The 72,089-nt window shown below is 44.9% G+C and overlaps 1 protein-coding gene and 1 long non-coding RNA gene across 3 annotated transcripts; both read right to left on the minus strand.

Moving 5' to 3' along the window:
* Window positions 1-21,823: 21,823 nt before the first annotated feature.
* LOC109945521 (uncharacterized) lies at window positions 21,824-23,781 on the minus strand. The gene is made up of 2 exons (XR_002268732.1): window positions 23,137-23,781; window positions 21,824-22,700 (listed from the first exon to the last, which is right to left on the minus strand). It is a non-coding gene; the product is annotated as an uncharacterized lncRNA (long non-coding RNA).
* Window positions 23,782-24,347: 566 nt separating this feature from the next.
* LOC100384028 (uncharacterized) lies at window positions 24,348-43,092 on the minus strand. 2 transcript variants are annotated; one of them, XM_008679443.4, is made up of 14 exons: window positions 42,519-43,092; window positions 42,307-42,396; window positions 40,982-41,220; window positions 30,387-30,450; window positions 29,515-30,213; window positions 29,240-29,353; window positions 29,024-29,155; window positions 28,760-28,936; window positions 28,187-28,240; window positions 28,026-28,088; window positions 27,027-27,929; window positions 26,806-26,933; window positions 25,006-25,321; window positions 24,348-24,678 (listed from the first exon to the last, which is right to left on the minus strand). In XM_008679443.4, exons 1-13 carry the CDS (start codon window positions 42,756-42,758, stop codon window positions 25,045-25,047), a joined length of 3,180 nt encoding a protein of 1,059 aa, XP_008677665.1. In that variant the 5' UTR covers window positions 42,759-43,092; the 3' UTR covers window positions 24,348-24,678; window positions 25,006-25,044. The 2 variants fall into 2 exon arrangements, with proteins under 2 accessions (XP_008677665.1, NP_001349168.1); NM_001362239.1 differs by having other exon boundaries at window positions 24,370-24,681; window positions 42,519-42,814.
* Window positions 43,093-72,089: the final 28,997 nt, after the last annotated feature.

Here is a 72,089-nt window from a genome sequence, read left to right on the forward strand (position 1 = left end):
AAATTAGGAGAATTCATTCTAGGAAGTCTCATTCTGGTTCTCATCATGCTTTTATGTATAAGAATGAGACATCTAGCTCTAAGCATTCTACCCATGTTAAAATGCCTAAAAAGAAATCTCATGTTGCATCAAATGAGCCTAATGTTTCATTTAAGACTTTTGATGCTTCTTATGTTTTAACTAACAAATCAGGACAAGTAGTTGCCAAATATGTTGGGGGCAAACACAAGGGCTCCAAGACTTGTGTTTGGGTACCCAAGGTGCTTGTTTCTAATGTGAAAGGACCTAAGACCGTTTGGGTACCTAAGAACAAGGCCTAAACTTGTTTTGTAGGTTTATGCATCCGGGGGCTCAAGTTGGATCATTGATAGCGGATGCACAAACCACATGACAGGGGAGAAAAGGATGTTCTCCTACGAGAAAAACGAAGATCCCCAAAGAGCTATCACATTCGGGGATGGAAATCAAGGTTTGGTCAAAGGACTTGGTAAAATTGCTATATCTCCTGACCATTCCATTTCCAATGTTTTTCTTGTAGATTCTTTAGATTATAACTTGCTTTCAGTTTCTCAATTATGCAAAATGGGTTACAACTATTTTTTTACGGATATAGGTGTTACTGTCTTTAGAAGAAGTGATGATTCAGTAGCATTTAAGGGAGTATTAGAGGGTCAGCTATACTTGGTTGATTTTAATAGAGCTGAACTCGATACTTGCTTAATTGCTAAGACTAATACGGGTTGGCTCTGGCATCGCCGACTAGCCCATGTTGGGATGAAGAATCTTCACATGCTTCTAAAGGGACAACACATTTTGGGACTAACCAATGTTCATTTTGAGAAAGACAGGGTTTGTAGCGCATGTCAAGCAGGGAAGCAAGTTGGTACCCACCATCCACACAAGAACATCATGACGATCGACAGACCGCTTGAGCTACTCCACATGGATTTATTCGGCCCGATCGGTTACATAAGCATCGGCGGGAGTAAGTATTGTCTTGTAATTGTGGATGACTATTCTTGCTTCACTTGGGTATTCTTTTTACAGGAAAAATCTCAAACCAAGAGACCTTAAAGGGATTCGTGAGACGAGCTCAAAATGAGTTCGGATTAAGGATCAAGAAAATAAGAAGCGACAACGGGACGGAGTTTAAGAACTCTCAAATTGAAGGTTTTCTTGAGGAGGAGGGCATCAAGCATGAATTCTCTTCTCCCTACACACCTCAACAAAAATGGTGTAGTGGAGAGGAAGAATAGAACTCTATTGGACATGGCAAGGACCATGCTTGATGAGTACAAGACTCCGGACCGGTTTTGGGCCGAGGCGATTAACACCGCCTGCTACTCCATCAACCGGCTCTACCTTTACCGAATCCTCAAGAAGACATCATATGAACTCCTCACCGGCAAACAGCCCAATGTTTCATATTTTAGAGTCTTTGGTAGCAAATGTTTTATTCTTGTTAAAATAGGTAGAAAATCTAAATTTGCTCCCAAGGCTGTAGAAGGCTTTTTACTAGGATATGATTCAAACACAAGGGCATATAGAGTCTTCAACAAATCCACTGGATTAGTTGAGGTTTCTTGTGACATTGTGTTTGATGAGACTAATGGCTCCCAAGTGGAGCAAGTTGATATTGATGAGCTAGATGATGAAGAGGCTCCATGCATCGCACTAAGGAACATGTCCATTGAAGATGTGTGTCCTAAGGAATCCAAAGAGCCCACACAAGTTCAAGATCAACCGTCATCTTCCAATCAAACATCTCCACCAACTCAAGATGAGGATCAAGCTCAAAATGATGAAGATGAAGATCAAGAAGATGAGCCACCTCAAGAGGAGGACAATGATCAAGGGGAGATGAAGTTGATCAAGGCAAGGAAGATGATCAAGAAATTCAGGGTCAAAGACCGCCACACCCAAGAGTCCACCAAGCGATACAAAGAGATCACCCCGTGAACTCCATCCTCGGTGATATTCATAAGGGGGTAACCACTCGATCTCGTGTCGCACATTTTTGTGAACATTACTCTTTTGTGTCTTCTATTGAGCCATACAGGGTGGAAGATGCATTAAGAGATTCGGATTGGGTGTTGGCAATGCAAGAGGAAGTCAACAACTTCACGAGGAATGAGGTATGGAATCTTGTTCCACATCCTAACCAAAATGTTGTAGGAACCAAGTGGGTATTCCGCAACAAGCAAGATGAGCATGGTGTGGTGACAACGAACAAAGCCTGACTTGTAGCCAAAGGATATTCACAAGTCGAAGGTTTGGATTTCGGTGAAACCTATGCACCCGTAGCTAGGCTTCAATAAATTCGCATATTACTTGCCTATGCTACTTACCATGGCTTTAAGCTTTACCAAATGGACGTGAAAAGTGTCTTCCTCAATGGACCAATCAAGGAAGAGGTCTATGTTGAGCAACCTCCCGGCTTTGAAGATAGTGAGTACCCTAACCATGTGTACAAACTCTCTAAGGCGCTTTATGGGCTCAAGCAAGCCCCAAGAGCATGGTATGAATGCCTAAGAGATTTCCTTATCACTAATGGTTTCAAAGTCGGAAGAGCCGATCCTACTCTCTTTACTAAAACTATTGCAAATGATTTGTTTGTATGCCAAATTTACGTTGATGACATCATATTTGGGTCTACTAACAAATCTACTTGTGAAGAGTTTAGTAGGATAATGATTCAAAAATTAGACATGTCTATGATGGGGGAGTTGAAGTACTTCTTAGGATTTCAAGTGAAGCAACTCCAAGAAGGCACCTTCATCAGCCAAACCAAGTACATTCAAGATATACTTACCAAGTTTGGAATGAAGGATGCCAAGCCCATCAAGACACCCATGGGAACCAATGGGCATCTCGACCTCGACACGGGAGGTAAATCCGTAGATCAAAAGGTATACCGGTCGATGATAGGATCTCTACTCTATTTATGTGCATCTCGACCGGATATTATGCTTTCCGTATGCATGTGTGCAAGGTTCCAAGCCGATCCTAAGGAAGTTCACTTAGGGACGTGAAAAAAAATATTGAGATATTTAGTTTATACACCTAAGTTTGGTCTTTGGTACCCCAAGGGATCCACCTTTGATTTAATAGGCTATTCAGATGCTGATTGGGCCGGGTGTAAAATTGATAGAAAGAGCACATCAGGGACTTGTCAGTTTCTGGGGAGATCCCTAGTGTCTTGGGCTTCAAAGAAGCATAACTCAGTAGCTCTTTCTACCGCCGAAGCCGAGTATATTGTCGTAGGCAATTGTTGCGCGCAATTGCTTTGGATGAGGCAAACCCTTAGGGACTATGGCTACAGATTGAGCAAAGTCCCTCTCCTATGTGATAATGAGAGTGCAATCCGCATGGCGGATAACCCTGTTGAACACAGCCGCACTAAGCACATAGCCATTCGGTATCACTTTTTGAGGGATCGCCAACAAAGGGGGGATATCGAGATTGCCTATGTTAGCACCAAAGAACAACTAGCCAATATCTTTACCAAACCATTAGATGAGAAAACCTTTACCAAACTTAGGAATGAGCTAAACATTCTTGATTCTCGGAACTTTGATTAATACTTTGCACACATAGCTCATTTATATACCTTTGATCATATCTCTTTTATGCCTATGACTAATGTGTTTTCAAGAAAATTTCCACTAAGTCATAGATTGAAAGGGAAATGGAGTCTTCGGTGAAGACAAGGCTTCCACTCCAATCTATCGGTATTATTTACCCTTTGTCATCACTCCACACCTCTCTCCACTTTAGTATAATCTTCACTCTTATTACTCATACCAATGGGGAGAAAGTAATGAGGGCTCTCAAAAGATTCCGTTTTTGGCGATTAATGCCAAAGGGGGAGAAATATAGCCCAAAGCAAAAGGACCACACCACCACCAATTTCAAAAAGTTTTTAAAGAAGTTTTCAATTGGTATCTTATTTTTGATATATTTCAAATTGGTATGACCACTTTCAAAATTGGTATCTAAAACCCTCTTGAACACTAAGAGGAGAATTTTTATTGAGGGGGAATTTTGTTCAAGTCAAAGGAAAAGCATTTGAAATAGGGAGAGAAAATTTCAAATCTTGAAAATGCTTCTCAAAATCTTATTCATGTACCTTTGACTATTTGCAAAACGGCTTTGAAAGATTTTGCAAAAGAATTTGCAAAAACAAACAAGTGGTGCAAGTGTGGTCCAAAATGTTAAAAGAAAGAAAGCAATCCATGCATATCTAGTGAAAGTATAAATTGGTTTAATTCCAAGCAACCTTTGCACTTGCCTTATGTAAACTAGTTCAATTCTGCACTTAAATATTTGCTTTGGTTTGTGTTGGCATCAATCACCAAAAAGGGGGAGATTGAAAGGGAAATAGGGTCAAACCTTTTCCTAATTGATTTTGGTGGTTGAAATGCCCAACACAAATAATTGGACTAACTAGTTTGCTCTAGATTATATGTTCTACAGGTGCCAAAGGTTCAACACAAACCAATAAAAAGATCTAAGTTAGGGTTCAAAATAAAGGAGCAAAAGAAACCGAAGAGAACCCTGGTCTGGTGCACCGGACAGTGTCCGGTGCCCCAGGGACCATACAAGCTGAACTCTTCACCTTTGGGTTTCTGGAAAGCCACTCCGCTATAATTCACCGGACTGTCCGGTGGGTCACCGGACTGTCCGGTGCACCAAGCGGAGCAACAGCTAACAGTGCAACGGTCGTATGCAAAAGCGTGAACAGTGCGTGAACAGTGCGCGCAGAAGTCAGAGCAGGCATCAGAGACGCACCGGACACTGAACAGTAGTTGTCCGATGTGGCACCGGACTGTCCGGTGCCCCAAGCTGTCAGAGCTCCAACGGTCGAAACCGTCAGAACCCTAACGGTTGGGTGACGTGGCTGGCGTACCGGACTGTCCGGTGCGCCCATCGACAGACAGCCTCCCCAACGGTTGGTTTGGTGGTTGGGGCTATAAATACCCCCGAACCACCACCACTCCAAGCATCCAAGTTTCCAGCATATTGCATTCAATACAAGAGCTCTAGACTTTACTCCAAGACACAAACAAGAGATCAAATCCTCTCCAAAGTCCAAAACCACTCCAAACTCTTAGTGACTTGTGAGAGAGAGATTTTCGTGTTCATTTGAGTTCTTGTCGCTTGGATCGCTTTCTTCTTCCTCTTTCTTGTTCTCAAGACACTTGTAATCAAAGCAAGAGACACCAAGTTGTGGTGGTCCTTGTGAGAGGTCTAAGTGACCCGTTTGATTAAGGAGAAAGCTCACTCGGTCTAGGTGACCGTTTGAGAGAGGGAAAGGGTTGAAAGAGACCAGGTCTTTGTGACCACCTCAACGGGAACTAGGTTCATTGGAACCGAACCTCGTTAAAACAAATCACTGTGTTATCCGCTCTATTTTCTTTGGTTTGTTTTTACCCTCTCTTTCGGACTCGGTTTTATTTCTAACGCTAACATCGGCTTGTAGTTGTGCTTAAAGTTTGTAAATTTCAGTTTCCGCCTATTCAGCCCCCCTCTAGGCGACTTTTAAGCTGCTCGCTTTTCCCGCGCCCGATGTCCTCAAACGCTGGGGATAGCTCGGAACGGAGATGTCGGGTTTTCCTTGGGATAAGCAAAGTCTATTCACTATTAGTTAGGAGATAAGCTGGAAGAGTGTGATCAGCATGTGCGCAGGGAGTGCCCAATGGTCGTGTATATAAGGCCTAGGGGGCTCCCCCATCATTTTCATCTCATTAGCACCTCTCCACTCAGGAGACACCACTTGTAAAACACCCTACACATACAAAGTCATCCCAGGAAGTAGGGTATGACGCTCTTCAAGCGACCCGAACCTGCTGAAAATCGCCTAACTCTCTCTTCCTCGTGCCGCCGGCACGAACCATTGAGTTACAATCTACCACATCGTCCTACCCAAAAGCACCACGAGGGTACCCTGGGTGTGCGGTCGGACACTAAACACCGACACGATGTCAGCTCCATCAGCAGTAGCATCAGCACTGACTTGGTTGACCCTGGCAATGTTGAATCCCTTGCCAGAACCTAGAGTTGGTTGCTTGCCTTGGACATTGCTGCGAGCGGGTGTGTTGGGAATCCTCTTCGGACAAGCATTAGCGTAGTCCCCAACCTCACCACACTTGAAGCAAGTGGTGACTGTACCCTGTCCTACAGGTCTTGCCATGGTGCCAGTGGGGGTAGCCTCACGAGTGTGTGGAGTCTGTGGAGTCCCCTGTGGTGCATACTAAGCTGGGCACTGTCCTCCTCTTGGACAAGCTGGTGTACCCTAGGGTGGAACATAGCGGGGACGGATGCTACTGTTCCCCTGCCCCTGGGTGATAGCCTTCCTCTTCATCTCACCCAGCTGAACACGTTTGTGTTCAATAGCGATAGACTTATCCAGAAGCCTCTAGAAAGATGTGAAGGTGTGAGCAACCAGCTTATACTGAAGTGGTCCAACCAGTCCCTCCATGAAATGCTCCTGCTTCCTTTCATCATCAGCAACCTCATCTGAAGCATACCTCGACAACTGAATAAATTTGTCACGATATTCACTGACTGACATGTTGCCTTGATTTAGTGATAGGAATTCCTTCTTCTTGATTTTCATCAGGCCAGCAGGAATATAGTAGTTTCTGAACTGTGTAGCAAATTCTGCCCAGGTGATATTATTGGCAACATCATGGGTAGCACGGGGCTAGTAAGACGACCAGAAGCATAGAGCACCTTCTCCCGATCAGAGCATTGAGCGATATTAAGCATCTTCTCCACTGATTTTAGCCAATCATCAGCATGTAAAGGATCTGGAGAGCTGGAGAATGTGGGCGGCTTGTGACTCATGAATTTCCGATGTTTGTCCCAGGGTGGAGCTAGTGGTGGTGGTGGAGGTAATGGTGGTTGTTGCTGCCTTTCCCATCTTTCTTGCCTCATTTCTTCTTGCATATCATGTCTTTCCTGATGCGTCTCCTGACGTTCTTGCCTCATCTGAGCTTGCATTTCTATCATAGTATTTGGCATTTGCTGCAGCATCTACATCTAAGCTGCAACCACTGGATCTGTCCCAACCGATGGAGGATTCAGTGGAGAACTCATCTCTGGTTGTGGTTGTCTAACAATCCTCCTGCTGTGGTGGTTGGCAGGTAGATCGATTCCACCTCCCTTCCTGATATTGACCATCTGGGTTAGAAACACATGGTAGGATAGAATTATAGATAAGACAAGTATTTGCGAGACATGATCTTTTGGGGGTTTTATTAGCTCAGTAGATTAGTGTGTCACTACTCATACTAATATATTACCTTATGGTGATACATGCTAGAATGCCCTGCTATACTATTTCAGTCAATCAAAGAAGCAAATCAGGCATTTACCATCAGAACAAACATCCAATCACTTCAGGTAGAGAAAATAATTTTAGTTTTGTCTTAGGTCTCCTATCTCTTTAAAGGGTCTTAAATGTAGGATTCCAAGGTGTGAAATCCTTCTTGTCTTTCTAGAGTAGAAAAGATAAGAACAGTCAGAGTAGAACAACAAAAGGTGAAACAGGATCAAGATAAGTATAGAAAGAATCAGAGTAAGGTAAGTAGGTAAGGGTTTTGTCCAGTTCTATCTAGGTTTCGTCCTTGAAAGGGAAAAGGACTTAATCATTTCCTATAATCGATTTTGGTGATTGACGACCAACGCAAACCACATGGACTAATTAGTTTGTCTAGATATCATTTATCACAGGTGCATAAGGTTCAACACAAACCAAGAAACAAACTCAGTTAGGGACACAATCAAAAATTGGAGCAAGATTGAGAGTGTGCTGCCAAGTGGCGCACCAGACACTGTCTGGTGCACCAGGCCAGGCAGCCAGCGAACCAGCCACTCTCGGGTGTCTTCTGGGCATGCTCCACTATAATTCACCGGACTGTTCGGTGAGCCAGCGGAGCAATGGCTCCCTGCGTGCCAACGGTCGACTGCTCAGATGAACAGTGGTGAACAGTGCCGCGCAGAAGTCAGAGATCACCGGACTGTCCGGTGCAGCAAAAAGACAAACGGCTCCAACGGTCAACAGGTCCAAACCCTAACGGATGCACTGACATGGCGCGCACTGGACAGTGAACAGTGATTGTCCGGTGTGCCCAGCGCCAGCAGACTTTGCCAACGACTAGGAAGTGGTTGGGGGCTATAACTACCCCAACCACCTCATTCAAAGCCATCCAAGTATTCTGAATTCAACATTCAATACAAGAGCAAAAGACTCCACTCCAAGACACATTCAATAGATCAAAATACTCTCCAAGTCCCAAAATCAACTCCACCATTTAGTGACTTGAGAGAGAGAGTTTTTGTGTTCATTTGCGCTCTTGTTGCTTGGATTGCCTTCTTCCTTTCTCATTCCAATTCTTAAGTGCTTTGTAAAGGTAGGCAAGAGACACCAAGTGTGTGGTGGTCCTTGCGGGGTCTTAGTGACCCGTGTGATTAAGAGAAGGCTCACTCGGTCTAAGTGACCGTTTGAGAGAGAGGGAAAGGGTTGAAATAGACCCGGCCTTTGTGGCCTCCTCAACGGGGATTAGGTTCTTTGGAACCAAACCTCGGTAAAACAAATCACCGTGTTCACTTGTGTTGATTTCCATTTGATTTGTTTGCCCTCTTTCCTCTCTCTAAGGTTTCCTTGCCAATATTGATTTGAGTTTGCTCCCAAACATTATTCGCATCATTTGAGCAACTCGTGGCAAGAGAAACAATATTTCACCTCGAATTTAATTCTAACGCTAACCCCCGGCCTTAATGTGTGTTTAAGTTTATAAATTTCAGGTTTCGCCTATTCACCCCCTCCCTCTAGGCGACTTTCAGTCCTATAGTCAACATTTCCTCTGATACCACTTCTGCCACACCCGGATTTAAGGGATAAAGCCAGCTGCATCTCATATGTGCACCAAAGAAGAATATCACATATAATGACAAAGTGTATAGAGATAAATGTCACAAATATCATTATTACATAGCAGAAGTCTTACAAAAATATATGAGAACAATAAAGCGAACTAAGTATTATTCCTTGGCGCTATCAAGCTGACTGGGAGAAGCCACCTAGATAAGCTCGTACTCCTTATTGTAAGGCTCCTCCTGGACCACCTGTTCTTCTCTTGTGGGGGGAGTTATATATCACAAGGGTGAACTCACAAAATATCATAGCTCAACAAGTTGTGGGGAATAATGTGCATGAACTCACCAAAGGTGGGAGCTCATGTGAAGTGTAAGACTGATCAATAAATAAGGGTTAAAGGTGAGCATTGCTTTTAATAAGTTGGTCAAGTTTTATTAGCAGTTACTAAATATAAGTAGATACTAAACCAGAGTAATAATAGATCAAAATTGATAATAAACCACAATGTGACGCAAATGACAAATTGAATTTAATTCCCTAAATTAATCATGCGAGAGTCCTGAGCTGCTCATGACCACGAGCACGACTAGTATACCAGTTTTACACTCATGCAGAGGTTGTACCCTTTACCCACAAGTCATGTTACCCATTTGCCACGGGGTTGTACGGACCCCATACACCTCTACCAAGGAAGAGAGGCAGGGTAACACTACGAGGCCTTTACAAAGTTCCACTAGCTTCAGAAAACCCGCTACAGTTTCTAGGGAGCGCAAATACAGGAATCCCCCGTCTGACCGCCATCACAGCAAAATCAACCCGAGAACCTCCCTACACCGCCAACTCCCATACTGCCCTTGCCCCTTTCGGGTAAGGTAGACCTCCACTAGCTTTCTTAATTAGTCATCCAAGGGCGTCCCATTCCACCCTTGTGGTGGCACATGTTTCTCAAGTTAAGCTCCATGTTCCAATTAACATAATAGTCTTATCATGAACAGAAATAGAACAATAATAATAAAGAATGACCATGTGTAATAGTTATCTCAACACCCAAAACCATTTATAGCAATAGCAAAGACTACCCAAAAGTTCAAGGGTAAACAAGGTGTAAAGATGACCAAACTAGGGTGACTTATTGGGTCCCATCAAAATTAAGCCTATGCATGTCAAAATGATTATATAGAACATTATTGGATAAATAAAAGTGGTCAAGGGCACAACTTGCCTTCAATGAGCTCCTGCTCAGCAACTTCTACCTGCTGAACACCTGGGTCCTCAATCACTTGCTCGTCTACTCGCCACAATACAAACAAACATGGTACAAGGGAAATTAATCATCACACCAAACAGAGAGACATAATGCATGGTAATATTCTATACATCGTAACAAGATCGTAGGTTCGAGAATCACTAAATTCAGAGTTACAGATTACAAGTTATGATATTACGAAGGTTTTATGTGTTTGGTACAAAAATAGCCAAGTGATTAATTTTAATATAGGTTTCATGCTAAAACAGAGTTATTAACTGATAAATAATATTAATACAAAGTTAATGCAACTGGATGGATTAAAAGGAGTTAAAATAAATTTTCTAGGAATTAAACAGGATTCTGGGATTAATTCTACACTAAGAATCATTTTCTAACTCAATTTCTCTGAGTTATTCGATGTTCGGACTACGCGTATTATTCCTGTGAAGTTCAGGGCCATTTTGTAAGTTCTCCCAGCACAGATTAACACTCCCTCTCTACTTGTTGTACTATGGGTTAATATGCCAGAAAGCCAGGGTCCCTTATGTAAGATGGCATGGTCAAAAGGGTATCAACCCCACCGAGTTGTCCGATCTGGGATGGTCGGCCCAGATTAGAAGCGTGCGCGATACATACCCGCAATCCCCCCTGGTCGCCAGATCCCGAATCAACGGTTGAGGGACGGTCACATCCCGACCGGATCAAAACCGCACATCACCGAAATGATGCTCCAGATAAAAAAAATCTGTCGTTCCTTGAGAATCCAAAGGTCGATCCCAATTCCCCCCTACCCTGGCCAAATTCCGGCGGCTACGCAGGGCACTACGGTGGCGCGCCATGGCCGACAAATCCGCACCGCCCTACGGTACACGGTTCTCTGGAGTATTGTACGCTAAACGAAATTGAGAAGGTGGCGGATCCGGATAGGGGGGTTCTTACAATGGTCCCAGTCGAGCCGCAGTCTGCCCACAGCGCACCGCGGATCCGTGACGGTGGTGAAGCACCGGGAGCGATTGTCTGCGCCTCATGCTCCTATCGTACCAAGTGAGGCCATGCACGCACACCGGAAATCATGCTGGAGCACCCTGGCCTACTATCGTGACCACACCGACGACGCGGATGCGACACCACGCGGCGGAACCTTCTCTTTCCCTCACTAGCCGATTTCTCGCTGCTCTGTGTCGTTGGGGAAAAGGAGGATGAAAGGAGGGGTTGGCCTTGATATATAGAAGGCAGGATGCAGCCGGATAGTGTCGAGCGGATCTCGGCCCGGTTGTTAGGTTGGCTAGGATCTCGGATGGGGCGGTTATGGCTGCGTGGTGTTCTGTTAGCGGGGAAGAAGGGGGAGCTCCAGCTGACAGGTGGGGTCGGCCTCACCCGACTGAGTCGTGAAGATCGTGTGGGTCACTGCTCCCGGGATCCGCTGGTAAGGCACGGATGCGAGGGAGGCGCAGTCGACGTGGGCCCCAATGCCAGCGACAAAAACACAGGAAGACCTAGCCATGCGCGCGAACGCGCGGAGTCTGGCTGACAGATGGGGGCTGTCTGTCGGCGCCACCCCACAGCGCCGGACCGAGTTGCGAGATTTGTCAAGTGGGCCGAAAACGGGGGATTGGGCCCAGGTGAGTGATTTTCTTTTTTTTCTTTTCTGTTTCTTTTTCCTTTCTTTTCTTTTCTTTTCACTTTTAAACCTCAATTTGAATTCAAATGTTGTTATAAAATTTATACCTAGGTTAGATGTACAAATTCAAATCTTAGGATGAAAAGAATATATTTATTTATATATTTATTTCCTTTATATTGTGTGGTATTTTCTTTATTTTTCTTTTCTATATGTTACTCCAAATTCTAATTTGGGCACTAATATATTTTTATTAATGGTACTATTATCAAATGCACAAACACATAAACTCCAGCATGATGTATAGGCTATTTATATGTCATTTGTTAATTATTCACTTTAAATGAGGTTGTTCACATGTTATAATAAATAGAGGGAAAACATATAAGGGAATTAACTCCTTTCTTATGATTTACAAATTGAGTATTACAGAGTCCTAATTCAATCCCCTCTTAGACATTTGTGTTCCTTTCAGGGACCTTGAGGAAAACAAGTTGTGGTTGTAACTAGGAGAGTATATATAATGCTACTCACTACAAAGATGATAAAGTACTCTCTAGTCCCAAGATGCCTTTTGATTTAACGTGTTCAAATGCTTAAGGTTGTCTCCAGCAGCTGTTGGGGCTTGTTCTCAAATGCTATGAATTAAGAACAAGGCAACACAAAATGTTAAAGGTTAATGCCCTTCGTCCTTCGAAGCATTATTTCCCTTAGGATATAATGATCTTCAGACGAAGGTCATGAAGAACATACCTTCTTCATCGCGGTATATGTTAATAAAAGAAGAAGCATATGAAATATAAGAGACAACATGAACAATCATATAACATTATTAACTCATCTTCTTTATATTATCATGGAAAAACATAAACAATATTGAATTACATTTGTACCTTCGGCTTGACAGAGGGTGAAATTACAAGCGTGACGCACAAGCGAGTACAAGTCAGCGTGAATAGTACGGGGGTACTGTTCATCTATTTATAGGCACAGGGCGCAGCCTGTGTAAATTTACATTCATTGCTTTTATATTTACTATTGACTTTTGGATAAACCAACGGGGACTAGATTGTCTTTTCCCCTTTAAGTTGGTTCCTTTTTCCGCCACTTAGCCGAAGCTTCCTTGCGTGTAGCTTCGGAGCAATCATCAGCCTTCGTCTCAACCATGCTTTTCACATCGCGTATGGTTTTAACCCGAGTCCGAAGGTACCTGTTCATATGTCACACTTGGAAAACATTGTTAAATCATGTTTTTGAGGACCTTCGGAAGACGAAGGCCCCCAACAGTAACCCCTTGCAGTATTAATTTGTTAAGATAGCGAATTCAGACTGTGACATGGACAAAGGCCTTAAGACGAAGGTCCGAAAAAACACATTCCCTTTGCTAGAATAGCAATAATCAATGACAGATGGGGCCCTCCACTTTGCAGCGCGCTGGGCATATAAATAAGAACTCACACCAGCTGCATTTGATACGCTGTTTATGCCATTTGGATTATTTTCTCAATTTTATAGCTCTTGCTAACTAGCACTTGCTAGATTTTCAAGCTCTCTGAGCTTCGGTTCAAAAGACGTGTTTTCACCATGTCTGGAGAAAAAATGTCTCCGAAAAAGAAGGTTGCTGCGGAGACGAAGCTAACTGAAGAGGCAAAGCTGTTTGAGGAGAAGAAGGTTGTGGATCCTTATATTGCTGGATTTGTTGAGTCGATGGCAAAAACAAACACAGAGAAAATTACTAAAGAGATACTGGAAGGCTTATCTGAAGATACTGGTGACAGCGATAGCTATGATGTGGAAAGTGGGGACGAAGATTCTAAGGAAGGTACTTTCGGGATATGCCTATCTTGAAAATCGACCAAGTCATTCAATCTTTGGAAAATCGACCATCAAACAGAGTCATCTTGAAAACATGAGAGGAAGGTACTTTCAAGATATGTGGAACCTGGAGGCCAAGTCATTCAATCTTCAGAAAATCGACCATCAAACAGAGTCGTCTTGAAAACATGAGAGGAAGGTACTTTCGGGATATGTCTATTGTGAGGGCTGGCGGAGACAACAACGTCTCTGCCCCTGAGGAGAACGAAGTTGTGATTTACCGAAGCTTCTTCAAGGCTGGACTTCGGTTCCCTTTGAGTAAGTTTGTAGTTGAAGTGCTGAAGACCTACCAAATCTTCCTTCATCAGATCACCCCCAAAGCCATAATAAGGATGGGGATTTTTGTCTGGACAGTAAGGAGTCAAGGGCTAGAGCCAAGCGCAAAATGTTTCTGCAGTATGCATGAGCTTCTATATGAGACAAAGGCAATGGGCAAAGAACAGTACCACAACAACTTTGGTTGTTACGATTTTATCGCTCGCCCCAACGCAAGCCACCCGTGCCAACATTTCGGAAGAGATGGCCCAGAGCCTGGATGGAAGAATGGTTTTACGTGAAAAATGATTTGAAAGCGAGGGAAGACATTAAGGAAGTCATCATGCGCCCCATTTGGTCCCGCTTCGGCCTCCGAAGGCCGAAGATAGAAATTGATGAGACAATTGAAGCGTGTCAGAGGGCCTTCAGCACTGTTTGCTCCTTTATTGGGACAAGGGATTTAATTCAAGAACATATAGCCTTCAGGGTATGGCCGCTTATAGACAGCTGGGAAATGCCGAAGGAGACCACCACCGATTCTAGCGAAGGTGGACTGGTCCGACTGAAGTATACCTTCAGATTCAGGGAGAAGTTTGATGAGCCAGACGACGACTGGCTGAAGTGTATCAAAGCTACAAGTGATGAACTGCTTGGAGCATATTCCAAGGCAGAAGATAACGCAATGTCCGCAGCCTTCAGAGGTCGGGGAAAGAAGAGACTAAACAGGGTTTTTGACGCCATCGGCTTCGTCTACCCCGATTACCGGTACCCGCTGCGGGGGCAGGGGAAAAAGAGGAAAACTACTGCTTCGGCCACCCTAGATGAACCTATGTCGAAGGGCAAAAAGGTGAAGGTTCTTACGCACCGGCCGCGTTACATTGAACCGGCCGTGGTACCTGAGTTTGGCGAAGAGGCCTCTTCGGCTGCCAAAACAAAAGAAAATGTTCCTCCTGTGCAGAGGACTGAAGAGCCGACTATAATGCCGAAGTTACCTTCAGTTGAGCTAGTTGAGACAAAGGCTGATAAGGATAAGGCTGAAGGGTCAAAAATTAAAGAAATAACAAAAATGCCAGAGATTTTGAGCCCTTCAACAGAGGTAACAGTGCCGAAGGCACAAAAGGGTTCTGCCGCAACTCCTAAGAGGAGAAGGATGGAAAATGTGCTAGATGTTGTGTTGGAAACAACAAAAACCCTGAGTCCTGCTCCTACAAGAAAAATTGCCAAAGCTTCCAAGGCGCAACCCGAAGCTGAAACGAAGCAGGCACAAGTCGAAGCTGCAACAATTCAAGCTGAAACCGACGCTGGGCCTTCAGTGCCCACTGAGACAGAGCCTATCGTAGTTGAAGAAAAGTTGACAGAGCAAATTGTGTCTGAAAAGGTTGAAACTCCTGCTCCCGAAGCCTCAAAAGAAAGCACTGATTACATCATTCGTCATGCTTCGGGAAAGGAACTATCGGAGAGGAAATCTCCGGCCGGGTGGCGGAGTGCACCCACCCTAAATCCTAAGATGAGGAGGGGCCTAAGCATTTTGCTCGTTAGTTGGAAAATGGGAAGAACACAAGAACACACAAGGATTTAGAGTGGTTCGGGCCACCAGAGCGTAATACCCTACTCCACTGTGTGACGTATTGCTTGAGAATTTGAGTTGTCTAGAATCACTTGGGTCTAAGTGAGCCTATCTTGTAACGTCGCATGCCTCCCCTTTTATAGCTAAAGGGGGGCATGTACAAGAGTGCTGAGCCCCGACATGTGGGCCCAGGAACATAGCGGATGTAGCCACTGATATCTCCTGCTGGGGCAATCTTCTTGCGCCCTGACATCCAAGATCTCGTATAGTCTCGACGTGCAGGGGAAGCTTCTCGCACAAGGGATGAGTACAGTGCACCGCACAGCACGGGCGTACTGTTTCGGCAACGGACTGGACAGGTGCACCGTCTGCAAGGTGGCCCTGGCGCCGTCTGCCAGTGGAATGGACAGGACGCAATAAATGTCGTGGGGGCACATTGCCCGTCAGAAGGGCGGACAGGCGACACGTCCTCTCCGTAATAAATGCGGAGATCACGTGGCCCAGAGCCCTTACGTCATGCACCGCCCGCCGGCCTACGTCACGGACAATAAGCCATGTGGCAGTATTAGACCCTTGGCCGAGTGGGGAGTGGAGGTGCTCCGGATAGAGCCTGGACACGCGTCAATAATGGACCCATGCCAAGGTCACGGCACATCCCCTCCCGGGTCCTTGCTATGGGTGGTCCGGAGCTCACTTGGTGGGGTCCGAACCCTATCCAATGGCTCCGGGCTGCTTTACTTCGGGTGTCCAGGTTGTGCGTACAAGGTGTTCCATGCCTTATGGGTCCGATGACGTTGCCTCCGGGAACGCCACCTTAACTGCTCACGAGATACCCCTAGGGTTGTTCTCTGTGCGGTTAAGGGTAGCTGCGCAGGCATCATGCCTTTATTCCGTGGTAAGGGGTACCCCTAATCCAGGGTACCGATAGGAACTTTCTCAAGAAGAAAAGCTAGAAGCACAACACTGAGAGCACCTAGAGGGGGGTGAATAGGTGATCCTGTGAAACTTAAACTTATAGCCACAAAAACTTGTTAAGTGTTAGCACAATAATCGCCAAGTGGCTAGAGAGGAGTCTCAACAAAACACAATACCACAAGAGATCAAACACAGAGATGACACAGTGGTTTATCCCGTGGTTCGGCCAAGACCAACGCTTGCCTACTCCACGTTGTGGCGTCCCAACGGACGAGGGTTGCAATCAACCCCTCTCAAGCGGTCCAAAGACCCACTTGAATACCACGGTGTTTTGCTTACTTTTTCTCAATCCCGTTTGCGAGGAATCTCCACAACTTGGAGCCTCTCACCCTTACAATTGAAGTTCACAAAGAAACACAGAGCAAGGGTGGGAATGAGCAACGCACACAAGACTTCAAAAGATCAGAGCAACAACACGCACACAAGCAGCAACACGAGCTCGCAACACAACTCAAAGAGTTCACAACTCCACAGGAGCTCTATATGCTATCACAATGAAACGAATGCGTGAGATCGATGTCTTGGTGCTTAGGAATGTTGTAGGAATGCTTGGTGTACTCCTCCATGCACCTAGGGGTCCCTTTTATAGCCCCAAGGCAGCTAGGAGCCGTTGAGAACAAATCTGGAAGGCCATCCTTGCCTTCTGTCGTCGGGCGCACCGGACAGTCCGGTGCACACCGGACACTGTCCGGTGCCCGATTTCTTTCCTTAACAGGCGCAGCCGACCGTTGCCGACCGTTGCAGGTCTGGCGCACCGGACAGTCCGGTGCACACCGGATAGTCCGGTGCCTCCTTCCGACCGTTGGCCAGACCACGTGTCGCGCGCAGATTCCGCGGCCGACCGTTGGCTCACCGGACAGTCCGGTGCACACCGGACAGTCCGGTGAATTTTAGCCGTACGCCGTCGGTGAATTCCCGAGAGCGGCATCTTTAGGTCGAGGCAGCCTGGCGCACCGGACACTGTCCGGTGCACCACCGGACAGTCCGGTGCCCCAGACCGAAACAGCCTGTTGGCTGTACACAGCCAACATTCTCCTTTTCTTCTTCTCTCTGTTTCTAACACTTAGACAAATATATTAGTACACAAAACCAATGTACTAAGGCTTAGAAACATACCTTTACTTGTGATTTGCACTTTGTTCATCCATGGGCATAGATTCACATTTAAGCACTTGTGTTGGCACTCAATCACCAAAATACTTAGAAATGGCCCAAAGGCACATTTCCCTTTCAAACACTATGCCCAAAAATTGAAATACCCGAAGGGGGCATTAGTGTTTAATGGCAGTGGAGAAGAAGATTTTTTGTACTGTCTCCTAGATAATAAAGAAATATCCGTTTGTCGGGAGATAGGAGAAGCATCGGATTCCCGAAGCTGGAAGATGGCCTTTCAATCTTATCGAAGGATGAGCTTGCTGACAGCATAACGTATAATAGCATAAAGGTATAAAAGTTACATTTTAATTTAAAAAAGGGGTATTTTATTTGTCATACTTACTCTTTCCTCCACCTGCAGGGCCTGATTCTTAGTAATGCCCTCAAGGCACAGAAAAACATTGAAGATGAAGGATATACGATGGCTCTGAACAACCTTCGTTCAGAGGTAATTGAATTAAGAAACGAAGGTCTTGAAAAAGACAAAATCTTGATTTCATTGGTAAACAAAGTGAAATAAGATGAAGCTAGTTTCAAGGCTCAAGCCGAAATCCAAAAAGAATGAAATTGAAGACCTTCGGAAACAGTTGGCAGAAGCGAAAGAAAAATGTGCACTCGCAGAAGCTAACCAAGAGATTAGCGAATATTGGAAAAACCATTTAGAGAAAACTGCTGAAAAACTTCGCGCATCCAAGGAAAGATGCTTTGAAAAATCCTTGGGCTGCGTGGAGAAAATAAAAGCTAGCTTCGCCAACGTGGGCGCCTATTCTACCGAAGAGAATTTCATATGAGATGACCCTGAAGGTGTTATCGAATGGATAAGTGGGGAGGCCGAGAGCTTCGAAGAAATCTTAAGTGATCGCGGGGATGTCTGTGCATTTTCCGGTGCGTGTGGGATTTCAGCTATCTTGGAGAATGTGGGATGCGATCACATCAAGACCATGGCCCAGGCCGAAGCTGCCTTCCCCGCAGATGTCACGAAGGATCCTTCAGCTGAAGCAACCTTGATGGGCGGAAAGTTCTATAATGATGTCTGGGTGAATGGTGGCCGAGAGATGGCTCATGAAATTATGAAGAAAAGTGAAAAAGACATCCATGACGCCCGAGCAGAAGCAAGGCGAGCTGAAGAAGCTGTAGAGCAAGAAAACGTATAGGTAATGGCTTTTGATGTTCAGCTTCAGAATTTGTTTTTGTGGCTTCGGACTGATTGATTTTTCCACTGCAGCTGAATTATCTCCGCCACCAGAACCGTTCGATCCCCTGGCCGATCCAAAAACGAAGGAAGCACTGGAGGTCATTAATATGGCTGAATCTATTGTTGACGAAGTCATCAACAAATTGCTAAATGAAGTTGCGGAGAAGATCCTGAAAGAAGACTAACGCTTATTATAAAAAAAAATTTAGATGGTCGATGTAGCTTTGTTGTAACAAGACTATAATATTTGATGTGTATATCTTTGAATCTAATATGTAAATTATTCGTAATTCACTTCTTTGTGATGCATGAAACTTTATATACATACCGTTTTTGAGCCTTCGGCGAAAAAACACCTTCCCTTCTTTTCATGTTTTGTAAAGAAAAAGATCTGTGGTTCATGAAAATACTCATGCTTCATAAAAACATCCATGCTTCGTAAAAATATCCATGCTTCGTAGAAATATCCATGCTTCATGAACAAGGGATCCCTTCTTTTGCAACAGAGCTGATGAAGTTGTATTTCTTAGCTTACTTTGTGCCTTAGCACATTTTCATTTTTATAAAGCATTCTTCGAAGATCGACTTCGTATCCGATTCATGTCATTGATGTGATATGATGTATGATGTGATGTTATGCGGAATGATGTGATGATATGATGCAAAATGATGCTGATGCCGAAAGCACACACTCACATTCCCACACTGGAACACAATCTCTGCATTCCCTTAGGAATGACTGAAATCTCTTTGCCATTTATTTTTCGGCTTCACCGCTTATTTTTCGGTGTAAGTTCTGCATCCCCTTAGGAACGTCTTTTGAACTTCTTCACCTTCTATTTCGGCGGTATAAGTTCTGCATCCCCTTAGGAACGTCTTTTGAACTTCTTCGCCTTATATTTCGGCGGTATTTGGCTCTGCATTCCCTTTGGAACGACTTTTGAGCAGAAAACTTACACTGCGCTCCCTTAGGAACGACTTTTTGTAGCTTCGGCAAAACTTACGCTGCGCTCCCTTAGGAACGGCTTTTGTAGTTTCGGCAATTTTTAGCTCTGCATTCCCTTAGGAACGACTTTTGAGCTTCGACAATTTTTAAGCTTCGTAAGTCTGTGAAGAAGATATAGTTCATTCTGATAGAAGCGAAACTATTACAAGGAATTAAAACTAGATTTATATTGCTTGTTCCTTATTGAAAAACAAAATGACATAGAACATAAAAGTATTTCAGGGGTAGGATATCGCTCAATAAATGTGCTTTGATTCTGGCACAGTACTATTGACTGTGCGAGCTTCGGATTCCTCCCTAAATTCTCGTTGTTGTTAGGTGTGCTGGCGCCCTTCTGGCTGCTGGCTTCGGGAATAGGTCGCTTGTAGTGGTGGTGGGGGTGGGAGCTGTGGCCAGGAAGCCTGTGAATGGCTAGCCGAAGCAACAGAAGCTGCAGGATGATTGCCCACATATTCTGGTATGTAGGGAGAGTGGCACGAAGCAGTGTGCAAGACCTGCTTCGGCTGATTCTGTCGGGCTTCGGCTTCTGCGATCTCCTTTTGCTTCAGAATGGTGATTTGGCACATTCTTGTAGTATGGCCCTTGTCCTCACCACAGAATAAACAATAAATCTTCCTGGGCCGATCCCCATATCTTCCTTCGAAGCCCCTGGCGCCTCTGCCCCTTGGAGCTGGCGGCCTGAAAGAGCTTTGCTGTTGCCCCGAAGATTGTGAGGTGTACTATGGCCTCTAAAGCTGGCTTCCTTTGTCGTCATTCTGACTAGAATTGTGGATTGACCTGACATGCCTCGGGTGGATTCTTCCTCCAAAGCCCCTGGTCATCTCCGAGAATCTGTAAGCTTCCTCCCTTCTTTGGCGAAAGTTGTTGTCAGCCCGGATGTATTCATCCATCTTCTGAAGCAGCTTCTCCAGAGTTTGTGGGGGCTTCCTGGTGAAGTACTGAGCCATAGGTCCTGGCCGAAGACCCTTAATCATGGCCTCAATGACAATTTCATTGGGCACTGTGGGAGCTTGTGCCCTCAGTCGCAAGAACCTTCAGACATACGCCTAGAGGTATTACTCATGGTCTTGCGTGCACTGAAATAAGGCCTAAGCTGTGACTGGCTTCATCTGAAAGCCTTGGAAACTGGTCACCAGCATGTCCTTGAGCTTCTGCCACGACGTGATTGTCCCTGGCCGAAGGGAAGAATACCATGTCTGGGCCACATTCCGGACTGCCATGACGAAGGACTTAGCCATGACAGCTGCATTGCCTCTGTATGAGGATATTGTTGCCTCATAGCTCATCAGAAATTGTTTTGGGTCTGAGTGCCCATCGTACATGGGTAGTTGGGGTGGCTTGTAGGATTGTGGCCATGGGATAGCCTGCAATTCTGCTACCAGGTGAGAAGCATCATCAAAAGTAAAGGTATCATGATTAAAATCATCATATCATCCATCTTCGTTGAATAAGCCTTCTTGACGAAGCTCCCTGTGTTGTGGCATTTGGTCTTGTTCATCTTGAGCAAGATGACACACTTCTTCAGTAGCTTCATCGATCTTCCTTTGAAGATCGGCCAGCCGAGCCATCTTCTCCTTTTTCCTTTGCACTTGTTGATGGATGATTTCCATGTCCCTGATCTCTTGGTCCAACTCCTCCTCCTGGAGTGTTGGACTGGTGGTCTTTCTCTTCTGGCTTCGAGCCTCTCGGAGAGAGAGAGTCTCCTGGTTCGTGTCCAGTGGCTGCAGTGCAGGAGCCCCTGGCGCTGCTATCTTCTTCGGCGGCATGACGAAGGTCAGTGCTTGCCGAAGGTGGTCGAATGAGTTCACCGGAGGTGGGCGCCAATGTTGGAGACTTGTTCTCAAATGCTATGAATTAAGAACAAGGCAACACAAAATGTTAAAGGTTAATGCCCTTCGTCCTTCGAAGCATTATTTCCCTTAGGATATAATGATCTTCAGACGAAGGTCATGAAGAACATACCTTCATCATCGTGGTATATGTTAATAAAAGAAGAAGCATATAAAATATAAGAGACAACATGAACAATCATATAACATTATTAACTCATCTTCTTTATATTATCATGGAAAAACAGAAACAATATTGAATTATATTTGTATCTTCGGCTTGACAGAGGGTGAAATTACAAGCGTGACGCACAAGCGAGTACCAGTCAGCGTGAACAGTACGGGGGTACTGTTCATCTATTTATAGGCACAGGGCGCAACCTGTGTAAATTTACATTCATGCCCTTTATATTTACTATTGACTTATGAATAAACCAACGGGGACTAGATTGTCTTTTCCCCTTTAAGTCGGTTCCTTTTTCCGCCACTTAGCCGAAGCTTCCTTGCGTGTAGCTTCGAAGCAATCATCAGCCTTCGTCTCAACCATGCTTTTCACATCGCGTATGGTTTTAACCCGAGTCCGAAGTTACCTGTTCATATGTCACACTTGAAAAACATTGTTAAATCATGTTTTTGAGGACCTTCGGAAGACGAAGGCCTCCAACAGCAGCGTCCCCTAAATTTCATCTTCTAAAGAAATATTCTCTATCCTTTATAGCACCCTCTAAACGATTCTATTCTCTATATTTTCTTCGTCTACAGCAACGTCCCCTAAATTTGGTTCTCTATATCTACAGTGTTACTAGATTTGAATAATCTACATTTTTTTCACCTATCACAAAAAAGTATGTCATGAATTTAAAATACTTTTTACAACACATTTTCATTTAATGTAGAAATTACTCCTCGATCCTATATAGGAAACAATACATTGGAAATTTATATTATATACTTTTCCATGTCGTACACACAACAAAAAATATTGTTCGTATGTGCCAAAATAGAATTATGGAGTAATGAAAATAATTACATTACGTCACCTGCATGCCATAATCACTAGAAGCAACTTTGGTCATCCAATGCAGGGAACTACATTCAGACAAGAAAGGGTCATAGCTCAAGCACGGTGATTACATACCCTAGTAGAAATGGTCATGATTTAGATTATTTTATCAAGAAGCCTAAAGATAAATTATTGTATAGGAAATTTCCTTAAGTCAGGTGGAAACCGAATAAATGAACTAAACTCATTTTATGTGTCAAAATAATGCCTTGAACACAGATGACTGAATCTGAACCATTATGGGAAATCAGAACGAAATAATGCCTTGCTTTATGTGTCAAAATCTGGATTAATCTATGTGAATGAACGAAATAATTAGGGAGAAAATGTACCGGTGACTGAATCAAACACAGGTAAAAAAGGAACAATATAATGTGACCCCTCTGAACTTAGTGTTCTTCTCTAAACCGTTATGGGAAAATAGAGAAATCAAACGCAACATGGCAAGGAGACTCCAATCACCTTCGATGGCTTGGATCGGGACCTTTGACAAAATCGAAGACGAAGCGTACGAACACGATGGACTTCACTTCCTTTTCTCAGCACCGACCTGCGAGGAGGGAAGGGGCGGCGTTTGGCTACATCAAACTTGGACGAATGGACGGTCGTCCTCAGTGCTGGCTTGAGCTCGCGACGACCTCTGTTCGGACCTGTCCGGCTCCGGCAACTTGGGGCCCAGCTTCGCCACTGCCTTCGACAAACAACGCCGGGAACAACCGGCGCCGCGGGGAGACAGTTGCAACCGGAAAGGAGCGCGAGAGGAAGCTTCCGCCCCGACGCGGGAGGGAGAAGAGTCGGCGTATAAGGGACATCCGAGATCCGCCACATTTAACGTCTTCTTGGCAACCGGTAAAATTTAGAGTTCCCTTTGGCATTCGTTGTTGGACGCGTACAGGATGCTACTGTCCGCTAAACTTAACGTACCGGACCGTTTACCGATCATTGTTGGAGACAATATAACAATGAAACACCGTTCTACAAGTGTTCTTATACGAACACATCTTATGAGCAGACCGTTGGTCTGTGAATTGTGAGAAATCTCTAAGAAGTTTATGAAAGAGACACCAAAGTATGACTTCTAAGAAGCTTATGAAAAAGAAACTAGAGTACAACTTATAAGCTCTACATGAGAGGTAGTCTAAAGGACGCTAAGTATCGGTCAGATTTTTTAGTAAAACTAGTTTGCACAGAACTACTAGTTCGAGGCATAGTCCATTAAACATGCTAATTCAAGGTATAATATATTGAATAGTTGTAAGTTAGTGTAACTCTTGACTATATATGAATGTTCAACTTAATATTCTTTACAACATTTGAGAATATTTAGAGAGTCAACCAGTTTATGCCTCTGAGATCTGGTGAGAGATTATTAAAGTTTATTGTGCTACCGCCCAATCTACTGCACATATAAATTACATATACATCCAAACAAGATCTCTAAACGGTTCCCCAAGAAAGATTATTAACACTACCCAATCCGAGTAGGCCGATTTCTGGCACAAGCTCAGAAGGTATACGCTAATTAGGTTGATGGCGATCGAGAAACAACACAAAGCAAGGTTCCAAATGCGGACACAAAATCCTGTAGAAACAAAAGCGCGGCAAAGCCAGACGAACAGGCCAGCCAAACAGATCTCAGCACCGCAACAATTCGAGCGATCAGGCACAATGCATCGGAAAAGAACATATTACATATTTGATCTAGGAAAATCGTGATTTCCCCTTAGCTTGCATAGTCTGTCTGGAAACACCAGTCTTATTATTCGGATGTATAATAATTACAAAAAACACCATCACTGAGTTTTGCAACAACGGCAAAACTGACACAGGTTGGTATAGTTACAAAAACACCATCACTGAATTTCGCAACAGCGGAAAAACTGACACAAGTTTGCGTGCCCAATTTTCTAGTGTACAACAAGGGCCATGCATAGCAATCCCATTATTACTTTTCGGCGAAGTGCACAGAGGGGAAGTCCTGTCACTCTCCTCGATCCTACATTCCTACTACACCAAAAAAAAAAGATTCTTTTTTAGAATATAGCAACTAAGCAGCCCAATAATTGTGCCATGAGACATCAAAGAAACAAAGAGATGGTCCCTGCATGCTGTGGCAGTATTATTTGAGACCAAACGAGTGCGTTTAAGTAGATAAGCAAGATGCACTGTGATGGGTGGAAAACCATGTAGATAAGTGTCGGTTTGTGTATTTGCCCTTTAAGTTTCAAAAGCACACATGTAATTTCAACTTTGCACTTCGAATGCCGATCTTGGGTGTGAAATATCTCTCAACATTAGAAAAAAATTTGTAGCAAAACTGTCTCACGATACCTGCTTTGATTCCTCTGCTGACCAGCAAAGATCAAAGATTTAGTCTTTCAATATACCAAATTGCCGTAGAGCTGACTTTAGATTGTCTGGACCATATCCCTCAATTGAAGCAATTCCTTGTTTGTCAAAGGATACAACATCTTGGGATGAATAGCTTCTGTTAGCATGAACTTGGTTTGGAGCAGTATTGAACGAGCCTTTGAGTATGATAGTTTTGTGCACGCCTCCAAGTAGTCCTTCATAATCTGTGTCACCACACTCACCGACAATCACGGTGATGTTTGACAGCTCTACCCCCCATCGGATATACAAATACCTGCAAAAAAGATCAATAGAATGATTAAACACCAGAAAGTTGTTGTTCGGATTTTTTTTCTCACCCTGCAAAGACGCATAGATACAGGGTTAAATTTCATACTACAAAAATGTGGAGCTTTGCTCAAAAGGCCGTTTCAGAAATTCTGGTGGACAATTACGTCATAAATTAAGAATTGCAACAAAAGAGCAGAATACACTGGGCAACGATTCCTTAGGCCAACACATACCGTGCAAACAGACGTGCAAAACATTGTTTTATACTGTAGATGACACCATTTATAGAGTTAGAGTTTGAAATAAGGAGTGAGATAGGTAACCTGCTGGAGATAGCCTTAGGTGCAAGTGTGTAAGTGCACACTGCTCATTTGCACGCTTGCAACTAAGGACTGATCACGCAGGACGCAGGAACTAGCAGTGTGAAGCAATTACACTTTGTGCGCTTGTGTCGTTGAGTAGTCAATGTTTCATTGGTTGTCAAAGTGTTGTGTGGGACCTATGCACAATGCTGGTATGATTTGTTAAAGACCGGCTATAAGGGAAACATGAAAATTTTTCTATCTGAAGAATATCACGGTTAAAGGAGATCTCCCACTCTTGCAATCTTGCATCTGGATCTCATTGTTCTACCTCATGTTGACGGCACAGTCTGCGGGTCCAAGGATATTTCTTCCAGAACTGATTTCAACTATAATACAATGCTTGTAATTTTTAGAGTGGACGCACTCACCTGTTCAACCCAAAAGCTTAAGTTGCTAGAATAAGGTAGACAATCCACTTATAGACTTCAACACCCCACTCATGTGGGGTCGGATAGAAAGGCGCAAACGTGGAAATAAAGGGGCACAGGCATAAATAAAGCCTCCGTCAAGATTCGAACTCGAGACATCTGGCTGCAATACCATGTTAGAGTGTAACCACTAACCAATTAAAAACCCAAAAACTTCAGCTATTAGAAGGTAGGCAGTTCACTTATACACTTCAACAACCCCCTCAAGTGCAGCTGAAGGGAAAGGTGCAAATGTGGCAATAAAGGAGGCAGAGGCACAAATAAAGCCTCTGCCAGGATTCGAATTCGAAATCTCTTGCTCTAATACCATGTTAGAGTGAACGCACTAACCAATTCAACCAATTCAACTAAAAAACTTAAGTTGTTAGGAGAAGATAGCCAATCCACTTATACAATTCAATAGTAATCATCAAAACTATATATTGATTTATTATGAAATAATTCCTTCGTTCGAAATTATATGACATTTTGGCTTTTCTAGATACATAACTATATAAGCAAAATGTTTTATAATTTGGAATGGAGGTAATATTATATATAATAAATCTACTAATTTCAAATTCACATGATGACCACATAAAAAGTTCGTCAAACCTTGGAACGTTACTGTGAAAGTTCAAGGGCAACCCACAATTTACGCAAATTAAGAAAGAAGCTTACAGAAAGAAATGAAAGCATTAAAGTAACAATCAGACCTTAAAGCCTGTGAGCGAGAAGCCAAAACAGGAATTACATTCAACTTGCTACCATCATGGCTGTACAAAACATGGCAACGCAGTGCTTGTATTCTCATTGTCCTCCTAATCTCCTTCACAGGAGGTGCCTAAAAAAGTGAAACATATTAAAGCATCAATAACGTAAAGAAGATACAAAAAAAGGTGAATAATTTGACAGAGCACAAGACTAAGAAACATACAGCTGCAGTATTGGACACTTTAAATGAAATGCAGTAGGTGGATGAGCATTCTTCATCCTCAATAAATATTTTTTGTCCACTTTCTTTGTTTTTCTCAGCTGCCCAACGAATTAATGTCTTCCTTAAACCTTCTCCTCCCCAGCGATATTCAATTTGGGAGTGATAATCAAGATCAATCATGAATGGGAGCTCAGCAGGGTTAAGCATGTCCTCAGAGCTTGAAGATGGATAACAAAGATCACTGCCACTGTTGCATATGAAGGCATCAAAGTCACTAGCTTCTATCCCTCCAGATATAAGCAAAGTATGTAACTCTGATATTGCTCTAGCCGTTGACAACACAAAACCAACAGCACCACTTGATCTCTCATTTCTTGAAGCTTCAAAAATATTTTTAATAACCTGAACAAAGTCTGCATCTTGCACAGAGTCTACAGCAATTACAATGATGTGCTTCCTCCTACGCAATGACGACCACTTACCATTCTCACCTGGCACATCCTTTTTGATGTCATTAACACCTGACAACTTTTGCGCTGCATCCTCAAAATGCCTTCTCAAAGCATTTGAATTCCCTTCTTTGCTGCCTGATTTTTCACTGTCCAAGGAAAGCTTTAAGTTAAGTGATATGTCATGAATATCCCTCAGAGAGTCCTCGGGTGAATCTGCTTCAGATATTTCAGCTGCAACATCATTCTTTTGCCAGCGGGGATGTCTAGGCTTGAGAGTGACTACACGTGCCAAATAGTTCTGGCAATGTTCAGGCCATGAAAATTTATGGATGTTTTTCAGACCATTCTGGCGACATTGTGACCACAAGTGCTTATCTGACACAAGCTTATAAAGTGCCTCAGCTATTTCATTTTGATTGTGGGGGTCAACAAGAATTCCATTATCAAGAACCTGAGCCAAGGAATCCAAAAAGGGAAAAACATACTACATTAACAACTCAAGCAGGAAATTTGCCAACAGTAACAAAGAAAGCATGTGCATCAATACCCGATGTATGTCCACAGGCCCACCATTTCGGGTGGCAACCATGGGTAGACCATATGCAGCAGCCTAGAATGAAAAAAAAAAAGTCAAGATCAAATAACCAATTAGCAACCATTATTAACTTAGGCATAAGTAAGCAAAGAAAATATTGCAGAAGTAACCACCTCAATCAAGGTGAGTCCAAATGGTTCAACCAATGCACAATTGATAAAAACTCCCTGAAAATAATTGAAACTCAAATAAACATGAGTTGTGAAAGTCAAGAGTCAATCATTAGATTTCTTGAGATAAAAATGAATTTATACTAGCAAACACCAAAGTTCTCCAGATAACACATAAGATAAAACAAAAGGTAGTCACCAACACACACGACCTGATACTGATATTAAATTTTGATAAAATAAAACTCACTCCATTCCAAAATGCTAAATCTTTTTTAGCTTTGTCGTAAGTCAAACTTATCTAGTTTTGACCAAATTCATAAAGAAAAATGAACAAACATGTACAACATCAAACGAGATTCATTAGATACACCATGAAATATATTTTGATACTGCATGTATTTTACACAGTAATTGTTATAATATTGCTCAAAGTTAGACAAGTTTGACTTTGGATAAAACTAAAACAACTTAAAATTTGAAGTAAAGGATTAATAACTCAAAAAAGATAAGATGGAATCCACTACCACTCCGATCACATTGAAACATATCAAAAAAAGAAGAAGGCTCGGTTACTTTTGTTCTCGCAGCTAAACGATAAATATCAGGAACTTCAGATTGCTTATGGTGCTTGGGGTATGCCACTTGTCCATATAGATCATATTTATCAATTAACTTGAGTGCTGAAGTCAAAACAGCTGCATTTGTGCTTGACATTTCATCAATGACATCACGATTCCCCATGATCAGTGTCTGCAGGGAAAACAGTTGCCATTACTGAGCAAATACATCAGTAATCTGCACACAATAAGCCAAACAACAAAGAATTTGTATACATACAAGATTTGCTAAATTTCTCAGTTCACGATGTTCACCAAATGCTTTGACTAGAGTAGTGATATTCTTCTTCGGATCCGGACGAGCAAGAGCAAGAATCATTGGCTTCCGGGGGTTTGAGAAGAAGCGCATTATCTGAAATTATCCAAGTGGTGTCAGTGTCACATCTGCACATTCTTCTGGCTATCTTACGGGAGAAAATAAAAGAAAGAGACACACATCAGCCCAAATAGGTGGATCTGGTGAACCTGAGCCATCTCCATTTCCTTCCTCACTGTCGAGGTCAACATCATGTGGTGCTATATGACTAAACTCCATGCCAGGAGGGATTGCCTGATAATTCAATCAACAAGAAATATATCAATAAAGTAAATAAAGAAAATTTAAAATGCTTTGAATGTTGATCCAGGATGTGCGTGATAATATAACAAAAATAATAATAAAGATAATGTAAAAAATGAAGTGCTCTGATAGTTTGATGCAGATATACGTACAATCATACGGGGCATGTAACGACCAAAGCAGCTCACACCACGCCTTATTCTTGCTCTGAGTTTCCGGGCCATAGTTAGATCAAAACCATCATATAATCCCCATTGCTGTTCTATTTCTTGCCTGGTACTTGTAATTATGATTTCAGATGTATCAAGGCAAAGTTCCTCGGCCTCAATTCGACGCATTATCTTATAGGTTGCATTTATTTCATCCCTGGTTTGACGCCCTTGCTTCAAAATCTGGTCCAACTTATCTCTGCCAAGAGAATGACCAGTGAATACCATGGGTACATTGAGTGCCCCAGACAGTAAAGCAGCAGAATCACCAGCATCAGCATAGTGTCCATGTATAACAACAGGCCATACTGGTTGCCCACTACCAATTTGTTCTCCAAGGACCTTGGACATCTGCATGATATGGACAAGTGCGCCATCAACAAATTCCTGGATGTGAGGCCATAGATGCTCTTTAGGGATATATTTGTCTCTTGGTCCGAATGGTATCCGGACAATATAGGCACCACTGCTTTCGCCCAGCTCAAGCCCAAAGTTTTCTGAACTTATTGGACTGAGCATCTCAGTAGGTTCCCCATAACTCCAATCAACATCAGGTGCAGAAATCTGCCTTGTTAGTAGATCCACTCTGTATACTCCTGGTGTTGAACCTAAAGCCCTAGCAAGTTCTACAACATATTTCACCTGCAAGTTTTTGAACCAATTATTCAGTTAAGAACATGATTGTCACATACTGCAAACTATGGGGAGCAAGTAGGAGAAAGTCGAGATACACGTACTCCACTAGAAACATTAAACAACTAGGCATGAAGACATACTGAAACATGCAGATAGGAAAACGAGATAACAGTAAGCACCTGACCACCTGTATCTGAATCACGTCCCAGCTCCATATTCTCCCCGCGTATAAGACCATGAATGCTACATAAACAAGAAAAGAGTAATATATACAGGTGGTCCATGAACTTATCGCGGTGTATTACATAGGTCCATGAACCCATAAAATGCATTCTGGAATTCTAATCTTGTTAAGTGATGCAGAATGCAGATCCAAGGTGCACATCTTAGTACTAGGACCGTTCACCAGTTCGGTCGCAAACTTGTCCCCTCCTCCGCCCGCACCGTTCTCGCCGATCCTTATTGGTGTCGCGCTATGGAGGAGTACGCAGCCCTTCTGTCCAGCCACACCTGGGACTTGGTGTCGTGTCCCCCTGGCACCAACGTGGTCACCGGCAAGTGGATTTTCCACAGAAAGCTCAAGTCCGACGACTCCCTGGATCAGTACAAGGCCCATTGGGTCCTTCGGGGTCTCACTCAGCGCCCCGGAGTGGACCACGACAAGGCCTTCAGCCCCGTCGTCAAGCTCGCCACCGTTCAAACCGTCCTCTCCCCCGCCCTCTCCCGGGACTAGGTGGTCAGACGTCAAGAATGTCTTCCTTCACAGCACTCTGACCGATACGGTGTACTGCAGCCAGCCTGCCAGCTTCGTCGACTCCACTCGTCCGAGTATGGTGTGTAAGCTTAACCACTCTTTGTATGGCCTCAAGCAAGCGTCACGAGCATGTTACAATCGCTTCGTCTCCTACTTGGTCTCCCTCGGCTTCGTCGGGGCCAAGTCGTACACGTCCCTGTTAATCCTTCGGCGCGGCGACGATACCGTCTACCTCCTTCTCTACGTCGACGACATCGTGCTCACGCCTGTTGACACTCAGGCGAAGATCTCCAACGACGGTGGCGCCTAGGTCGACAACGTGGCGGCCTACCGAAGTCTCACCAAGGCTCTCCAGTACCTCACCTTCACCAGGGCCGACATCGCCTACGTGGTCCAGCAGGTGTGCCATCTCATGCGGGAGCCCCACCTCATCGTTGTCAAGCAGATTCTTCACTACCTTCACGGCTCCCTCAACTACGACCTCCTCCTTCGACCCTCTCCAACTTCTGAGCTGGTGGTCTACATCGACGTTGATTGGACTGGCTGCCCCGACACGCACCGGTCCACCTCCGGCTACGCCGTGTTCCTAGACGCCAACCTCGTCTCCTGGTCCTCGAAGCAACAGCCCATCGTCTCCTGCTCCAGCGCCGAGGCCGAGTATCGTGTTGTGGCCAACGGCGTCGCCAAGGCATCCTGACTCCATAAGCTACTCCAGGAGCTCCACAGCCCCCTCGCACGTGCCACCCTCTTCTACTGTGACAACGTCAGTGTGGTCTACCTCTCCAATCACGTGCAGCACTAGCGCACGAAACACATGGAGATTGACCTTTCTTCGTCCGCGAGCGTGTGGCAGTCGGCGATGTTCATGTTTTTTGCGTCCCGGTCGCTTCGCAGTTCGTCGACATTGTAAGTAGAGGGACTCTAACTCTCATCAGAGGATGACACTATGAGTTGGGGCAATTTTCTGTTTATTTCCTCAAACACTACACAATGTCATACCCTTAGAGGGGTTGGGGACACATATTTATAGCCCTAGGGGCTGCACTACCACACCTTCTCACACACACTACACAACAGGATTGTCCTCTAGATGCTAAAGAGACTACAGAGGACAGTCAAAAGCGACTGTTGTCCTCTAGATGCTAAAGCGGCTACAGAGGACAGTCAAAAAGCGACTCTTGTCCTCTAGATGCTAAAGAGACTACAAAGGACAGTCAAGCTGTCCTCTAGATGCTAAAGGACTACAGAGGACAGTCAAGCTGTCCTCTAGATGCTAAAGGACTACAGAGGACAGTCAAAAACAGGCTGTCCTCTAGATGCTCAAGACTTATTCCATCATTCTCCCCCTAAGTCCTGGGCGTCGTCTTGTGAGAATGTTAGGTCATCCCGGACCTGGAGCAAAGCTCAACAAACTTGATCTTCCCAAGGGGCTTGGTGAGCAGGTCTGCAAGCTGATCCTTGGTGTTGATGTAGCGCGCCTTGATGCTCCTTCTGCCAAGCAGTCTCGGATGAAGTGGTATCTCAGCCGGATGTGCTTGCTCCGTTCATGGAACACGGGGTTCTTGGCCAATGCCAGAGCGGACTGGCTGTCCACCCTGAGTTCCACCGCTCCAGTGTCTCTCCCGAGGAGATCACCGAGCAGTCGAGCCAGCCAGAGCGCCTGAGTCGAAGCAGTGGACGCCGCTATGTACTCGGCCTCGCAGCTGGACATGGCCACCACCTGCTGCTTGACCGACTGCCAGCTAATGAGGCACTTGCCGAGGAAGAAGAGGATCCCGCTTGTGCTCTTGCTAGTGTCAATGTCGCCGGCGTGGTCGCTGTCGCTGTACCCGACAAGGTGTGCCTCCCCAGGGCACCTCGGGTAGTAGAGACCGTGGTCGAGAGTCCCCGCAACATAGCGGATGATCCTCTTCATAGCCTGCTCATGCTCCGTCGTCGGTCGCTGCAAGAACCGACTAACGTAGCCGACGGAGTATGCCAAGTCAGGCCGTGTGTGGACGAGGTAGCGAAGGCTCCCCACAAGACGCCGGTACTGTGTAGCATCCACCTCCTCTGTCGTGCTGTCGCGACTCAGCTTCAGCCTCTCCTCCATCGGAGTGAGAGCTGGGTTGCAGTCGGTGAGCCCAGCCAGCTCAACAATGCGCTTGGCGTAGGCGGTCTGGCGAAGTGTGATCCCGGAGTCTCCCTGGTGCACCTCAATCCCCAGGTAGAAGGAGAGATGCCCCAGGTCACTCATTTGGAAGGTGGACTTCATCTCTTCCTTGAACGCTGCCACCTCTGCATCCTTGGCGCCGGTGATCACCAAGTCGTCGACGTAGACACCCACCAGCAGGGCATTTTCTCCATTGCCCCGCCGATAGATGGTCGCCTCGTGCGGGCTTGGCATGAAGCCCATCCTCTTGAGCGTGGAATCCAGCTTGGCATTCCACGCCCTTGGTGCCTGTCGCAAGCCGTAGAGAGCCTTGCGCAGGCGCAACACCTTGCCCTCCTTGCCAGGGATCGCAAAACCTGGCGGCTGGTGTACATAGACCTCCTCCTTTAAGTCGCCGTTAAGAAACGCCGACTTGACATCCATGTGATGAACATGCCAGCCCTTCAGGGCTGCCAGCGCGAGGAGGAGTCGCACGGATTCCATTCGTGCTACAGGGGCGAAGGCATCGTCGAAGTCGATCCCCTCCTGCTGCAAGAAATCGCGTGCCACCAAGCGAGCCTTATGCTTGACGATGGCGCCGGCTTCATCCCTCTTCAGTTTGAACACCCACTTAAGGGTGATCGCGCGATGACCATGAGGGAGATCAGCGAGCTCCCAAGTGCGGTTCGTCTCAACCGCGTCCATCTCCGACTGCATCGCGGCACGCCAAGCCGCATGTTTCTCGGCCTCCGCGAAAGACCGAGGCTCACCATCGTCGCATGCAAGATGCAACTCTCCTGCCAGAATGCGAGACGCAGGGCCCGGCACCGACGGGTCGATGAGAAGGCCCTCCACCCTTCGATACCGCAACGGCTCGCCGTCGTAGCACGCGTCGACGCGCTCCTCGTCGCGGGACAGAGGGGTCACGAGCTCCACTGGGTCGTGCTCGACACGAGCTGGTGTCGGAGAGGACGTTCCCAGAGAGGGTACCGTCGGTGCTGGAGTACGTGGTGGCGAAGAGCTCGCTGTAGCCGGAGTCGTGGCTGGAGTGCGTGGTGGTGAAGAGCTCGTTGTAGCAGGAGCTGGAGAGTGTGGCGCTGGAGTCGGTGGAGACTTGGGGGCTGGGGTAGACCTGCTCGGAGAAGAGTTGCCTACTCCCCCAGCTCCCTCAAAGTGGACGTACTCGATGGTGAAGTCGTACGTCGTAGTCGTGCCGTCGTCCACCGCCTTGTCCCACGCCCATCCTCGCCCTTCATCGAACACTACGTCGCGCGCCGTGCGCACACGCTGTGTTCTTGGGTCAAGGATGTGGTAGGCCTTCGAGCCCTCCGCGTAGCCAATGAGCACCCCCGGGGTGCTCCTATCGTCGAGCTTGCTGATGTGGCCAAGCTCCTTGGTGAATGCGAGGCAGCCGAAGACCCGTAGGTGAGAGACCGCCGGCTTGCGCTCATGCCAAGCCTCGTACGGTGTCATCCCGTTGAGAGCCTTGGTGGGCGAGCGATTGAGGATGTAAACCGCTGTCACCACCGCCTCTCCCCAGAAGACAGCTGGCATTCCTCTCTGCTTGAGGAGAGCCCGAGCCATCCCCACAACCGTCTGGTTGCGCCGCTCGACGACGCCGTTCTGCTGCGGGCTGTACGGCGCGGAGTAGTGGCGCTGAACGCCCTCATCCGCACAGTACGACGCGAACTCAGCCGTCGTGAATTCGCCGCCGTTGTCGGTGCGCAGCACGCGCAGCTTGCGGCCGCACTCCGCCTCCGCAGCGACCTGCACACGCCTGATGGCGTTCGCAGCCTCTCCCTTGCTGCCAAGGATCATCACCCACATGTAGCGGGAGAGATCGTCGACGAGCAGCAAGAAGTAGCGTCGTCCTCCTGGTGTGGCTGGTGTCACCGGGCCACACAAGTCCCCATGCACGAGCTCGAGCCTCTCCTTGGCTCGGAAGCTCGACTGCTGGGGAAAGGGGAGTCGTCTCTGCTTTGTCAACACGCAGACATCGCAGAATTGCTCCACATGGTATCGGAGCCAAACTATCCTGCAGCCTAAACATCTCGTGCTCATCTAAGTAGAGGGACTCTAACTCTCATCAGAGGATGACACTATGAGTTGGGGCAATTTTCTGTTTATTTCCTCAAACACTACACAATGCCATACCCTTAGAGGGGTTGGGGACACATATTTATAGCCCTAGGGGCTGCACTACCACACCTTCTCACACACACTACACAACAGGATTGTCCTCTAGATGCTAAAGAGACTACAGAGGACAGTCAAAAGCGACTGTTGTCTTCTAGATGCTAAAGCGACTACAGAGGACAGTCAAAAAGCGACTGCTGTCCTCTAGATGCTAAAGAGACTACAAAGGACAGTCAAGCTGTCCTCTAGATGCTAAAGGACTACAGAGGACAGTCAAAAACAGGCTGTCCTCTAGATGCTCAAGACTTATTCCATCAGACATCTTCACCAAGTGACTTTCATCCACAGTGTTCTCTGAATTTCGTCTAGTCTCAACATATGTACAGGACAGAGTTGAGACTATGGGGGTGTTAGTGTGTTGTGTATATTGTAATGGGCCATGGCCCACATTCCTAGATATATATAACATATCCCCTATCCAATTAGGGTCAGGGTTTCCAATCTAACACTTGGACAGTGAGGGCACCTTTGACGTCGATAATCCACTCCCTGTTCAACAGTGCTTGGGACACAGTTCGATGCTTGATTATTCTCTTGGGAATGGTTTTGAAGAGGTTGGAGGCCAACTCTTTGATTGTTTTTCCCTCTAGCCATATGTCTACCCAAAACAAGGTAGTTTGCCCATCCCCCACTATTGTTTGGACCACCATATTAAAGAGAGCTCGAGCATTATTTGGCACATGGATGAGTAATCCTCTCCAAGGTCCGCAAGAATCTATTTTTTCAAGCAAAAGTCACCGGACACAAAGGGCCCAACTCATTATCTCTAAATTTAGAACACCCAATCCACCATAATGGAGAGGTCATTGTATTGAATCCCAAGATACCATACAATTACCTCCATTAGCTTTCTCGTTTCCGACCCAAAGAAAGCCTCTGCGCTTCTCATCAATTGCCATGAACACCCATTTAGGTAGATCAAGGGCAGTCATGTGATAAATATTTAGGGCAGACATGACAACCTTTACAGTGACCAGTCGGTCAGCCTTGTTCATGAGTGCTCCCTTCCATTTTGGGAGGTTTTTTGCCACCTTGTCAACAATCTTGTGAAGATCAGCCCTTGAGAGTTTATGAACGCTAAAGGGTTGGCCCAAATAGGAACATAAAAAACTCGATCGGTAGGGGAAAGACCACCCCCACGCTATTATATTAAGAAGAAGCTCAAATCGGAGCCCCAGCCGAGAAAAATCATGAAAACTGCCCCCCGTGCAGCATGAGGGTCCACACCCTATAGGCCACACCTTTACTCATGCTTTGAGCCCTTCCAGCCCCTACACGAGGATCCGCCCCCTATAGGTCAGTCCATCTTGTGTGCACACAACCAAGGGAACCGGCAAGTGGCCTTTTTTAACCTCGGCCTAAAATTTGCTCCCACTGGATTCGAACTAAGGACCTGAGGAGTGCTACTCACACCACCTAACCAACTCAGCTAGAGGAACATGGAAATTACTTGATGTCACAAGCTAGGGTGTTAGTAATTAGGGACGATCTTCAGCTAGAATTGCTAAGCTTTTAGACAGATTTGTTACAAGCCCTGTACCTTGTCCAAAAACATCCATTACCTCCTTAACCAGGAGCTCACTCTCTATGGAGCGTAGAAACAAGACCACATCGTCAGCATAGAAGGAAATCAAATATTGGCTATGCTGAACTGCTAGTGGCTGGAAGAGACCTTGGACAGAACGACAAATAAGAGAATTCTGCACATACATGACGAGAATGAAGAGCATGGACGACAAAGGGTCACCGCACAGAGCCCCGTGAAATGGGAAATGCTGCAGCCAAGTTCTCCATTTATGAGGATCTTAGTTGAAGAGGTTGCCAAAAGGAGACAAACCAAGTTGCAACAACGGCGTTCGAACCCCAAGTGCAGCAAGACTTCTATAAGAAAAGCCCAAGATACTGAATCAAAAGCCTTAGAGATATCCAGTTTGAGGAAGACGTGGGGCTCCTTCCTGTGCAGGCTTTTAGCCATTTGTTGGACAAGGAGAAAATTATCCTAAATATTCCGTTTCTTTATAAAAGCACTCTGGTTAACTGAAACCAGTTTGGGTGGCAGTAAAGCTAGGCGATTAGCCATAACTTTAGTCACCAACTTTGCAAAGTTGTGCACAAGGTTGATTGGTCTATAGTCTTTCACTTGAATGACATCTGAAGTTTTTGGCACCAAGGTGATGAAAGTCGTGTTCAGTAACTCGAACTTGGAAACATGTCTCCTCTGTATGGCTAGAATCACATCTTCTTTCATAATGTTCCAGCATACCTTGTAAAATCTACCAGTAAATCCATCAGGTCCTGGGGCCTTATCTGGGGACAAATCTTTTCCACAGTTGCAGAACATGACATGAGCCAAAAACCTACAACTATGGGCCTGTTAGAGTGGACACACTAACCGGTTCAACCCAAAAGCTTAAGCTGATGGGAAAAGGTAGTCAATCCACTTATACACTTCAACACCCCCACTCACGTGCAGCCAGAGAGAAAGGCGTAAACATGGAAATAAATGGGTGGAGGCACAAATAAAGCCTCTGCCAGGAATTAAACTCGAGACCTCTGACTTTGATACCATGTTAGAGTGGACGCACTAACTAGTTCAACCCAAAAGCTTGTTAGAGTGGACACACTAACCAGTCCAACCCAAAAGCTTAAGCTGATGGGAGAAGGTAGTCAATCCTCTTATACACTTCAACACCCCCACTCACGTGCAGACAGAGAGGAAGGCACAAACGCATTTTTCTCGGAAGCGGGGAACTGCGCTTTATATATTAAGAAGTAGAAGGTCCAAAGAAGACCTGGGTATAGAAAGACCTCCCTAAGGAGGCCAAAACACGCACAAATAAAACGATCCATACAGACAACACTCAAACAAACCCACTAAAGATCAAGGGGAGGGGTCAAGCCTCAAGAAGAGGTGTTGCCAAGTAGGAGAGACCCCTCGCTCCAGCTAGTTGCCATGATCTTCTTTCATCATCAGTCTGTAGTAGGATGGAGGAAAGACTAGGAGCCACTCCATCAAAGATACTACAACGATTTCGATGGTTCCAGATCATCCAGGCCCCCAAGATAATAAGAGAGTTCAGACCTTTCTTAACCATCCCATGAACTTCTCCAGAAGACTCCTCCCACCAGTCTAGGTGTTGAGTTTGTGATCCAAATTCTGAAGAAAGCGGCCAAGTTGGCGAGCGAAGCGGAGGCCCGTCGCCGGGAGGCTTGGGCCGGAGCGTAGCGAACGTGGAAATAAATGGGTGGAGGCACAAATAAAGCCTCTGTTAGGATTCGAACTCAAGACCTCTGACTTCGATACTATGTTAGAGTGGACGCACTAACCAGTTCAACCCAAAAGCTTAAGCGTATGGGAGAAGGTAGTCAATCCACTTATACACTTCAACAGGGCCAACTTCCAATGACAACATAATAATGCATGCCATTGCATGAAGACCGAACTATGAGGAACACTTCCTTCGACATGATGTCCAATATTGAGTATGAAAGTATAATCAGTTAAACTTGTTCATGGATTAAAAAGGCCTTTGACTCTGTGCATTGGGAATTTCTTCTGGAAATTCTTCGACACTTGGGTTTTGGACAGGTTTGGTGCCATCTGATTTTGAACCTGTTATTAACATCCTCTACGCAAGTTCTTGTAAATGGAGTGCCTGGACAGCCTATAAATCTCAAGAGAGGGTTGAGGCAAGGTGATCCTTTATCCCCCCTTTTATTCATCCCAGTCATGGATATTCTTAATAGCCTATTTACCAGGGCAGATGAGTGTGGATTGTTACACCCCCTTGCTGGTAGAAGCATTAGCCAAAGGGTTTCAATGTTCGCAGATGATGTTGTTGTTTTTGTTAAGCCAGTTTCTGGGGACTTAGTGGTGGTCAGAGAAATTTTGAGGTGTCTTGGTGTTGCCTCAAGTCTTCAAACTAACTTGCAAAAAAGTTTCTCCTACCCAATTCGGTGTGATAATGAAAGGATTGAGTTGGCTGTCCAGACCTTGGGTTGTGCCTCAAAAAACTTTCCTACAGCCTATCTTGGCCTCCCTCTGAGCAGCAAAAAACTTAGTGCTGGAGACCACGCTCACTGGATAGAGAAAATTGCTGCCAAGTTTCCAGGATGGGAGGCTGAGCTTCTAAATCTTGCTGGGAGAATCACTCTTATCAAATCTGTACTCTCTGCCATCCCGGTTTACTTATTTATTGCTCTCAATGCTCCTAAATGGGTTATCAAAGCCTTTGATAAAATTCGAAGGAATTTCTTGTAGAAAGGAAGAAAGGAGGCTAGAGGAGGTAATTGCCTTATATCTTGGGATAAAGTCACTCGGCCTTTTGATTTGGGGGCCTTGGAATTCCTAATCTCCACACGATGAACTGGGCCCTACAAATGCGATGGCTTTGGCTACAAAAAAACTGCTCCTTCTAAGCCTTGGAGCGGCCTTGATCCTAAAATATCGTCCCAGGCCAGAGCTTTATTTCAGGTTGCAGTGTCTACCACCATTGGTAATAGTATTTCAACCTTCTTTTGGAAACATAGGTGGATTCATGGGTGTTCTATTGTAGATTTAGCTCCCCTTATTGTTGCTGCAGTTCCGAAGAAGATTAGAGAAGTAAGGACTGTGCAGCAGGCCCTTACCTCATACTATTGGGTTCATGATATCTAGAGAAATCTCTTCCTGGCTGTGATTGAGCAATATCTACAATTATGGGAGGTTCTTGAAACTTTTCAGCTTCAAAATTCAAATGATCAACATGTGTGGCAATTTAGCAGCAATGGTCTGTACACCTCCAAATCTGCCTACAGAGCTTTTTTCATTGGAGCGGAATCCTTTGAGCCCTGGAAAAGAATTTGGAAGAGCTGGGCAGCCCCTAAGTGTAAGGTCTTTGTTTGGCTGGCCATAGACAACAAATGTTGGACAGCCGACAGACTCAAAAAAAAGGGGGCTTCATTATCCTGAAGACTGTGTTCTATGTGATCAAGAAGGTGAAACTGTGCAACATATTCTATCTAATTGCGTCATCACAAGACAGTTTTGGCATAATATTTTAACTCCAAATGGTCTCTCTTCTGTGGTTCCAAAGAGAAGAGATTCAGATTTTGCTGAATGGTGGAGAAAGGCTTCAACTAGGATTCCTAAAAGCAAAAGAAAGAGGTTTAATAGTATGGTACTCCTTGGGGCTTGGAGTCTTTGGAAACAGAGAAATAGGTGTGTTTTTTACGGAGCTCGACCCTGCCTTTCTACCTTAGAGGATGGATTCAAAGATGAGATGAGACTGTGGTTTTCTGCAGGAGCCAAGAACATGCGCTCCCTTTTTGACCCTGGTTAGAGAAAGGAAAGTCTTGTAGCCTCTTGGTAGGCTGGGGTGGTAGTGTGTCGTGTGGCTGGTATGTGTCTGTGTTGTGTTTGTTTGGTGTGTGTATATGTTTTTTGTGTGAGTCTGGTGTGTTTTTTTTAGTGTTGTGTTCTGATTGTCCCAGGCCTCAGGCCTTTTTCCCTCTACTTTAATATAATGATAAGCAGCACTCCTGCATATTCGAGAAAAAAAATAAAGAACAAACTATACAATCCATAAACAAGTTTAACTGATTATATGGCCACTCTATGTTTAGACTCTTAAACACCATTAACTTCGAACAAAAAAAAAAGAAGAATGTGTAGATCTAGATCAACTACAGCTATTAACTCCAATGCGCCATACCTTATCAATACTATGTACAACTTTTTATCTTTGTGCTGGTTTGCCCATGTATCAATAGCATCAGTTGAACCAATCCTTGGCATCCGCGTCCTCATGCTCTCATCATGAATAGATGGTTCATTATTTGTTTCTCCCTTTTCTCCTTCAGATAGGTCTTCAGACAAATCAGCAGCATATTGACGAGCTTTCTCAAATTCCATGCGTTGTTTAGACAATCGTGAGGCTTCCTCTCCTTCTATCTGTGGTCAAAAAAATTATAAAGAGAACATAATTTCTGAAACCAAATCATGAAATATAACAAATATATGTACCGTGGGCATGAACAATTCTACTATGGCACTACAAATGTGTTTTATGTATCTGCAGCTAAATGTGTTTTATGTATCTGCAGCTACCTTCTGTGGTTAAAGTTCAATGCCAAGATTGTAGTACAAGCAAGAATACCAGTATAAACTTTCACATGTTTGCATCAGATGCTTATCATGTATGTTGGCAAATTCATGATAGATATTATGCTTAAATATTTGCATCAGATATTTATCATGCATGTTGGAATGCCCGTGGAAAATATTATGCTATACTGTTTGTGCTATCCTCTCAAAAATAAAAAGAAAAGATCTTTTTTATTTGAGCCCTAGAAGGTTGCCATATCTACTACCCGCAACTATTCCATGACAAAATTAGAAAAGACAGCTAGTTCATGGATCATTTTAAATTTATCTGATGTACCCTTCTAAAAACAAACAACCTATGTGACTTGAAATACTTCCTTTCAGACAAAGACCTAAGTATAAATCAGACTTCCACAGGTTTGCATCCAAACCTTGATGTAACATGTGTGCTTTCCAGCATCAGAGCACAATACAAGAAATTTATCTCAGCAGGAGACAGCACATAAGACACTATGTCAATTGATCAGAGGACCCAGTTCAAGCACAAGCACAGCACGAGTAGGATTTAAATATTCCCCAGGTGCAACAAAAGTTACCCGAGCCTGACCACCCAGTCAACCATACTATGTCGACAACTACATCTTAGTGCTAGTTGTCTACATATTATGATTTTTTTGTAACCACATATTATGATTGATTGGCTGGTCAGGCAGCTCTCTATCAAAGCAGGGGCTTTGCCCTACTGTTTTCACTCAAAAACACTACTACCACTAGTATACTTCTGGTACTAGAATCCGTTGTCTAAATAGTTACCTCAGGAGCACGATCTCCAAAAGTTAGTTGGTTCTTGAGTGCACACAAAATTGGTCGGCAAGCTTTTCAAGAAACAAGTAATGCTGCTATCAACTTTTATTCGGTCGGACATGCGTATACCTGCTTCTTCTTCCTGGCGAGGTTCCAGATCCTCCACGACATGTTCTCCAGCCGCGTGTTCCGCTCCTGGGGACTCCTCATAGCCGAGGTCTGAAACCAAAATTCATATAAATAAATAAAAATGGCAGAAAAAAGACATCAAGCCAGAAAAAAAAAACGTGCCCATAACACTCGAATAGACATCAGCTGAAGGCGGCGGCGGAAGGACTTACGCGGACCCAGGTCTTGTAGAGGTCGGTCTCGTCGAAGCCGGAGATGACCTCCTCGACGAAGTATCGCGCGGGGCTGAACCGGCCGCGCTCTCGGAGCATCAGCGACGACTTATCCCGCTTCTCCACGGCCGTCCCGTCGCGGCCGTCCCCGCTGCCTGCGGCTGCCGAGAGATCTCCCGCGGCCCCGCCAGCGTCCAGAATAGCCTCCAGGTAGCTGTTGATCCAGTCGTTCCCGGCCATCTCGCCCCGTCGAGCTCGGCGCCCCCGCGAGCGCCCCTGTCTGCTTTGGCGATTCGATTGGAGTCGGATCCTGGAGGTTTCTGGAAGGGGTAGAAAGGTGGGAATGGACTCGACGGTACGCCAGCTGAGGCTAATGCTAAATTGCTAATGATTATGGTCAGTGATCTCGTACAGTGTTTATGGGGTTTTTTCTTGCTTTCGAGAGTAGTAGGAAACACAGCTGGCCGACATGGGTGCAGCAGGAAACGGGTGCGCGGGGCGCTTAGCTGCTGCGCGCCACGTTGCGTTCTGGCGGAGCAGGCGCTGTCGCCGTTCGGAGGGAGAATCGGAGCCTACCATTATTGTCCCATGTATACCAAATAAAATAGCCACTCAACAACTCATATATGTTTGTTGTTTTGCTAAACCTGCATGATTAGTTGTACAAAGCTATCTCTGTTAGTTGGCTATATTGCTTGTATATAGAGGTGAGTAAAAGACCCGATACCAAATATCTGAAGCTAGACTTGAAATGATCTCCGTCTTAATTTATAATTCGTTCGACTTTTTTACTAAGTTTAACAGGCTCGTTTTATTATTTTTTTGCGAAAAAAATCAAAGTCATATATAAAGTATATTATATGTTAAACGATATTACAATAAAAGTTAACTATAATTATGAAAAATTTTGAATAAAACGAGTGGGACAAATTTGGGATAAAAAGTCAAATAAATTATAAAGTGGAACGGATAGTAAACACACTAATTTAATTTTAATTTAGATAGTTCATGAAATATTTACTGGTATCCCAACCCATTGGTCCAGTGCAATATAAATTTATTATTTGATATGGAAAAGTTTAAAGATCTTACACATTCTAATGAGCAAAAGTATTACTACTATTCAATTGGTTATACTAGAGTAGAACTACTAAGCTACAATTATTAAGCTACACAAGCTAAGCAAATCAACTATACAAGAGCAACAACACAACCACAAGTTATCAACTAGTAAATAAAAGTTTATGTTGGGGAATTACAAACCAACAAAAGATAATAACGCGGTGATTTTTATCCAAGGTTTCATGGTTTGTCAACCACTTAACTTTATTGAGACAAGGTCAAGATTGCTGCTAGTACTCTTACCAATGATGGCCCGTAGGTCCACTCTCACCTCGCAAAGCGTGGTTACACAAGAGCTCTAGCACTTGATTCAACGAGTCCACTTGATGTCATTTCCATCTCACTTCTACTAAAGCTATTGTTCACAATCTCTCGTGGAGTAAGACAACAAATATAACACCCTAAATTTAGAGATATAATTTTTTAAAATATCTATGAAAATTTGGGTGTTACCTTCTTTCCTCCTTTTCTTCCTTCTTGCCATATTCTCGAAGGAGTAGAGTGGAGTTATTTTTATTTAAACAAGTATTAATTTGGCAAGTTAAACCCTAAAAGACTTACTGTTGCATCATGCTGGAGCATCTATTTTCAAATGATGATTGTGTTTCGGTGTGCATCCATTTAAACCCATGGAGTGTATTTGATCTTGAATTCAAAAACTAAAACTAGATTCAAATAGTAAAAAAAGAAAAGAAAAAAACAATAATGAAAAGGGAAAAGCCCCATTTCCCCCTTAGCCAGCCTGCCCCATCCTCCCGCGCGCCCCGCGCTTGGCGCACTCCACGACCGACTCCCGCCCCAGCCACGTGCCCCAACGCATGCCCTCGCCCGTAGCCCAGCACTCCCACCCCCGGTCCAGCTAGCCACGTGCTTGCGCCAGCCAAACCATGTGCCCGCGCCTTGGCCCCGCTCGCTCACGCGCGCTTGAGCGCGCCGCCGCTGAGCTTGCCTGCACCTACAGCCGTCGGCCCACCAGTCGGCGCCTATCGCCCCTGTTCATCTTCTTTGTGTAACTGCCTCCGCACCCACAACGCGGCACTCGCCAAAACCGCCCGCCTGCGCCTCCCTCTCCCTTTCTTCCATCTCAGACACTAGCCCCACCTCTCTCTCTCTCTCTCTCTCTCTCTCTCTCTTCCACATGCCTCGTCCTCACGCACAGAGCCGTGTAGCACCTCGTGCCCGCCTTGTCGCGCATTGCGCCCTGCCGCACTCTCCTCATCGTCGTTCGCACCTGCCTCACTACGCGCTGCCCTCCCCAAGGCCGCACCGCATGCTCGGGACACATCACCGTCGTCCCAGGAGCGACACCGGAACTTCGCCGCGTCCGTGCGCTTGAAGTCGACTCGCCTCCTCGACGTATGTGCTCTGTTTTCACCATCCGAGGTGAGCCCACTGAGGTAAGTGTCTACCCCCTGCTCGGTCTACCCCCACCACCTCTGTGCAACCGCAATCTCGCCACGACGCGTGCCCGCCGAGCACGCGCTAAACACCTGAGAAACCCATGGCTCGCCGCCTCGGCGCGCAGCCGCCATCGCGTGCCCTCGCTATGTGTGTGCCACACGTCTAACTCGCGCCCCAGCTGTCCACGCGTGCGTTGTCGCGCCCACGCCCTTGTGCGTTGCGATTCATGTGTTGTCTGCGCGTGTCGCACGCGCTGTCCACGCACCGTCCGCGCGTATTATTAAATTGTTTTGCTATAATCACTCATGTTAATTAATTCATTCTTATTTAGTCGTCAACTAGTAAGATAACCGTTCAATTTATCTAAAATATCCTCTACAAACGATTTACACTAATTAAAATTAACCTAGAAATACAATTTTATGCGTTAATCACATGAATAGTCCGAAGGTGTACCCTTTTCGATTGTCGCGTGCCTTTTTCGCGTGAATGTAGAAGCAAGTTATATGTCATGTAGCACGACTTAATGATATTTTCCTTTGTATGATGTACCATTCTTTTCATTTCTAAGTGTATTGATTGAATGTTTGCATCGCATAGACAATGAGCAGTCCGTGTTTCCCGAAGGAGTAGCAGGAGAAGACCCTGAGCAACAACTCGATGAAGGCAAGTGTCATCTAATCTATTATATCCTATTCACATGAAAACTTATATTCCCGCACAACATGATTCAACCTAAGGAATGACTAGTTTTCTATTTTACTTGTCCTTGTTTACCTTTTTGGGTTGGGTTGTGATGATTAGCTCCATGCTAGTGCTTGTACTTTATTAATGAACATGATGAGACTGATTATGATACGATGCTTTTATTTTGTTTGTGATTATGAACTCATGACACTAAGGAGACTCGGGTTGTGCCCCGAGTGCTTCTTCGTAAGGATCGGTTCGTTGGATCATCACCTGGGAAAACAGTGCAGCCATGAGGGTGGTATGGGATGCCCTTAACTAATTAATTAGAGGAACCTCATGTGTAGCTTGCTTCGCCGTCATGTCGTCAATGGGGTCTGGGGGCACAGTACTTGCTCTACCGAGGTTGGGTGTTGAGGTTCTTTCGTTTGCTTTTTGCTAGTCGCCCCTTGGGGAGAGGTACTATGTTTATAAAACTTGGAGAAACTTAACGAGCGACTATACCTTTGGAGAATCTTTGTAAATGCTACGTAGTGACTCCCTAGTCATTCACCTCAGAAGTGAATATCGGGTCTTGCAAGCCTAGGCTAGAAAGGGAATCACGACTCATGGGTAAAGTGTGCAACCTCTGCACAGGGTTACGCGACCCAGTACACAACTCGGTGTTGATAGCCCGAACCCACCAGGCAGCCGCACCACCGCGCGCAGGCGCATGGAATTGCTGTGCCGGCTGCACGCCCACTCAAGCCGATGGGTGGGCCCGACCCGTTGGCTGCATCTATTCAGCCGCGTGCCTGCTTGCCCTCCCTCAGTGGCAGACCGGGCCCACTCACCAGTTGCCCTCGTCGCGCGCATGTCGACACTTCTACCACTGCCCCGCGGGCCCCACACGTCAGCCCCTATGTCCCCACGACTATAGATCTTCCCTCCTCTCGCAACCGCCGCAACCAAACCCTCTGCTGCCCACACGATTCCAACCGGTCATGTGCAACAGACCCCGAACTGACATTCTGGCGGCCATAAAACAAGACATCGGGTCCTTGCCTTCCCTTTTCCTTCGCCATATACCATCTCCCATTATCACCAGAGAGAGAGAGAGAGAGTTGTGGGGAGGTTTGTCGTTGTCGTGTCCTCAAGGTTGTGCCTGGGAGTCTCGCTAGAGTCCGTGGAGAGTGTATTTGGCCTCGACGCGTGAGATTAGCTGCCAAAACCACCGGAATCGCTCACCGGAGAAGAGTGGAAGCATAAATCTACCACTCTGTAGGATCTAGGACACCGGCTAGAGGGGGGGTGAATAGACGGTTTTGACTAAAAACAACAATACTAAGTAAATTTAATCAATACAACAAGAGGAATAAATTTACTAGTGTCAATAAGTAAACAATGTATGAAAGACAACTACGGAGATTGAATACTTGAAGAACAATAAGCAAAATACTAATCAATTGCAAGGCAATAAGTAATGCTAGAAGGAATAGACACCGAAATTTATCTCGTGGTATCGGTGATTTGCCGATCACCCCTAATCCACGTTGAGGTGGACTTCAAGCTCTCACTTGCTCCTCTATCAAGACACGACTTGATCTTTGAGCCAAGTGGACAAGAAATCACTCAATACCTCGATTCCACTAATGTCACCTTTGCCGCTCCGGCGAGGTAGGCGCGAACCCCTCACAATCAACACCGCGGCTTCTCCACAATCTTCTTGGAGAGCTCGACGGAGACAATCACCCGAGCCGTCTAGGAGGCGGCAACCTCCAAGAGTAACAAGCCAACGACGCTTGCTCGGTGTACCACCTAGTGCCTCAAGAATCACCAAATGATGCAAATGCACTAGGAACCCTCAATCTCTCACTAGAATGCAATCTCAAGCAAAGAGTGTGAGAGAGTGAGTTGGAGGATCACAAATGAGCTCAATGTGTGCAAGGAATGGCCAAGCAAGGTCTCACACACGAGCTACCCTTCTATTTATAGTTGAAAGGGAATTAGGCTTACACCTAGTTTCTAAATAATTTTGGTGGTTGAATTGCCCAACACAAATATTGGACTGACTAGTTTGCTCTAGTGTATAAGTTATACAGGTGCAAAAGGTTCACATCTAGCCAATAAAAAGACCAAGTGTTGGATTCAATAAAGGAGCAAAGGGGCAACCGAGGGCACCCCTGGTCTGGCGCACCGGACTGTCCGGTGCGCCACCGGACAGTAAACAGTACCTGTCCGGTGCACCAGGGGACTCAGACTCCAACTCTTCACTCTCGGGAATTCTCGGAAGCCGGCGCGCTATAATTCACCGGACTGTCCGGTGTGCACCGGACATGTCCGGTGCTCCAAGGAAGCTCGGCCTCCTCAACTCGCCAGCCTCGGGTTCGCGCGGCAGCCGCTCCGCTAAAATTCACCGGACTGTCCGGTGTGCACCGGACTGTCCGGTGTGCCAGCGGAGCAACGGCTCTCTGCGGCGCCAACGGCTCTCTGCGCAGCATTAAATGCGCGCGCAGCGCGCGCAGACGTCAGGGCTGCCCATACCGGTGCACCGGACATCAAACAGTGCATGTCCGGTGTGCACCGGACACCCAGGCGGGCCCACAAGTCAGAAGCTCCAACGGCTAGAATCCAACGGCAGTGATGACGTGGCAGGGGCACCGGACTGTCCGGTGTGCACCGGACTGTCCGGTGCGCCATCGAACAGAAGCCTCCAGCCAACGGTCAAGTTTGGTGGTTGGGGCTATAAATACCCCAACCACCCCACATTCATTGCCATCCAAGTTTTCCACTTCTCAACCACTTACAAGAGCTAGGCATTCAATTCTAGACACACCCAAAGAGATCAAATCCTCTCCAATCCCACACAAACCCTAAGTGACTAGTGAGAGTGATTTGCCGTGTTCATTTGAGCTCTTGCGCTTGGATCGCATTCTTTCTTTCTCTTTTGCTCTTGTGATCAACACTCAATTGTAACCGAGGCAAGAGGCACCGATTGTGTGGTGGCCCTTGCGGGGAAGTTTTGTTCCCGGTTGATTGAGAAGAAGGAAAGCTCACTCGGTCCGAGGGACCGTTTGAGAGAGGGAAGGGTTGAAAGAGACCCGGCCTTTGTGGCCTCCTCAACGGGGAGTAGGTTTGCAAGAACCGAACCTCGGTAAAACAAATCTCCGTGTCTCATTTGCTTATTCGCTTGGGATTTGTTTTGCGCCCTCTCTTGCGGACTCATTTATTATTACTAACGCTAACCCCGGCTTGTAGTTGTGTTTATATTTGTAAATTTCAGTTTCGCCCTATTCACCCCCCCCTCTAGGCGACTATCAATTGGTATCAGAGCCCGGTGCTTCATTAGAGCCTAACCGCTCGAAGTGATGTCGGGAGATCACGCCAAGAAGGAGATGGAGACCGGCGAAAAGCCCACTACAAGCTACGGGAGCACTTCATCGGAAGAGTCCCGCACCAAAAGGAGGGAGAAGAAGAAGAGCTCCTCCAACAAAGGGAAGGAGAAGAAATCTTCTTCTCACCACAAAGAGAAGAAGGAAAAATCTTCTTCCCACAAGCCGCATCGGAAAGGCGACAAGCACAAGAGGATGAGGAAGGTGGTCTACTACGAGACCGACACTTCATCAACTTCTACCTCCGACTCCGATGCGCCCTCCGTCACTTCTAAGCGCCAAGAGCGAAAGAAGTATAGTAAGATCCCCCTACGCTACCCTCGCATTTCCAAACATACACCTTTACTTTCCGTCCCATTAGGCAAACCACCAACTTTTGATGGTGAAGATTACGCTAGGTGGAGCGATTTAATGCGATTTCATCTAACCTCGCTCCACAAAAGCATATGGGATGTTGTTGAGTTTGGCGCGCAGGTACCATCCGTAGGGGATGAGGACTATGATGAGGATGAGGTGGCCCAAATCGAGCACTTCAACTCTCAAGCAACAACCATACTCCTCGCCTCTCTAAGTAAAGAGGAGTATAACAAAGTACAAGGGTTGAAGAACGCCAAGGAGATTTGGGATGTACTCAAAACCGCGCACGAGGGAGATGAGCTCACCAAGATCACCAAGCGGGAAACGATCGAGGGGGAGCTCGGTCGGTTCCGGCTCAACAAAGGGGAGGAGCCACAACACATGTACAACCGGCTCAAGACTTTGGTAAACCAAGTGCGCAACCTCGGGAGCAAGAAGTGGGACGACCACGAAGTGGTAAATGTTATTTTAAGATCTCTCATTTTTCTAAATCCCACTCAAGTTCAATTGATTCGTGGTAATCCTAGATATACTAAAATGACCCCCGAGGAAGTTATCGGGCATTTTGTAAGTTTTGAGTGCATGATAGAAGGCTCGAGGAAAATCAACGAGCTTGGTGAGCCATCCGAAGCTCAACCCGTTGCATTCAAGGCGACGGAAGAAAAGAAGGAGGAGTCTACACCAAGCCGACAACCAATAGACGCCTCCAAGCTTGACAATGAGGAGATGGCGCTCGTCATCAAGAGCTTCCGCCAAATCCTCAAACAAAGGAGAGGGAAAGACTACAAGTCCCGCTCCAAGAAGGTTTGCTACAAGTGTGGTAAGCCCGGTCATTTTATGGCTAAATGTCCTATATCTAGTGACAGTGACCGAGGTGACGACAAGAAGGGGAGACGAAAAGAAAAGAAGAGGTATTACAAGAAGAAGGGCGGCGATGCCCATATTTGTCGCGAGTGGGACTCCGACGAGAGCTCAAGCGACTCCTCCGACGACGAGGACGCCGCCAACATCGCCGTCACCAAGGGACTCCTCTTCCCCAACGTCGGCCACAAGTGCCTCATGGCAAAGGACGGCAAAAAGAAGGTTAAATCTAAATCCTCCACTAAATATGAATCCTCTAGTGATGACAATGCTAGTGATGAGGAAGATAATTTGCGTTCCCTTTTTGCCAACCTTAACATAGCTCAAAAGGAAAAATTAAATGAATTGGTTAGTGCTATTCATGAAAAGGATGACCTTTTGGATTCCCAAGAGGATTATCTAATTAAAGAAAACAAGAAACATGTTAAGGTTAAAAAGGCTTATGCTCTAGAAGTAGAAAAATGTGAAAAATTATCTAGTGAGCTAAGCACTTGTCGTGAGATGATTGACAACCTTAGAAATGAAAATGCTATTTTAAATGCTAAGGTTGATTCACATGTTTGTAATGTTTCAATTCCCAATCTTAGAGATGATAACGTTGACTTGCTTGCTAAGATTGATGAATTAAATGCATCTCTTGCTAGCCTTAGATTAGAGAATGAAAATTTAATTGCTAAGGCTAAAAATTTTGATGTTTGCAATGCTACTATTTCCGACCTTAGAACTAAGAATGAAATGTTGCATGCTAAGGTTGTAGAACTTAAATCTTGCAAACCCTCTACATCTAATATTGAACATGTTTCTATTTGCACTAGATGTAGAGATATTGATGTTAATGCTATTCTTGATCATATGGCTTTAATTAAACAACAAAATGATCATATAGCAAAATTAGATGCTAAAATTGCCGAGCATAACTTAGAAAATGAAAAATTTAAATTTGCTAGAAGTATGCTCTATAATGGGAGACGCCCTGGCATCAAGGATGGCATTGGCTTCCAAAGGGGAGACAATGTCAAACTTAATGCCCCTCCTAAAAATTTGTCTAACTTTGTTAAGGGCAAAGCTCCCATGCCTCAGGATAACGAGGGTTACATTTTGTACCCTGCCGGTTATCCCGAGAGCAAAATTAGGAAAATTCATTCTAGGAAGTCTCACTCTGGCCCCAATCATGCTTTTATGTATAAGGGTGAGACATCTAGCTCTAGGCAACCAACCCGTGCCAAGTTGCCTAGAAAGAAAATTTCTAATGCATCAAATGAACATAGCATTTCATTTAAAACTTTTGATGCATCTTATGTGCTTACTAGCAAATCCGGCAAGGTAGTTGCCAAATTTGTTGGGGGCAAACACAAGAGCTTCAAGACTTGTGTTTGGGTACCCAAAGTTCTTGTGTCTAATGCCAAAGGACCCAAAACCATTTGGGTACCTAAAGTCAAGAACTAAAATTGTTTTGTAGGTTTATGCATCCGGAGGCTCAAGTTGGATACTCGACAGCGGGTGCACAAACCACATGACAGGGGAGAAGAAGATGTTCTCCTCATATGAGAAAAACAAAGATCCCCAACGAGCTATCACATTCGGGGATGGAAATCAAGGGTTGGTCAAAGGTTTGGGTAAAATTGCTATTTCACCTGACCACTCCATTTCCAATGTTTTTCTTGTTGATTCATTAGATTACAACTTACTTTCTGTTTCCCAATTATGTCGAATGGGCTACAACTGTCTTTTTACTGATATAGGTGTCACTGTCTTTAGAAGAAGTGATGATTCAATAGCATTTAAGGGTGTGTTAGAGGGTCAGCTATACTTAGTAGATTTTGATAGAGCTGAGCTCGACACATGTTTAATTGCTAAGACTAACATGGGTTGGCTCTGGCACCGCCGACTAGCCCATGTTGGGATGAAGAATCTTCATAAGCTTCTAAAGGGAGAGCACATTTTAGGACTAACCAATGTTCATTTTGAGAAAGACAGGATTTGTAGCGCATGCCAAGCAGGGAAGCAAGTTGGCACTCATCATCCACACAAGAACATAATGACGACTGACAGGCCACTGGAGCTCCTACACATGGATCTATTCGGCCCGATCGCTTACATAAGCATCGGCGGGAGTAAGTACTGTCTAGTTATTGTGGATGATTACTCTCGCTTCACTTGGGTATTCTTTTTACAGGAAAAATCTCAAACCCAAGAGACCTTAAAGGGATTCTTGAGACGGGCTCAAAATGAGTTCGCCTTAAGGATCAAGAAAATAAGAAGCGACAACGGAACGGAGTTCAAGAACTCTCAAATTGAAGGCTTCCTTGAGGAGGAGGGCATCAAGCATGAGTTCTCCTCTCCCTACACGCCACAACAAAATGGTGTAGTGGAGAGGAAGAATCGAACTCTATTGGACATGGCAAGAACCATGCTTGATGAGTACAAGACACCGGACCGGTTTTGGGCCGAAGCGGTCAACACCGCCTGCTACGCCATCAACCGGTTATATCTTCACCGACTCCTCAAGAAGACATCATATGAACTCCTAACCGGTAAAAAGCCCAACATTTCATATTTTAGAGTTTTTGGTAGTAAATGCTTCATTCTTATTAAAAGAGGTAGAAAATCTAAATTTGCTCCTAAAACTGTAGAAGGCTTTTTACTTGGTTATGACTCAAACACAAGGGCATATAGGGTCTTTAACAAGTCCACTGGACTAGTTGAAGTCTCTTGTGACGTTGTGTTTGATGAAACTAACGGCTCTCAAGTAGAGCAAGTTGATCTTGATGAGATAGGTGAAGAACAGGCTCCATGCATCGCGCTTAGGAACATGTCCATCGGGGATGTGTGTCCTAAGGAATCCGAAGAGCCTCCAAGTACACAAGATCAACCATCCTCCTCCATGCAAGCATCTCCACCAACTCAAAATGAGGATGAGGCTCAAAATGATGAAGAGCAAAATCAAAAGGACGAGCCACCTCAAGATGATAGCAATGATCAAGGGGGAGATACAAATGATCAAGAAAAGGAGGATGAGGAAGAACCAAGACCGCCACACCCAAGAGTCCACCAAGCAATCCAACGAGATCACCCCGTCGACACCATCCTCGGCGACATTCATAAGGGGGTAACTACTCGATCTCGGGTTGCTCATTTTTGTGAACATTACTCTTTTGTTTCCTCTATTGAGCCACACAGGGTAGAGGAAGCTCTCCAAGATTCGGATTGGGTGGCGGCAATGCAAGAGGAGCTCAACAATTTCACGAGGAATGAGGTCTGGCATTTAGTTCCACGTCCTAACCAAAATGTTGTAGGAACCAAATGGGTCTTCCGCAACAAGCAAGATGAGCATGGTGTGGTGACAAGGAACAAAGCTCGACTCGTGGCCAAAGGGTATTCACAAGTCGAAGGTTTGGATTTTGGTGAAACCTATGCACCCGTAGCTAGGCTTGAGTCAATCCGCATATTATTGGCCTATGCTACTTACCATGGCTTTAAGCTCTATCAAATGGACGTGAAAAGTGCCTTCCTCAATGGACCGATCAAGGAAGAGGTCTATGTTGAGCAACCTCCCGGCTTTGAAGACAGTGAGTATCCTAATCATGTCTATAGGCTCTCTAAGGCGCTTTATGGGCTCAAGCAAGCCCCAAGAGCATGGTATGAATGCCTTAGAGATTTCCTTATTGCAAATGGCTTCAAAGTCGGCAAGGCCGATCCTACACTCTTTACTAAAACTCTTGAAAATGACTTGTTTGTATGCCAAATTTATGTTGATGATATTATATTTGGGTCTACTAACGAGTCTACATGTGAAGAGTTTAGTAGGATCATGACACAGAAATTCGAGATGTCGATGATGGGGGAGTTGAAGTATTTTCTAGGATTCCAAGTCAAGCAACTCCAAGAGGGCACCTTCATTTGCCAAACGAAGTACACTCAAGACATTCTAACCAAGTTTGGGATGAAGGATGCCAAACCCATCAAGACACCCGTGGGAACTAATGGGCATCTCGACCTCGACACGGGAGGTAAGTCCGTGGATCAAAAGGTATACCGGTCGATGATTGGTTCATTGCTTTATTTATGTGCATCTCGACCGGACATTATGCTTTCCGTTTGCATGTGTGCAAGATTCCAATCCGACCCTAAGGAATCCCACCTTACGGCCGTAAAACGAATCTTGAGATATTTGGCTTATACCCCTAAGTTTGGGCTTTGGTACCCTCGGGGATCCACATTTGATTTACTTGGTTATTCGGATGCCGATTGGGCGGGGTGCAAAATCAATAGGAAGAGCACATCGGGGACTTGCCAGTTCTTGGGAAGATCCTTGGTGTCTTGGGCTTCAAAGAAGCAAAATTCGGTCGCTCTTTCCACCGCCGAAGCCGAGTACATTGCCGCAGGACATTGTTGCGCGCAATTGCTTTGGATGAGGCAAACCCTGCGGGACTACGGTTACAAATTAACCAAAGTCCCTTTGCTATGTGATAATGAAAGTGCAATTAAAATGGCCGACAATCCCGTCGAGCATAGCCGCACTAAGCACATAGCCATTCGGTATCATTTTCTTAGGGATCACCAACAAAAGGGGGATATCGAGATTTCTTACATTAACACTAAAGATCAATTAGCCGATATCTTTACCAAGCCACTTGATGAACAATCTTTTACCAGACTTAGGCATGAGCTCAATATTCTTGATTCTAGAAATTTCTTTTGCTAAGCTTGCACACATAGCTCATTTAAATACCTTTGATCATATCTCTTCTATATGCTATGACTAATGTGTTTTCAAGTCTATTTCAAACCAAGTCATAGGTATATTGAAAGGGAATTGGAGTCTTCGGCGAAGACAAAGGCTTCCACTCCGTAACTCATACTTCGCCATCACTCCGAGCAACTCTCTATTCTTTGGGGGAGAAATGAGCATCAAAGAAAAGAACTTCACCCCTGGGGAAGAGAGTAAAAGCTCAAAAGCTTCGCTTTTTGGTATAATCTTAACTCATTTATTTTATGACCAAAGGGGAAGATAGCACTTAGAGGGCTCTAATGATTCTGTTTTTGGCGATTCATGCCAAAAAGGGGGAGAAATGAGCCCAAAGCAAAAGGACCGCACCACCACCACCAATTTCAAAAACTTAGTGTTTTCAAAGAAGTATTTATCAATTGGTATCCTATTGTGTTCAAAAGGGGGAGAAAGTAGTATTTCAAAAATGGTATATCAAAACCCTCTTGAACACTAAGAGGTGGATCTCTTTTAGGGGGAGTTTTGTTTAGTCAAAGGAAAAGCATTTGAAATAGGGGGAGACAATTTCAAATCTTGAAAATGCTTTGCAAACTCTTATTCATGTACCTTTGACTATTTGCTAAAGATCTTTGAAATGGATTTACAAAAAGAATTTGCAAAAACAAAAACATGTGGTGCAAACGTGGTCCAAAATGTTATATAAGAAAGAAACATTCCTTGCATATCTTGTAAGTAGTTATATTGGGTCAATTCCAAGTAACCTTTGCACTTACATTATGTAAACTAGTTCAATTATGCACTTCTATATTTGCTTTGGTTTGTGTTGGCATCAATCACCAAAAAGGGGGAGATTGAAAGGGAATTAGGCTTACACCTAGTTTCTAAATAATTTTGGTGGTTGAATTGCCCAACACAAATATTGGACTGACTAGTTTGCTCTAGTGTATAAGTTATACAGGTGCAAAAGGTTCACATCTAGCCAATAAAAAGACCAAGTGTTGGATTCAATAAAGGAGCAAAGGGGCAACCGAGGGCACCCCTGGTCTGGCGCACCGGACTGTCCGGTGCGCCACCGGACAGTAAACAGTACCTGTCCGGTGCACCAGGGGACTCAGACTCCAACTCTTCACTCTCGGGAATTCTCGGAAGCCGGCGCGCTATAATTCACCGGACTGTCCGGTGTGCACCGGACATGTCCGGTGCTCCAAGGAAGCTCGGCCTCCTCAACTCGCCAGCCTCGGGTTCGCGCGGCAGCCGCTCCGCTAAAATTCACCGGACTGTCCGGTGTGCACCGGACTGTCCGGTGTGCCAGCGGAGCAACGGCTCTCTGCGGCGCCAACGGCTCTCTGCGCAGCATTAAATGCGCGCGCAGCGCGCGCAGACGTCAGGGCTGCCCATACCGGTGCACCGGACATCAAACAGTGCATGTCCGGTGTGCACCGGACACCCAGGCGGGCCCACAAGTCAGAAGCTCCAACGGCTAGAATCCAACGGCAGTGATGACGTGGCAGGGGCACCGGACTGTCCGGTGTGCACCGGACTGTCCGGTGCGCCATCGAACAGAAGCCTCCAGCCAACGGTCAAGTTTGGTGGTTGGGGCTATAAATACCCCAACCACCCCACATTCATTGCCATCCAAGTTTTCCACTTCTCAACCACTTACAAGAGCTAGGCATTCAATTCTAGACACACCCAAAGAGATCAAATCCTCTCCAATCCCACACAAACCCTAAGTGACTAGTGAGAGTGATTTGCCGTGTTCATTTGAGCTCTTGCGCTTGGATCGCATTCTTTCTTTCTCTTTTGCTCTTGTGATCAACACTCAATTGTAACCGAGGCAAGAGGCACCGATTGTGTGGTGGCCCTTGCGGGGAAGTTTTGTTCCCGGTTGATTGAGAAGAAGGAAAGCTCACTCGGTCCGAGGGACCGTTTGAGAGAGGGAAGGGTTGAAAGAGACCCGGCCTTTGTGGCCTCCTCAACGGGGAGTAGGTTTGCAAGAACCGAACCTCGGTAAAACAAATCTCCGTGTCTCATTTGCTTATTCGCTTGGGATTTGTTTTGCGCCCTCTCTTGCGGACTCATTTATTATTACTAACGCTAACCCCGGCTTGTAGTTGTGTTTATATTTGTAAATTTCAGTTTCGCCCTATTCACCCCCCCCCCTCTAGGCGACTATCAATAGTCCCCCATCTAAAACCAACCGTTATGTGCAAAAGGGGGTAGTTCTGCGCACACGCGGACCGTCCGCGCCCTAGGGCCGGACGGTCCGCCGTACACCATAACGGCTATAATGACCGTTGAAACATGTCAGAGCAGACTCAAAAGGTGGGTCCGGACAGTCCGCCCTTCAAGGCCGGACCGTCCGCGACCTGGCAATTTCAAACACCCGAGCCTCGGATCAAACGGAGTTAACACACGCGGACCGTCCGGCTATAAATCCCGGACCGTCCGCGACCTGAGACAGTACTGTCCGGACTGGTCCCCCGGACCGTCCGTAGTACAAATCTATAAAAACACACAGTCCCTGTCCAAAACCGAGTTAGATACATGCGGACCGTCCGCGCCTCACAGGCGGACCGTCCGCCTATAATTCAGGGACTGACCCGAAGCCACCTTCCTCTGGTCAGGACTGCGGACGGTCCGGCCCTAAGGCCCGGACGGTCCGCAGTGCAAAAGAACACAGAGTCAATACAAATGGTCAAACCTTGGACCCTCTGGAGGATCGCGGACGGTCCGCCCCCAAGGGCCGGACAGTCCGCGCGACCAAGACTTCTCAAGTTTCAAACAAGCTTTTGAATGAACTTTTAATTCACGAAATGAGAAGCACTGTTAGTCCTTATGCAAATGCAACTACTTGATGCTCTATGAGGCACTAAGTTTTACACAGATCTAAGTCATTGACCCCTCTTAATAGTACGGCTATCTAGCCTACTAATCCGGTCAGGTATCTTCTCTAAACTCCTCAAGACCGGCAAAAGTAAAACCTATATTATACCTTTGCCTTCATCTGATCCACAACCAATGCGTATGACTCTTCAACGTTCTTATTTCTATGTGGTCCAACCCTGCATTCTTATTTCTCCAAGAATCGTTAGTCCACAAGTAGTTGTCATTAATTACCAAAACATTACCAAAGGGGCCTAGATGATTCACAATCTCCCCCTTTTTGGTAATTGATGACAACACCACATAGTATATTAAAGAGAAGTTTAGTTTCTCCAAATCTCTCTCATACCAAAGGTATAAGATAGATTTTGGAGATGAGTTTCATAGGACTTATCTTGATTTGAAGTTCTGTCCAAAAGATAGATAAATCCCAATAAAAACTCAGTATGCAAGAAAGGCTCCCCCTAAGTGTGTGCAGGATTATTTGAAGTTGAAGATATAACACACATAATATATTGGAGCTTGATGGAGACTTTCCTACAAACATGGTTATCGAGGCATACAAGAGATGATTCGTAGAGTGAGCGCAGCAATTATAATCACATCTCGATTAACCACACACAGAGTAATTTGAACTAAAACATAGTTCATCCCACAGAATATTACAGATAATAGTCCACAGACATACGACATAGAGTTAATAGATCAAACCAAGTTCCAAATGCATAAGACATAAACTAAAGCGGCATGAAAAAGGTAAAATGCATATGCATGGTCTTAGTGTCCACATAGAACCACCAACTCCCCCTGAAGGAGACGCCTGACAACTTCTCATCACTTCTCTCCCCCTTTGGCATCAATTGCCACAAAGGAGAGGCCTTACTGATCACTCGGCGGAGGATGCATGTTGTAATAATGAGTGCTGAAGGTGTCAAACAGGGAGGAGAACTGGCCAAAGTCCTGCTGGAGCTGCTGCTGCCTCTGACTTATATCATGCATGTTGTCAGTTGTAGAAAGATTGTCAAACTGACTGGAGAGAGCACCCATGTTATCTTGAAAACTTTGTTGCATATTATTCAGCCTTGACATGATGGGATCAGTGACATTAGTGTGAATTTGATCACGAAAGTCAGAAAATTCAGAGTTGAGCGCATCCCAGTTGCTGTCAAAGCGAGACTGCATGTCATCGAGGCGGTGATCCACATGTGACATCAACCCCTCAAAGCGAGTATCAATATGAGTCTCCAGCCCTTGCTGCATATTGTGAAAATAAGGATCAAAATATCCTGGAGCAGGCTCCCAATAGTGCTGAGGCTGAGGAGGAGGTGGAGGAGGAGGCATCTGCTGTTCCTCAACATTAGGAACTGCTCCACCCTCATAGCCAGGGTCTTCCTCATCATCTGGGAATGGAGTGAGTGGCCTGGTGAGAAACCCTATCTCATTCTTAAAAGGCCTGAATGGAGTGTGAACAATCTCGCATGGGCCCTCAAATCTTGTCTTGGATTTGATGAGAGCCATAATGTATGGAGCATATGCCAAATTTTGATTCTTGTCCATCTTTAAATCATTAAGCTGCCTCATCATGAAAAGAACAATGTTCATGACTTCACCATTCATGATGTGCTGGATTATGTTCCAGAACTTATCTCGAATTTTACTCTTATCACCACTCTTGGGAAGAATGGTGACTCTGGCAATCTTGTTGATGACAGCAGGATGATGTCTGAGTCCTGCTGTTTCTCCAAACCTCCTGGGTATACCAAGCCTGGCTGGCTCATAAAACTGCACAAAATCCTCAAAATTATCTTCAGTATAAAGATCCACCCCAGCAGAAATGGTGCCATAGTCCAGACTGTTGGCAGCGGCAAAGTCAGCAAAAGAAGCAGAATACCGCTTGAAGCCAGTCATCCAGGTGATAGATTCTTCTGCAATATCAATCTCTGAGGTAGCCAAGAATTGTTTAACTGCCATTTCATTGAAATCGGTGCGCTGCCCCATAAACTGATATAACCCACATGTTTCAAATTTGGGGATGAGACCCTCCATGACTGATTGACTGAGCAAGAAGGACCAATCAATCACCTGATGCTTATGAAAATTGGTATCCACCAGGGTGCCCCAAAAGACATCAAACTGCAGCTGAGTGTGGAAAAACTGGATATTTGTATCTGATGGCAGAGCATACTGGTTCACAGTCCGTCTAGAGCAGTACTCAGCCATAGAAAATCTCCGCTTGGGATAAGTCCATCCTTGGATATCAATGGGATAATCTGGATGAACATGAAGAAAATCTTCAGCATCCATGGATTCAGTGCCCCCAGCTGAGGATTGGGTCTCTGAATCAGTGGTCGGTGTATAGTCATCATCATTGCCACGAGGGCGCTTGGATTTAAAGCGACCTGCAAGTTTCTTGCGGAGACCACCAAAACCACTGCAACAAAGTGACAGACATCCATGGATAAATAATTGATATCAATCACCACTTATAAAAGGAATGGAATGGTAATGCTCTGCCAGGGTCCGGACGGTCCGCGCTAGGGGGCCGGACTGTCCGCGCCAGAGGCCCGAACGGTCCGCGTCCACCGGGCGGACGGTCCGCGACCGACCAGGGGCGACTCCAAGAACCCTAGCCGTCACAAGTGTTCAAATTGATGTTTTTGCAGATAATACCCAGCAAAACAAGTTCAAAATTTTGCACAGCATTGATATTGAGAAGAACTATCAATCCCACCAATCAGATTTTGAAACCCACTGCTCAATTTCAGATCAGAGAAGAAACCCAAATAATCTCAAAGTTGATGAAATTTGATTAAATCCACAAGATTTGAAGATACCGTGATGAAGACATGTCGATGGAATGTTGCCACAAGCTGTCGGACTGTCCGTGCACAACTTTACTTCACCGTCCGCGCACACTCGACACAGGAGAGTATTTGGTGACAAGAGAGCTAGAGAGAACAAGTGAATGGGCACAACTGGCAAGTCTGCGGGCTCTGCCCCTTTTTCTGCCCTGTCGCGGACGGTCCGCGCTGGGGCGGCGGACGGTTCGCGCCCTGATGATCTCAGACGGTCTGCGAGGCTGCTCGGACTGTCCATTTCCTGATGCTGCGGACGGTCCGCGGTCCATGGGCGGACGGTCCGCGGCCTGATACTCATTTTCCAATTTCTGTCCACTTTATGATTTTGAATTCCGAATCCGAATTGGTGCTCATATATGGACATTTTGACCAATCCAAGAGTTGGTATGCATGCATATACAAATGATGTAATTGAGTAATGCAAGATTTTTGAATTAAACTATCTAGAGCAATTAAAAATGAAAAATGCACAAATAATACCAAATAAATAGCATAAAGAGTATACTTAGACCCGAGATGCAAGACGACACATGTGTGATCAACTTCAAGCCACATTTGAGATATCGATCACATTCATTTCACTTCTTAGAGAACAAAATCTTGTTTCATCCAAAGGTTTTGTAAAAATGTCTGCTAATTGATCATCAGTTCCAATGGAATAAATAGAGATATCTCCCTTGCCAACATGATCTCTTAAGAAGTGATGCCGTATATCAATATGCTTGGTTCTTGAGTGTTGGACCGGATTGGTAGCCAATTTTACCGCACTCTCATTATCACACATGAGAGGCACATTCTTGAAAATAATTCCATAGTCCAATAAGGTTTGTTTCATCCATAATAGTTGAGCACAACAATTTCCGGCCGATATATATTCCGCCTCGGCGGTAGATAGAGCAACCGAATTTTGTTTCTTAGAAGACCATGAAACAAGAGATCTACCAAGAAATTGACAACAACCGGAGGTGCTTTTTCTATCAACTTTGCACCCCGCATAGTCCGAATCCGAATATCCAATTAATTCAAATTGAGCACCTTTGGGATACCATAGACCAATATTGGGAGTATACTTCAAATATCTTAGAATTCTTTTAGCGGCCTTCAAGTGAATCTCTCTAGGAGAAGCTTGAAATCGAGCACACATGCATACACTAAACATAACATCGGGCCTAGATGCGGTAATATAAAGCAAACTACCAATTATTGAACGATAAAGTTTTTGATCAACTATAGTACCTCCTTCATCTAAGTCTAGATGACCATTTGTTGCCATAGGAGTCTTGATAGGCTTAGCATTTTCTAAACCAAACTTCTTGAGCATGTCCTTCAAATATTTCGATTGACTTATAAAAATTCCATCTTTCAATTGTTTGATTTGAAGGCCAAGAAAGAAGCTCAATTCTCCTATCATAGACATTTCAAATTCTTTTGACATCATTTTTCCGAACTCCTCACAAAATAATTCATTAGTAGATCCAAAAATAATATCATCAACGTAGATTTGACAAACAAATAAATCTTTGCCAATTCTTTTAGTGAATAGAGTAGTGTCAACCTTCCCAATTTTGAAGTCTTTGGAAAGCAAGAAATCCCTAAGCCTTTCATACCAAGCGCGTGGAGCTTGCTTAAGCCCATAGAGAGCTTTAGAAAGCTTGAACACATGGTTAGGTCTTTTGGGGTCCTCAAAACCGGGAGGTTGTTCAACATACACTAGTTCACTAATCTTACCATTTAGAAAGGCACTCTTTACATCCATTTGGTAGAGCTTGATATTGTGTGCACAAGCATAAGCAAGTAGAATCCGGATTGCTTCTAATCTTGCTACGGGAGCAAATGTCTCCCCAAAATCCAATCCTTCAATTTGAGTATATCCTTGTGCAACTAATCTTGCCTTGTTTCTTACTACCACACCATCTTCATTGTGCTTGTTGCGAAACACCCATTTTGTACCAATAACATTGTGGTTCTTTGGTCTCTCAACAAGCTCCCAAACTTCATTTCGAGCGAAGTTATTTAATTCTTCATGCATTGCATTTACCCAATCAACATCAAGTAGAGCTTCATCTACACGGTTAGGTTCCATACAAGATACAAAAGAGAAATGTTCACAAAATGAAGCTATGCGAGAGCGAGTTTGAACACCCTTACTAATATCACCCACAATTTGATCAACCGGGTGATCCTTCACAATGGAATGATGAATTCTTGATACCGTTTGATAATTGCTTGTTGAAGCATTAGGAGGAACCGAAGGTCTTGAAGTACCTTGATCATGAGTATCCATGGTTTCATTGAGTTGTTGGCTTTGGTGATCTTCCTCATTTATAGTTGAGGATGAAGGAATGACAACCACACTATCTTCATCATCATCTTCCTTTGGTTTTATTTCACCAATGGCCATTGTTTTCATTGCATTTATCAATTGAGTTCCCCCAACATCATCGAGATTATCACTCTCATCTTGAGACCCATTTGTTTCATCGAATTCAACATCATATGCTTCCTCAATAATACCATGAGTTTTGTTGAAGACTCTATAAGCCTTACTATTTGATGAATATCCAAGAAGAAAACCCTCATCACATTTCTTCTCAAATTTAGAAAGCCGGCTTCCCTTTCTTAAAACATAACATTTGCAACCGAATACCCTAAAATATGAGATATTTGGCTTTCTACCAATGAGCAATTCATATGGAGTTTTCTTCAAGAGCTTGTGACAATATAGTCTATTTGATGAATGACAAGCGGTATTTATTGCCTCGGCCCAATAAGAATCCGATATACTATATTCCGCTAACATAGACCTTGCCATATCAATAAGAGTTCTATTCTTTCTTTCAACAATACCGTTTTGTTCCGGGGTATATTTGGAAGAGAATTCATGTTTGATACCCTTGTCATCACAATATTGATCAATTCTTGCATTTTTGAATTCCGACCCATTATCACTTCTAACCTTTTTGATGTCAAAGTCAAATTGATTTTGCGCCAATATAGCAAATGACTTGAATGTTTCAAACACATTTGATTTGTCTCGTAGAAAATAAACCCAAGTAAATCTTGAATAGTCATCCACAATCACAAGACAATAAGAATTACCACCAATACTTACAAAAGATGTGGGCCCAAATAAATCCATGTGAAGTAATTCCAAAGGTCGATGAGTGGACATTTGACTTTTATTTGGATGAGTATTTGCCACTTGCTTACCGGCTTGACAAGAGCTACACAATTTGTTCTTTTCAAACTTCACATCTTTTAAGCCTCGAACTAAGTCATGCTTGGTTAACCGATTAAGTTGCTTCATCCCAACATGACCAAGTCTTCTATGCCATAACCAACCTAGTGAAGCTTTTGAAAATAAGCAAGTTGTGAGCTTTGCCTCATTAGATGAGAAATCAACAAGATAAAGATTTTCATGTCTAAAACCTTTAAATTTAAGATTGCTACCATCAACACTAGAGATAATAACATCTTCAACCGTGAAATTGCAACAAAATCCTAAATCACATAATTGAGCTACGGAAAGTAAATTAAAATTCAAAGACTCAACCAATAGCACATTTGATATAGAATGATCATTTGAAATAGCAATTTTACCCAAACCTTTCACCTTTCCTTTACGATTATCTCCAAATGTGATACTATCATAATTTGAGCAATCTTCCTCACTCATTTGGGTAAACATCTTCATATCCCCGGTCATGTGTTGAGTACATCCACTATCCAACACCCAATGATTCCCTCCCGCCTTGTAGTTTACCTACAAAAGGAAATCAATCTCTTTTAGGTACCCAAACTTGCTTGGGTCCTTGGATGTTAGTGACCAAGGTCTTTGGCACCCAAATAGCTTTCTTTTTGTTTCCAACAATTGAAGTACCAACAAATTTAGCATGAACACCTTTTGCATTATGAGAAAGAACATAACAATGCTCAAAACAAGTGGAGGATACATGTTTGAACTTGGGACAATTTTTCTTAACATGTCCCTTTTTGTGACACTTGTGACACACTTTGTCACATTCTTTCACAAACAATGTCTTTTGCTTTACAAAAGCATTCTTTCCTTTCTTAGGAACATATCCAAGACCTTCACGGTTAAGAGAGCATCGTTGACTTCCCAATATGAAATCCAATTTCTTCTTACCACCATATGCCTTTTCTAGGTCATGAGTTAGAGTATTTATTCTATCCACTAACACTTCATTATCAACAATAATTTTTGATTCATCAAGAGCAATATTATCATTGAGAGAAATTTTGCATTTATCACAAATAGAGTTAGTAGATAGTGGTTCACTTGTAAGACTATCAAGTAAGTCACAAGTGACTCCAACATCCTTAGTGACCACCTCAACTTCATGCACAATAGATGATTTTTGAGCATCCGCAAGCTTCTCACAATTTTCTTTGAGGTCATTGTGAGAGGTCTTGAGCTCCTCAAAAGACACTTGGAGGTTTTTATACAATTCCTTCAAGGCCTTAAATTTTTCTTTTTCTTTGTGCATGTAGTCATCGGCCTCACCTAACATTCTAACAAGATCATCATATGAATAGCCATCATCATCAACATCATCGATATCATCATCATCATTTATATCATTTAAATCGGTGATGATTTTTACCTTAGCATCTCCCTTTGCCATGAGGCAATGGGGGGATGAGAAGAGTGAGGGAGCTTCCTTGATGGCAATTCCGGCATTAAGCTTGGATGAGGTGTCATCATCATCATCATCATCATCCGAGCTATCATCCGAGTCCCATTCAACTAAGTAGGCTTTGCCATCTTTCTTCTTGTTATAGTATTTCTTTTTCTTCTTGTCACTTTCATCTTTTCCCTTCTTCTTCTTGCTTGGACAATTCATGGCAATGTGACCGAGTTCCCCACACTCAAAACATTTTCTATCATTGAAAGCATTTCTTCTAGATGTTTGACCTCTTCTAGGTTGACCTCTTTTCATCTTTATGAATTTATTGAATTTCCTTACAAATAAAGCCATGTCACCATCACTCTCACTTTCATTTTCTTCATCATTGCTATCTTCCTTCTCAATTGCCTTTGAGGCCTTGGCTTTGAGAGCAATAGATTCATTTTTCACCTTCTTTGCCAAACTTAAAGCATCGGCTTGTGACTTCTTAAATATATCTTGAGTGAGAATTTCTCCCAATATTTCGGTTGGAGAGGTTGTAGATAGATCACTCCTTACTAGCATTGTCACAATAGTCTCATATTTCTCCGGAAGTGATCTAAGGAACTTGTGTGTGAAATCCACATCCGGTACATTAAAACCAAGTCCTTTGAGTTCATTTACTATCTCATTCAACCGATTGAACATATCGGATACACTCTCATCTTCTTTCATAATAAATTGCTCAAACTTCCCTTTGCACACATATAGTTTGGCACTCTTCACAATTGTAGTTCCTTCATGAATTTCCATTAGTTTTACCCAAATCTCATGAGCGGTTGTGAGATTCTTGATACGATTGAACTCATTTATATCAAGAGCATCATAAAAGACATTCATGGCTTGATCATTTGTGAGGATATTCTCATTATCACTAACGGATGGTTCATCTTCCTTCAATACAACAAATCCATCTCTAACAATTGGCCAAAATTTTCCACCCATTGCTCTAAGATGCATTGACATTCTTATTTTCCAATAATCATAATTTTTTCCATCAAAGTGCGGTGGCTTCCCAATGTGCACATTGTTGTTACTAGCCATTTTGTCCCACTCCGGGATGATTAGATCCACAAACAATGGAGTCCTCGGCTCTGATACCACTTGTAGGATCTAGGACACCGGCTAGAGGGGGGGTGAATAGACGGTTTTGACTAAAAACAACAATACTAAGTAAATTTAATCAATACAACAAGAGGAATAAATTTACTAGTGTCAATAAGTAAACAATGTATGAAAGACAACTACGGAGATTGAATACTTGAAGAACAATAAGCAAAATACTAATCAATTGCAAGGCAATAAGTAATGCTAGAAGGAATAGACACCGAAATTTATCCCGTGGTATCGGTGATTTGCCGATCACCCCTAATCCACGTTGAGGTGGACTTCAAGCTCTCACTTGCTCCTCTATCAAGACACGACTTGATCTTTGAGCCAAGTGGACAAGAAATCACTCAATACCTCGATTCCACTAATGTCACCTTTGCCGCTCCGGCGAGGTAGGCGCGAACCCCTCACAATCAACACCGCGGCTTCTCCACAATCTTCTTGGAGAGCTCGACGGAGACAATCACTCGAGCCGTCTAGGAGGCGGCAACCTCCAAGAGTAACAAGCCAACGACGCTTGCTCGGTGTACCACCTAGTGCCTCAAGAATCACGAAATGATGCAAATGCACTAGGAACCCTCAATCTCTCACTAGAATGCAATCTCAAGCAAAGAGTGTGAGAGAGTGAGTTGGAGGATCACAAATGAGCTCAATGCGTGCAAGGAATGGCCAAGCAAGGTCTCACACACGAGCTACCCTTCTATTTATAGTCCCCCATCTAAAACCAACTGTTATGTGCAAAAGGGGGCAGTTCTGCGCACACGCGGACCGTCCGCGCCCTAGGGCCGGACGGTCCGCCATACACCATAACGGCTATAATGACCGTTGAAACATGTCAGAGCAGACTCAAAAGGTGGGTCCGGACAGTCCGCCCTTCAAGGCCGGACCGTCCGTGACCTGGCAATTTCAAACACCCGAGCTTCGGATCAAACGGAGTTAACACACGCGGACCGTCCGGCTATAAATCCCGGACCGTCCGCGACCTGAGACAGTACTGTCCGGACTGGTCCCCCGGACCGTCCGTAGTACAAATCTATAAAAACACACAGTCCCTGTCCAAAACCGAGTTAGATACATGCGGACCGTCCGCGCCTCACAGGCGGACCGTCCGCCTATAATTCAGGGACTGACCCGAAGCCACCTTCCTCTGGTCAGGACTGCGGACGGTCCGGCCCTAAGGCCCGGACGGTCCGCAGTGCAAAAGAACACAGAGTCAATACAAATGGTCAAACCTCGGACCCTCTGGAGGATCGTGGACGGTCCGCCCCCAAGGGCCGGACAGTCCGCGCGACCAAGACTTCTCAGGTTTCAAACAAGCTTTTGAATGAACTTTTAATTCACGAAATGAGAAGCACTGTTAGTCCTTATGCAAATGCAACTACTTGATGCTCTATGAGGCACTAAGTTTTACACAGATCTAAGTCATTGACCCCTCTTAATAGTACGGCTATCTAGCCTACTAATCCGGTCAGGTATCTTCTCTAAACTCCTCAAGACCGGCAAAAGTAAAACCTATATTATACCTTTGCCTTCATCTGATCCACAACCAATGTGTATGACTCTTCAACGTTCTTATTTCTATGTGGTCCAACCCTGCATTCTTATTTCTCCAAGAATCGTTAGTCCACAAGTAGTTGTCATTAATTACCAAAACATTACCAAAGGGGCCTAGATGATTCACACACTCGTTGTAGTAGGGAGATTCTGCGCTTCTGTCGCCGGTAAGATGCACCCATGCATGTTCACCTTCGTCCCATAATCGTTCTTTGTCAACCCGGGCTCACGATCACCCATCCTGTAGACCGAGATTTCTTGTCGTCAATGAACCACCACCGTGGAACCACCCCTTCTGTAGACCACGCACCCTGACATCTACATCTCTGATAAGGATACCCTCACACAATCGCCTTGTCCTAAGCATTGTGTTGCGTGCGATCATAGTTAGATCTGTGCGCCATTACGCTGTTTCGCGCTGCGCTGGCGACCGTGCTACGGCGGCTGGCTATGCACCGCCACGCTTTGTTGCGGGGGTTATTGGCGCATCTCTGACCATTGATCGGCCAGCTGACGATTAGGATTAGGCGATTACATACCACTTCGGTGCATAGGATCCACGTCGTTGATCGACTAACAGACAAATTAGATCGATTCGCGAGTGGGTGTCCCCTATGCCATCGATCTTTAATCCAAGGGTCTCGGGTCGTGTAGCGAGTTAACAGTTTTAGGGTTTTATTCTAGTGAGTTGTGCGCAGATCGGATGGCTATCATGCGTCTATACCCCTTTGGTGTAGGTTTTCGAGTCCCTAAGGTTTTGAGAAAACAACCCACAATTCACTATAGTGCCAAGCAGGGGCGGATTTGGGCCCCGGGCCACCTGGACCGTGGCTCGGGGCGCAACCCAAAAGTCCTCTTGTATATAGGTTTTTTTCAGCCAACAAATCTAGCCCAAAATACAGTTCAACCCAAAATGTGGCCCGAAAGACCTCCTGCTTGCAGCGATTGAGCCTGGCGCTGCCAGCCTCCCTCACTCGCTCAAGTCACAAGAACACATGCTCTTCCAATTATTTCGCAAACCTGTGCGGCTACACTTCCTATGTTGCTAGCGGCGTGGCCGCCTCCCTCTAGTCCTTTATCGCTCTCCACGCCTTCAGTCTCCACGGATCTGGCAAGGGCACAAGACAACAATCTCAGAGCTGGCCGGGTGGGCTCTAACTCAGGCATCCGCCACCACCAGTCCTCCAGTTCGCCTCCAGCCTCCTTGCGACCCAGTAGCAGTGCCGCACGTGCGGCCTGCTGTAACACCCTGAATTTGGGGTATAAAATTTCTTTCCTAATATCCACCAAATCCAGGTGTTACCCTCTTCTTTATCTTCTTTTCTTATCTTTTTCTAAATAATGGAGAGTTATTTTATTATATATATATGTATATGTATATGAGTTTTTGGGCATGGTAAAATAAAATCCTGGAGAAGATTTGATTGTTGCATTCATGTTGTTGCATAATGTTTATGAGTGTAAAGGTTTTTCAAACTATATTGAATTATCTTGATCTTGTTTCCGGAGGCTTTCGGGAACCTTCGAAACGTTTTTTCGAGTATTAAAATATGAACTTTTAGTTTTTCTAATATTAATTTAATACCTAAAATTTAGTATTTGCCAAAACAACAAAATCTTGGAAACTCGATAATATATATATATGTTCCTCTCGCCGAGCCCGTTCTAGATCTCGTGTCCTTTTCGCGGGATCATTAAAATGTCTTTCCTCGCAAACATCGTGCTGCTCGTGTTTACCATCGTCGTGTTTGCAACCACCTCTCTCACTCGGTCGCAACATAATTGACGACGAATTCGACAACCATCTCCCGCGCTCGCTCTTTTTATATAAATCCACCCCGCCGTCGCACAACCTCCTATCTTCCCCCAGATCCAAATCGTGCAGGGCAGCGGTTACTAGGTACGCAGACATCCCTCTTGTTTCCCATCACCAATCCGCCTCCAATTTCGCGAGACCCAAATCACACGAGCATGCTCCTTCGGTTCCTAGCGACACAGGTAAGCCTTCTCCTCTTCTCCCTTTTCCTCCCGGCGGTGTGCAACAGCCATTTTTCCCCAACAAATCCCCTCCCACGGATGCCTGCCTTGAAGCCCATCACCGACAGATCCGTCCAGCCAAATCCCCCGTAGCCTCATGCCCTCACCTCGCCAAATGTAGCACCCTAAATCCTAACTGGTGATTTGAGGAAATCCTTTAGAGAAAAAAATTAATAATAGTTACTAATAAAAATTTCCTTTCTTTCGAAACCACTCTTTGAACATAATCAAACTTAGGTTTGATTTTCTTAAAAAAAGGGAGAGGAAGAAAATAAAATATAATATGAAGAGATCCTTATATAAAATTAGGAGATAAGATATATTCTATGGAATGTAAAGGTTAGAGTATCCTTTAATAAATACTACACCTTAGGAATTAAAGAATATAATTTCTTTCTGTTTGTATGTTTAAAAGCATCCGCATAAAGGGATTAATAATAATAATAGATCAAATAAACATATATGAATCTCATGCTGGATTTTGATTGTGATTTTATTTTGAAGTTTAAATTTGGACCTAGGATCAAATTTGAATTTGAAATTTGCAAAATAACTAAAAGAAAAAAAAGAAAAAAAAGGAGAAGGAATCGCCTACCTGGGCCGAAACCCTAGCACGTTGGCCCACTTATGTGCGCACCCAGCCAACCCAGCGCGCCGACAGGTGGGCCTGTCGAGTCAGCCACCCAACCACGATGCCGCGCCGGGTTAGGTCACGCACGCGTGTCTGACGCTGCCCGCGGACCCCGCTTGTGCGCTCCTCCCTTTCACGTCACCACTTACCTGTGGGCCTCACTGTCAGCCAAATCTCTCCTAACCGTAACAACCTTGAACTGAACCCATGTCCGCCGGTCGTGCGCGGGATTTTAGCCGCTCCCCTCGGAAACAGACTCGGGCAACGGGGGCATAAGAATTGGGTCTCCATCCTCATCCACTTATCCCGCGCACCACCATAAAGAAGGAGATCGAGCGAGCCGTCGCGTGCGCGTTGCCTTCCACACCATTGCCGCAAAGGGAAAGCTCGTGTCGTCGCCATGGATTTGGGCGCGTATGGTCGCTTGAGGTGTAAAGACAGGGCTGAGACCTTCGCCTGGTGCCGGTGGCATGTTCATTGTGTCACCGAGAGGAATAGCTGGAGGGATGGCGGGGAATTTCTCGCCGTTGTACCAGCTCCATCGCGGATGCACGCACCATCGCGGGTAGGCCATCTGCAGGGTTGCCGGGACCTGGATTGTGGGTCTGGTGATTCACCTGGACTCAAGGAGCATGTCTATGGACCAGCAAACCCGAAGGAACAGGCGGTGATCGAGCAATTGCTCGTCGTCGTTCGAACCGTCGAGGGACCCGCCTCATCGCGTGGACGGACCTTTTGTCCCTCTAATCCAAGGTAAGAATGCCTCATTGGACCTCGTTATGTACGGTGGCCCTTGATTCAGCGATGTGTGGCCCAGATTAGGTCATAGGCGTACCCTTTCGTCTAGTCGAATCGTGTCCGTTCATCTTTGATGTACGCACCAGATTAGCTCGCCTCACTTTAAAATTTGAACCTTCGGATCGTGATCGGTCGACCACATGTAACACCCTGATTTTGGGGTATAAAATTTCTTTCTAATTGTCACCCAAAATCAGGTGTTACTCTTTCTTTTCTCACTCTAGGGACTCTCCCTCCAGATTCTTTCTCCCTTTTAAGTAGAATTAGCTTAAGTTAGAGAGATTTAATTATTTATTTTGCTAAAACATTTTGGGTCATGACATGTTGCATCATGCTGAGTTTAAAATATTCTTTAAAGTGTTGCACAAGTTTGAATTTATTTGAATTTGAAACCTAGTTTGATTTTGGATTTGAAAACCCTATGAAAAAAGAAATAGAAAAGGAATTAGAAAATCCAGAGAAAAAAAAGGAGAAAGCAACC

This window comes from Zea mays, chromosome 4 (assembly GCF_902167145.1).
Source record: "Zea mays cultivar B73 chromosome 4, Zm-B73-REFERENCE-NAM-5.0, whole genome shotgun sequence".
Taxonomy (NCBI): Eukaryota; Viridiplantae; Streptophyta; class Magnoliopsida; order Poales; family Poaceae; genus Zea; species Zea mays.

Coding starts and splice junctions, on each gene's coding strand:
- LOC100384028 (XM_008679443.4), bottom strand. CDS start 42,758: ATGGCCGGGAACGACTGGATCAACAGCTACCTGGAGGCTATTCTGGAC. Junction 28,089..28,186: donor TTGGACTCACCTTGATTGAG/GTGGTTACTTCT, acceptor TTTTCATTCTAG/GCTGCTGCATATGGTCTACC. Junction 26,934..27,026: donor AAGTGTCCAATACTGCAGCT/GTATGTTTCTTA, acceptor TCACTTTTTTAG/GCACCTCCTGTGAAGGAGAT.